Genomic DNA, 72,089 nt, shown 5'->3' with positions numbered 1-72,089 from the left:
AGATTTGATTGAAAACTATTTTGAAAAAGATGTGGTTAAGAAGATATGATTGGTTTTAAAAAATGTGATTGAGAAGATATGATTTGAAAAAAACATTTTAAAAAGATTTGATTTTGAAAATTAGAAACATGACTAACAAGAGAAGATATGATTCAAACATTAAACCTTTCTCAACAGAAAAGGCAACATACTTGAAATGTTGAATCAAATCGTTAATTGATAGTAAGTATCTTTGAAAATGGAAAGAAATTGATTTTAAAAAAGATTTGATTGAAAAATTGAATTGAAAAAAGATTTGATTTGAAAAACTTTGAAAACTTGAAAAAAAATCTGATTTGAAAACAAAATCTTCCCCCTTTAGCCATCCTGGCGTTAAACGCCCAGAATGGTGCACATTCTGGCGTTTAACGCCTAAAACTATACCTCTTTGGGCGTTAAACGCCCAACCATGTACCCTGGCTGGCGTTTAAACGCCAGTCTGTCCTTCTTCACTGGGCGTTTTGAACGCCCAGCTTTTTCTGTGCAATTCCTCTGCTGAATGTTCTGAATCTTCAATTCTTCTGTATTATTGACTTGAAAAGACATAAATTACAAATATTTTTGGATTTTTAATAATAAGGATAAATCAAAATGCAACAAGAATCAAATAACAATGCATGCAAGACACCAAACTTAGCAGTTTGTATACCACTGACACTAACAAAATGAGAATGCATATGAGACACACAAAACACTCAAGTCAATTGAATTTAAAGATCAGAGCACGAAAATCATCAAGAACAACTTGAAGATCCTTAAGACACATGAATGGATGCATATAATTGACACCAAACTTAAAATGAAACACTAGACTCAAACAAGAAATATTTTTGGTTTTTATGATTTTTTTTATTTTTTTGTGCTTTTTCGAAAATTAAGTGGAAAAAGATATCAAAATTCTTAATGAGAATTCCAGGAATCAGTGCAATGCTAGTCTAAGACTCCGGTCCAGGAATTAGACATGGCTTCACAGCCAGCCAAGCTTTCAAAGAAAGCTTCGGTCCAAAACACTAGACATGGCCAATGGCCAGCCAAGCCTTAGCAGATCACTGCTCGAAAAGTAAGATTGATAAAAATCAACAAGCTCTTGTGATGATAAGTTGAAACCTCGGTCCAATGAGATTAGACATGGCTTCTCAGCCAGCCAGACTTCAACAAATCATCATGAAACTCTAGAATTCTTCTTCAAGAATTTCGAAAAAAAATAAATACCTAATCTAAGCAACAAGATGAACCGTCAGTTGTCCAAACTGAACAATCCCCGGCAACGGCGCCAAAAACTTGGTGCTGTTGCCGGATTTTGGCACTGATGTTACCGGACCAAAAGCTTGCTCAAAACTTGAACAATCCCCGGCAACGGCGCCAATAACTTGGTGCGCGAAATTGTGAACAATACTTTTCACAACTCTCATAATCCCCGGTCATGAACCCCAAAAACTTGGTGTTCAATACCATGGCATTAACACAACTTCGCACAACTAACCAGCAAGTGCACTGGGTCGTCCAAGTAATAAACCTTACGCGAGTAAGGGTCGATCCCACGGAGATTGTTAGTATGAAGCAAGCTATGGTCATCTTGTAAATCTTAGTCAGGCAAACTCAAATGGATATAGTGATAGACGCATAAAACACAAAGATAAAGATAGAGATACTCATGTAATTCATTGGTAGGAACTTCAGATAAGCGCATGAAGATGCCTTCCCTTCCGTCTCTCTGCTTTCCTACTGTCTTCATCCAATCCTTCTTACTCCTTTCCATGGCAAGCTGTATGTAGGGGTTTCACCGTTGTCAGTGGCTACCTCCCATCCTCTCAGTGAAAATGTTCCTATGCTCTGTCACAGCATGGCTAATCATCTGTCGGTTCTCGGTCAGGCCGGAATAGAATCCAGTGATTCTTTTGCGTCTGTCACTAACGCCCCGCCTGCTAGGAGTTTGAAGCACGTCACAGTCATTCAATCATTGAATCCTACTCAGAATACCACAGACAAGGTTAGACCTTCCGGATTCTCTTGAATGCCGCCATCAGTTCTAGCCTATACCACGAAGACTCTGATCTCACGGAATGGTTGGCTCGGTTGTCAGGCGATCAACCATGCATCGTGCAATCAGGAATCCAAGAGATATTCACCCAATCGAAGGTAGAACGGAGGTGGTTGTCAGTCACACGTTCATAGGTGAGAATGATGATGAGTGTCACGAATCATCACATTCATCAAGTTGAAGAACAAGTGATATCTTAGAACAAGAACAAGCGGAATTGAATGGAAGAACAATAGTAATTGCATTAATACTCGAGGTACAGCAGAGCTCCACACCTTAATCTATGGTGTGTAGAAACTCCACCGTTGAAAATACATAAGAACAAGGTCTAGGCATGGCCATGAGGCCAGCCGCCCAATGATCTAAGATAGCATAACAATGAAGATAGCTACCCCTCGATATCTCAATACAATAGTAAAAGGTCCTACTTATAGAAAACTAGTAGCCTAAGGTTTACAGAAATGAGTAAATGACATAAAAATCCACTTCCGGGCCCACTTGGTGTGTGCTTGGGCTGAGCAATGAAGCATTTTCGTGCAGAGACTTCTCTTGGAGTTAAACGCCAGCTTTTATGCCAGTTTGGGCGTTTAACTCCCATTTTGGTGCCAGTTCCAGCGTTTAACGCTGGGATTTCTGAGGGTGACTTTGAACGCCGGTTTTGGCCATCAAATCTTGAGCAAAGTATGGACTATCATATATTGCTGGAAAGCCCAGGATGTCTACTTTCCAACGCCGTTGAGAGCGCGCCAATTGGGCTTCTGTAGCTCCAGAAAATCCACTTTGAGTGCAGGGAGGTCAGAATCCAACAGCATCTGCAGTCCTTTTTAGCCTCTGAATCAGATTTTTGCTCAGGTCCCTCAATTTCAGCCAGAAAATACCTGAAATCACAGAAAAACACACAATCTCATAGTGAAGTCCAGAAAAGTGAATTTTAACTAAAAATATAAAAATATACTAAAAACTAACTAGATCATACTAAAAACATACTAAAAACAATGCCAAAAAGCGTACAAATTATCCGCTCATCAGCGCTCTATCGTGGGATGGCAGAACAGGTAAGAGTGCGTACGCGTACACGGCGCGCACGCGTACATGAGATTGGGCATGAGGCCTAAAGTTGGCTCAGAGCCGGCTCAACTCTCTGGAGTTTGGCTCAATCAATTGCAGCAGCAAATCGGCGCGGACGCGGCATGTGCGCGTCCGCGTGAACGTCCATGTTCTTAAAAACGGCGCGCACGCACGTAGTGCGCGTCCGCATGGGTAGTGTTGGGCTCAAGGCATAATGTGTGCCCAAGGGAGGCCCAACTCTCGGGAGTGTGGCTCGTGGTGCATCCACACAGGGACGCGTGCGCGTATATGGTGCGCTCGCGTCCACCCCCTTTTTTTTTTCAGAGAACAAATTGCTAGGTGTTCCCCTTAGTGTTCACAACTCTTATTCACTCAACCATCATACAATTCACAAAAATGCACTTTTGGCATTATTCATCTACTACTAAACACAACATGCATGTGACTAAACTAACAATTAAGTTGTACAAACAAATTGTATGAAACATCTATCTACAATGGTAACTCAAATCACTTATTAAGTAAATGTAAAAGATTGGAAAGAATTTACCATGGTGGGGTGTCTCCCACCTAGCACTTTTAGTTTAAGTCCTTAAGTTGGACATTTTTGAGATGCTTGTTGTCATGGTGGCTTATGTTTGTACTCATCCTTGAATCTCCAAGGATCTTTGCTCCTCAATTGGTTGACAGAATTTCCAACCATTTTTATTAAGCTTGGGCCGAGTTCCACCCAAAATACGAGTCCCCATATTTGGTCTTCACATAGCGAACCGGGATCCCATATCTTATTTTCGCATCCATCCGTTAATTGAGTTCCATGATTTTGTCGGATGGGTGGTTGACATAAATGTGGTGGACACACAGAATTCTCTTTACTCCACCAATGCTTCCTTTTAGATCCATACAAAGCGATTCTTGTCACGACATCATCCCTATACCTTGAGGCCTTGATCTTAATGAGCTTAACACCAACTTTCCAACCACTACACAGCTCATTCTTACTTTTAATTCCACAAAGGGTTCTAAGTTGACCATCATTTTCAATCAAACCATATTCAAGTGAGAAATTAAAGCTTAGGGATAGGAGTTTTACCCACTTGAATGTTGTGTTGGATGGTGACTTGGGAAGGGAGACTTTCCCACACTTAGACAATGCAAGGTCTACTTCTTTAGGCTTTTCTTGGGCTGCTTCCACCTCTTCACAAGCTTCTTCAAATTCAACCTTTTCCTTTTTTCCACACGGCTTGGTGTTGTCTTCAAGAACTTCATCTTGCCCAATGGGAGGTGATTCAATTTTGGATAAGAATTCATTGATGAATGAATCCATCTCTTGATCAACCTCTTCATATTCTTCAATTTCGATATACACCATGCCGTTTTCGTTATCCTTGGGAGGTTGTACACACTCTTCTATAGTTTCAACTTCATGTCCCATGGGAGAGGATTCGATTGTAGATAGAAATTCATCCATGATGGAATCCATCTTTTGATAGGCCTCTTCCAAGTCTTCAACTATGACATGTCTTGGAGGTTGCGCACCCTCTTCAACATCCATATTAAGCTTCTTGGAAAAGTGCTCCATGATGCTACATCCCCATGGACTTTCAACATCTCCCAAATTTTCAACCACTTCTTCCTTTTCTTCAATGATCATAGGCTCCTCCAATTGTTCCAACACAAAATTCGACTCCTCCTTTTCCACCGAACTTTCTAATTTCTCCTTCATGCTTTGTTGTTCTTTTCTTGACTTTTCACATGGGCTCATGGAAGTACCTTGAGCATTCAAACATCGGTAGGCTAAGGTGGACACTACCTTGGTCAAGTTGGTCACAAACTCAAGTGTATCCCGCTTCATGGCTTCTTGTCCTTGAAGTAACAAAGTGAGAGGATCGTCTATTAGGGCTTGTGGTGGGTAAGAAGGTTCATCATTTTGGAGAGAGGGTTCAAAATAGGAAGGTGATTCTTCTTGGTAAGGTTGTGGAGATTGTGTGTATTGAGGTGGTTCTTGGTAGTGACCTTGATAGGGTTGTGGTAGTTCTAAAGGTTCTTGCTCATAATGGTCATAAAAATATGGTATGGATGAATGGTCATATGATGGATATGGATCATAGGAAGGTGCTTGGTATGGAGAGGCCTGTGAGAATGGTTGAGGTTCATGTTGAGGATGAGATTCATAGGCATATGGTGGTGGTTCTCGAAAGTCACAAGGTGATTCACCATAGCCATTGGGTTGATATGCATCATAGGATGGCTCTTCTTCATAGTGCATTGGTGGAGGTTGTTGCCATGAAAGTTGATCATATGCATATGGTTCCTCCCACCTTTGATTGTTCCATCCTTGATACACATCCTCATTGGAGCTCTCATTACCTACAACATAATTAGAGCCAAACTCATAGCCAAAGTGAGAACTCATTATGGAAAAACAAAATAAAACTAACAAAAATTAAGAAACAAACAAAAGAAAAACCTATTCACAATATTCACATATGTACAATGACCAATAACACAACACCATTGCAAATTCCCCGGCAACGGCGCCATTTTGACGATTGGATTTTTGACGGTTTAGAATTTCACTAGTGAAATCTCGTTGTAAAGTATAGTTTCTAAACCAAGCAATAATCCTTTCATACAAAAATTTGTTTGTCACAAGTACAAACCCCTAAAATTAATAACCGAAGTATTTAAACCTCGGGTCGTTCTCCCTAGGATTTACAATAAAGTGTCTTGTTATTGGTTGTGAGTTATATTTGGGGTTTTTAAGATTTTAGACAAGAATTATAAATGGCAAGGGAAATAACCTAACAACTAATAAAGCTCTTGGCAAGATATGAGAACTAGAAGTCCTATCCTAGTTATCCTCCTCAATTGTGATGGCAAATTGTCCATTGCTCCCACTTAGTCAACCTCTAACCATGGAGGAAAGTCAAGTGGATGAATCAATTTGATTCCTCAAGTCCTAATCAACTCCTAAAGGAAAGACTAGCTTTAGATGTATTCAAATCAATTAGCAACTTCTAATTATCAATCAACAAAAGGATTAGATAACTCAAGAGTCACTAATTACTCAACCAAAGCCAAGAGGAACAAAAGCTACACTAAAATCCTACCAACCATTTCATCAAACACTTAGAAGGCATAAAAGAAAAGCATAGTGAATTGACAACAAGAATAGAATCTAACTACAATTATTGCAAAGAATTAATCAACAACAATCAAGGAAATCACAACTATCATGAATTACCTCAAATTGCATTATTGAAAGGAAATAAAGGAACAACAATCTATCCAAAACAAAATGAAGAATTACAATTGTTAAAACACATAATTAGAAAGAAAGAGAGGAGAAAATTGAGAATTAATAAAGGAAAATTGAATCAAAGCATGAATTAAACCTAGATCTAAGAAGAGAGATTAACCTAAACCTAATCCTAATTCTAGAGAGAAGTGAGAGCTTCTCTCTCTAGAAACTACTTCTAAAACTAACTATCTATCTCATTATCTCCTAATTAGTCTATGGGTGTGAATGTGTATCAATCCCCTTCAATCCTTGGCTCTTATGTGCATTTTGGAGCCAAAGTTGGTTGCTGAAAACCTTCCAAAATCGCCAGGCACGTGTTGCAATAAAAGAATCACGTGCGGACTACGACGCGTATGCGCACGGTACGCGTGCGCGTCCCTGGCTAATTCTGCGATGTGCGCGCGAGCGCCTTGTGCGCGTACGCGTGCTTGGCCGAGATCAACTCTTTGGCTTTTTGTGCTTCTCTCCACTTGCATGCTTCCTTCCTTGGTTCCTTTGATCCATGCCTAGCCTATTTCAATCCTGTAATTACTAGCAAACACATCAAGGCATCTTATTGAATCAAAGAGAAATTAGAATTCATCAAAATAAGGATTGAAAAGCATGTTTTTACACTTAAGCACAAATATGGGAGAGATACAAAACCATGCTAATTCATAGGCTAAATGTGACAAAATGTTATCAAAAATACTCTAAATTCAATACAAAACAAACCGTCAATTTGGGGTTTGTCACCATGCTATTGGTGCAGTATTGGGACAGAGGCATGACAAGCTTCTGCACGTCATTTACTACGCTAGCCGTGTTCTAAATGACGCGCAAAAAAATTACACAACCACAGAAAAGGAATTGCTTGCAGTGGTTTATGCCATTGACAAGTTCAGATCCTATTTGGTAGGATCAAAAGTGATTGTGTACACTGACCATGCTGCTCTTAAATATCTACTTACAAAGCAGGATTCAAAACCCATAATCATAAAATGGGTGTTGCTTCTGCAAGAGTTTGATATAGAAATAAGAGACAGAAAAGGGACAGGGAATCAAGTAGCAGATCACCTGTCCCGGATAGAACCAGTAGAAGGGATGTCTCTACCCCTCACTGAGATCTCTGAAACCTTTCCGGATGAGCAACTCTTTGCCGTTCAGGAGGTGCCATGGTTTGCAGACATCACAAACTATAAAGCTACAAGGTTTATTCCCAAGGAGTTCAACAGGCAGCAAAATAAAAATTTGCTTTCTGATGCGAAGTACTACTTGTGGGATGAACCATACCTCTTCAAGAGATGCGCAGACGGACTAATCCGTAGGTGCGTTCCTAGAGAAGAGGCGCAGAAGATTCTATGGCATTGCCATGGATTACAATATGGAGGACATTTCGGAGGTGAGCGAATAGCCACCAAAGTCCTCCAATGTGGCTTCTACTGGCCTACAATCTATAGGGACTCCCGAGAGTTTGTACGTAACTGTGACAGTTGCCAGCGAGCTGGTAATCTGCCTCATGGTTACGCCATGCCTCAACAAGGGATCCTAGAGATTGAGTTGTTTGATGTATGGGGTATTGACTTCATGGGTCCTTTCCCACCATCATACTCAAACACTTACATTCTGGTGGCAGTAGACTATGTATCTAAATGGGTGGAGGCAATTGCAACACCTACTAACGATACTAAGACAGTACTGAAATTCCTCCAGAAATATATCTTCAGCAGATTTGGTGTCCCTAGAGCATTGATCAGTGATGGAGGCACTCATTTCTGCAATAAACAGCTTTACACTGCCATGGTCCGATATGGAATTAGACACAAGCTGGCAACTCCATATCATCCACAGACCAATGGGCAAGCTGAAGTCTCTAATAGAAAACTAAAAAGAATCCTGGAACGGACTGTAATTGCCCGTAGAAAGGATTGGGCAAAGAGCTTGGATGATGCTCTATGGGCATATAGAACAGCATTCAAGACTCCTATAGGAACATCTCCATACCAGCTTGTGTATGGAAAGGCCTGTCACCTGCCCGTGAAACTGGAGCATAAAGCCTACTGGGCAACCATATACCTAAACCTTGATGCCAAATTAGCTGGAGAGAAAAGATTGCTCCAGCTGAATGAGCTAGAGGAATTCAAACTCAATGCTTTTGAAAATGCCAAAATTTACAAGGAAAAAGCAAAGAGATGGCATGATAAGAACCTGTCATCCAGAGTCTTTGAGCCAGGATAGAAGGTTCTACTATTTAACTCTAGGCTCAGGCTATTCCCTGGGAAACTAAAATCCCGGTGGAGAGGACCATATGTGATTATAGGCGTGTCATGATATGGATATGTAGAGCTTCAGGATGTTGATTCAGACAAAAAGTTCATTGTTAATGGACAGAGAGTCAAACATTATCTTGAAAGCAATTCTGAGCAAGAATGCTCAAAACTGAGACTAGATTAAATCTCAGTAAGGTCCAGCTAAAGACAATAAAGAAGCGCTTGCTGGGAGGCAACCCAGCCATTACTGTAGTTTATTTGTTATTTAATAAATAATTATAGGAGTTTAATAAGTTATCATCAGAACTAATTCTCAATTACAGGAGTTCACAGAGATACAGAAGGATTCAGAGCAGAGAAAAGAAGCTCACTGGCATGAAAATGCCAGTAAGAAAGACTTTCTGGCATTTAACGCCAGCCAGGGACCCTGGCTGGGCGTTAAACGCCCAAAACAAGCAACCTCTAAGCATTAAACGCCAGAATGGGTGCCATTCTAGGTGTTTAACGCCAGAATTACAACATCCTGGGCATTTAAAAAAACACCCAGCAAGCAGCGTTTGGGCGTTTAACGCCAGGAATGTGGAGGGGAGGTGATTTTGTTTTCCAACCCAATTTTTTTAATTTTTATGTTTTCATCCATAATTTCTTGCATAAACATATTTCAAATCCTCATCTTTTCAATTTCAAATTTCAAAAAAAATATAACTCTTAATCCTAAAATTCTTTTCTTATTTTCAAACATTTTTCAAAATTCATATATCTTTTTAAATTCTCTTCAAATCTTTTTCAAAATTTATATATATCTTGTTAATATTTTTTCAAATCTAGATTTATCTTTTTCAAAACTCTCTCCTATCTTTTCAATTTTAAAATTACATCTTTTTCATATCATAAGTATCTTTTTACAAATTATATCTTCTATCATATCTTTTTCAATAAATTTTTGAACCCACCCCTCCCTTTTAAATTGCCATTCGGCCACCCCCTCTCCTCCACAATTCGAATTTGGCTCTCCTCATTCTCCTCTCCTATCCTTTCTTTTGCTTGAGGACAAGCAAACCTCTAAGTTTGGTGTGTTTTGCATGATCACTGAGCTAAGACTCACTAATATCATGGCTCCTAAGGAAAAACAAACCACTTCAAGAGGCAAGAAAGAGAATAATCCAAGACCACTTTGGAATCAAGAGAGGTTCTTAACCAAGGAACATTCGGACCATTACCACAAAATAATGGGTCTAAGGTCAGTGAGCCCGGAAGTAAAATTCGATCTAAAAGAAGATGAATATCCGGAGATCCAAGAGCAAATTCGAAATAGAGGCTGGGAAATTTTAGCTAATCCTGAGATAAAAGTGGGTAAAAATATGGTTCAGGAATTCTACTCAAATCTGTGGCAAATAGAGAGGCAGAGAATGACTGGAACTGCTTTCTATACCTTTCAAACCATGGTCAGAGGGAAGATGATTTACTTCCACCTTGACAAAATAAGAGAGGTCTTCAAGCTACCTCAACTACAAGATGATCTAGAATCCTTTAATAGGAGAATGGTATGTGATGAGAAGCGCTTGGACCAAATTCTAGAGGACATATGCATCCCTGGAACCAATGGACAACCAGCACAAAAGGTGTTCCAAATCAACTCAAAAGAGGGGATCTCAAACCAATTGCTAAGGGCTGACTGGATTTCATTAGGCGTTCCATACTGCCTACCAGCAACCGCTTCGAAGTCACTATCAAAAGAGCAGTGATGATCCATTACATTATGCAAGGAAACAAAGTGGAAGTTCATCAACTAATTTCTTGTGAGCTCTACACAATTGCAAATAAAAACTCTGAGGATGCCAAATTGGCTTACCCAAACTTGATTTTTCTGCTATGTAAAGAGGCTGGGGTAAAGATGGGAGTAGATGAGTTCATCCCAGTCAAACATCCAATCACCAAGAAGTCAATGGAGAGACAACAAGTACAACAAAACTCTACCAAAAGGAGGGCAGAAGAGTTCCTCCCAGAAATCCCTCAGATTGACTACTGGACCCGCCTAGAAGCATCTGTCACCAAGCTGCAAGAAACTATCGATCAACTCAAGGAAGAACAGCAGAATCAAAAATTTATGATCTGCAAACTGCTTAAGGAACAGGAGAAGCAAGGGCGTGATCTATAGGAGCTGAAGCGCCAGAAGCTCTCTCTGGAAGGTCCAGACAACCCACGAATTGAAGGAGCGTCCATCTCCCAAAATAAAGGTTGTTGAGTCCTAAGCTTAATTCTGTGATAACTTCTGCTATTAGAAATCTATCTTAGGAGTCATATGAGTAGTAGTAATTAGTATTTTTATTTTTATTTTTATCATCTCCAAGTAAGCTATAATTTATTTTTCTCATCATAATTAAACATGAATAAAATAGCAGATATTTTTAGAATAAGGAGGCAATTTTTTTCGAGTTCTTAATAAGAAAAATTCAAATTATTTATATGTGGTGGCAACACTTTCTGTCTTCTGAATGAATGTTTAAACAGTGCATATTTTTTATCTTGTTATTTATGAATGTTAAAATTGTTGGCTCTTGAAAGAATGATGAAAAAGAGAAATGTTATTGATAATCTGAAAAATCATAAAATTGATTCTTGAAGCAAGAAAAAGCAGTGAAAAAAGAGAAAGAGATAGAGGAGAAGAGAAAAAGAAAAAGAAAAAGCCAATAGCCCTTAAAACCAAAAGTCAAGGGTAAAAAGGATCCAAGGCTTTGAGTATCAATGGATAGGAGAGCCTAAAAGAATAAATCATGGCCTAAGCAACTGAACCCAGCTGTCCCTAACATGTGCTTGTGGCATGCAGGTCCAAGTGAAAAGCTTGAGACTGAGTGGTTAAATTCGTGATCCAAAAGAGTGTGCTTAAGAACTCTGGACACCTATAATTGGGGACTTTAGCAAAGCTAAGTCACAATCTGAAAAGGTTCACCCAGTTATGTGTCTGTGGCATTTATGTATCTGGTGGCAATACTGGAAAACAAAGTGCTTAGGGCCACGGCCAAGACTCATAAAGTATCTGTGTTCAAGAATCAACATACTAAACTAGGAGAATCAATAACACTATCTGAATTCTGAGTTCCTATGAATGCCAATCATTCTAAACTTCAAGGGATGAAGTGAGATGCCAAAACTGTTCAGAAGCAAAAAAGGCTACTTGCCCCGCTCATCCAATTAGAATTGAGCTTCATGTAAAACTCTGAGATTGCCTCTTGATCTTCGTGCTATCCTATTTTATTTATCTAGTTGCTTGGGGACAAGAAACAATTTAAGTTTGGTGTTGTGATGAGCGGATATTTTATACGCTTTTGGGGGGGTGTTTTAATATAGTTTTTAGTAGGATCTAGCTACTTTTTAGTATATTTTTATTAGTTTTTATGCAAAAATCACATTTCTGGACTTTACTATGAATTTGTGTATTTTTTCTATGATTTCAGGTATTTTTTGGCTGAAATTGAGGGACCTGAGCAAAAATCTGATTCAGAGGCTGATAGAGGACTGCAGATGCTGTTGGATTCTGACCTCCCTGCATTCAAAGTAGAATTTTTGGAGCTACAGAAATCCAAATGGTGCGTTCTAAGATGCGTTAGAAAGTAGACATCCAGGGATTTCCAGTAATATATAATAGTCCATACTTTGCCCAAGTTTAGACAACATAAACTGGCGTTTAACACCAGCTTTCTGCCCTATTCTGGCGTCAAACGCCAGAAACAAGTTACAAACCAGAGTTAAACGCCAAAAACAGGTTACAAACTGGCGTTTGACTCCAAGAATAGCCTATTCACGTGAAAGCTTCAATGCTCAGCCCAAGCACACACCAAGTGGGCTCCAGGAGTGGATTTCTGCACTATCTATCTTAGTTTACTCATTTTCTGTAAACCTAGGTTACTAGTTGAGTATATAAACTACTTTTAGAGATTTATTTTATACCTCATGACATTTTTACATCTGAAATTGTGCCTTTGACGGCACGAGTCTCTAAACCCCATGGTTGGGGGTGAGGAGCTCTGCAGCGTCTTGATGAATTAATGCAAGTATTTCTGTTTTCTATTCAATCTCGCTTGTTCCTATTCTAAGATGTTCATTCGCACTTCAACATGATGAATGTGATGATCCATTACACTCATCACCATTCTCAACCTATGAACGCGTGCCTGACAACCATTTCCGTTCTACCTTAGCTTGAATGGATGTCTCTTGGGTTCCTGGCTCACGAGTTTGACTGCCTCTCCTGACAACAGAGCATTCAAATCCGTGAGATCAGAGTCTTCGTGGTATAAGCTAGAATCCATTGGCAGCATTCCTGAGATCCAGAAAGTCTAAACCTTGTCTGTGGTATTCCGAGTAGGATCCGGGAAGGGATGAATGTGACGAGCTTCAAACTCATGAATATTGGCGTGGTGACAGAAGCAAAAGGATCAATGGATCCTATTCCAACATTAGTGAGAACCAACAGATGATTAACCATGTACATGGACCCTTTTCACTGAGAGGACGGCTGGTAGCCATTGAAAACGGTGATCCACCAACATACAGCTTGCCATGGAAGGAGACCTGCGTGCATGAAGAATAAGACAGTAGAAAAGCAGAAATTCAAAGGACAAAGCATCTCCAAAACTCCAACCCATTCTCCATTACTGCATAACAAATATTCATTTCATGCTCTTTCGCTTTTTACAATTAAAACTAAAGAACCCTATTGATATCCTGACTAAGAATAATAAGATAACCATAGCTTGCTTCAAGCCGCAATCTCCGTGGGATCGACCTTTACTCACGTAAGGTATTACTTGGACGACCCAATGCACTTGCTAGTTAGTTGTGTGGAATTACATAGTGTGAGTGTAATTTTCGTGCACCAGTGAGCTCTTTGTCATGGCGGCTTGTGCTTGAACTCATCCTGAAACTTCCACAATGCTTGGACTTCCAATAAGCTCTATCAATACCAAGTAAATTTCTCAAGCTTTGATGGAGTTCTTCACAAGCTTTGAAGTCCCAAATTTGATCCTCATATATGCCTGGATCCCAAATCTTGTTGCTGTACCCGTCTTCAAGTGGAACATGATGATTCCATCCGGGTGGTAAGAAATCTGAATTCTCACTATGACATCCAAACAGCTTCCTAGACCCATTCAATCGAGCTCTGCGCCAATATTTGCACTTCAGCTTGGAGTGTGCAACCGTATTGAACCTTGCAGGGCAACTTCTACCACTAACCATTTTCCTCTTACTCTTAAAGCCACAAAGAACTCTAAGCTGACCATCCGTCTCAAGTAGCCCATATTCAGGTGGGAAAGTAAAGGTCAAGGATAAGAATTTTACCCACTTGAACGTTGTGTTGGATGGTAATGGCTTTGGGAGAGGTGCTTCCAATGGTCTTGCAAGCTCCACTCCCTTGTGCTCTTCTTTGACAACTTCCACCTCCTTGTAAGCTTCTTCAATTTCAACCTCTTCCTCTTGGTAGCTTTCTTCCAATTCAATCTCCTCTTCACTGCTTTCCAAGGGCATGGGAGGTTGTGCTTTTTCTTCTTGAATCTCCATCTCTTGATCAACCTCTTCCAAGTCTTTAACCCTGACACGCCTTGGAGGTTGTTCAACATCAAATGTAACCGTCTTGGAAGGAGGCTTTATGACTTGACTTTCCCATGGAGGTTCAGCATCTCCCAAGTCTTCGACCACTTCTTCCTCTTTAACGATTACGGCTTCCTCTAATTGTTCTAATACAAAGTCATGCTGCTCGCTGTCCACTGGAGTTTCTAGCTTCTCCTTCATGCTGCGTTCTTCAGTAGATTCTCCACATGAAGCCATGGGAGTTCCTTGAGTGTCCAAATGTCGGGAGTCTAGTCGACTTATTGCTTGGCCCAGTTGTTGAATGGTTGCATTGAGTTGTTCCATTGTCTCCTTGAAACGATCCTTTGACTCTTGTTCCGCTTGGCTATCATAAGTAGGATCATAGTGCTCTTGGATTGATGGATATGGACATGGTGTATATTGAGGTGGTGGTTCTAGGTATGGCTCATATGGTGGATAAGGGTTAGGGTCATATGAAGGTGAATGGTGAAAAGGGGCTTGTGAGTATGGTGGTTCAAAGTCATGTTGAGGAGGGGGTTCATAGGCATATGGTGGTGGTTGTTGATAATCAAAAGAGTGCTCACCATAGTCATTGCCTTGATATGCATCACAGAATGGTTGTTGATAGTCCATTGGAGGTGGTTGTTGCCATGAGGGTTGATCAAATCCTAGTGGCTCCTCCCATCTTTGATTGTCCCAACCTTGATGCATGTTCTTATTATAATCTCCTCTTCCTGCAATATAGTTGTAACCAGACTCATAGCTAAAGGGGTGAGAGTTCATAGTAGTGAGAGAAAATAAAAACAAAAATTAATAAAAAGCAAATATTTACAATAACCAATAATAAGACACACGTTTGCAATTCCCCGGCAACGGCGCCATTTTTGACGATCGGACTTTCTATCGGTAAAGAAATTCACAAATATAATCGCGTTGTAAGTATAGCTTCTAAGCCAACAAAGAATCCTTTCGTACAAAAGTTTTGTTTGTCACTTAAGCAAACCCAATAAAAATAAATAACTGAAGTATTCAAACCTTGGGTCGTCTTCTCAAGGAATTGCAGGGAAGTATGATTTATTTTTGGTTATGGAAAAAGATGTATTTTATTTTGGATTTTTGAAATAAGGAACAAGTAATTTAAATGACAAGAAAAATAAATTAATAATTAAGAAAACTCTTGGCAAGGTATGAAAATTAGAAGTCCTATCCTAGTTATCCTTATCAATTGTGATGAGAATTGCTCGTTGCTCCCACTTAGTCAACCTCTAACTATGAAGGTAAATCAAGTGGATAAATCAATATGAATCCACTACAAGAAAAAGGTGTATTTGTAACAAAAAATATTGTTACAAAACGTCGAAATTTTGAAACAAAAGTTTTTTGTAACAAAAAAAAGGGTCAATTGCAGTAAGTCCCGTTACAAAAAGTTTTTGTAACGAAAAATGGAACTGTTACAATTCAATACCATATTTTGTAACAATTTTTCCTGATACAAAAAACCAGAAGCCGTTACAAAAGTGGTAACAAATTTTGATCTTGAAAGTATTTTTCGTGACAGTCAATTTTTTTCCTATCAAAAAATTTTGTTACAAAATGTAACATGATTTTCTAACATTTTTTTCTTTAGTTACGAAAGCAAATTAATTATTTTGTAACAACTTTTTTATATTACAAATTACATGCATAATTTACTAAATTATTTTTTAAATTAACTAATATATTAACGCTTTTAATAAGCAAGTTTACATGTATATAATATGCAAAAACATACATAAGTCAAACAATATCCTTTTAGCTAAAATTATCTTGAAAGAAAATAACATTAGCTAGTGAGTACATTGATTAGTTCAACCAAAACTTAAAAGTTCTAACATAGATTAGTGTCTCTATGCATCAAAACATTCTTGAGCCCTCAAGGTAGCATATGGTCACCATTTCAGCACTCTTGTAAATAAGAAAAACCGAAACAAAAAAGTTAGAAACAAGATATAACACTAATTATAATTTTTCCACTAAGTTTTATCCAAAATGTTTAGAAAAATTTCGGCAAAACCTCCCCTAAAACTTGGATTTTTCCACCGTCTATGGTTCCAACAAACACAACCAATTCACAACTTGCACCCTTTTAAACAACACAATGCAGTTTAATTGAGCAACTAAATAGGACAACAACCAAATAGTGAATAACAAAACCCGAAGCTTCCAGCTTCCAACAACCAAAACAGTGAAGGACTTAGCCGAATAATCAATCAATTGAGCTTAGCAACAGTTGAAAACCAAAAGTAATTAAATACCAACTCAATCAATTAATTGAATCAAAGATGAATTTTGAAAACAGCTTAAAATAAATTCCGGCAGCATTTCAGCAGTAAATTTGCCTATTTCACAATTTCAATCAATCAATTCAAATTCCATATGAATTCTTTGACAGTTAAAAACACAAAAAATCATAATGAATTCATAGGAAGGAAGTAAATAAGCCAATTCCAATAAGAAAACATGAGGAAACAATTAAAACCAATCTAACCAGCAAGAAGCAGAGCAGCACTTAGCAGAACAGCAATCAATGGCCCATCAGACAGCACCCAAAATAGTAAAATGAACAAAGATAATAGATTTAGGCAGCATTCTATTCATTGAAGTCAATAACCATTACACTTGCAAGCAGCAGGGGCATAGCAGTTTATCCATTAATTCAACAAAAAATCAATCAAGTCAAACTAAATGATTTCAGCAATAGATTTATCAATAAAACCAATCTCATTTTAGCAACCATCATCTATTCCAACACAAACAACAATAACTCAACAGCATTTCCTTTCTCATTGAATTTAACAATCATTCAATAAGCAAGCAATGATGGAGAAAAATTAGCAGCAACCAACAGCAAGTATAGAGCAGCAATAACAACTTAATGTGAGAAATTATTCAACAACAAATGCACACACAAATACAAGGATTACTTAAATGACTCATCATGCTTATCCACATAAGTCTACAGTGAAACCACTTACCGTTTCACTTAAGAGGCTTGTAACAACAGCTTTTTTATCAACTTCTTTCTCATTCTTCCTTTCAGGCTCACTGTCAATACTGGTAGGAGGTAGAAGTGCTGAAGCACCAAACATGGCTTCGTCATGAGCAGCTTGGATTTGTTCCTCCCTTCTTGCCTTGATAAGAAAATGGATTTGATCTATGTTTAGTCTTCCATACATAGATGATGCATGTATGTTAACAAGGAACAAAACTGACTATTCATAATATAAGAAGCGGAATATACCTCTATGTTAGAATACTGGAAAATCTGGCCAATTTGCTTGACCAAAGAAGCATCATCTTCAGTCACTGCAGATAGGTGGGCAAATACAATCAGTTAAGTTTCAAGCTTCAAGCCAAACCCCAAACCATTACTCATTATCATTTATAAGAAAAAATATGATTGGAATTCAATAATTAAAAGAATCACCATGACTAAGCAATGAACAATTAAAATGAACCTAAGATTTCCTCGTCAACAATGCAAAAACTGAAAGTTTACCCAATAAAACATAAGTACTGCAATATTACCCAGTAAAACATAAGTACTGCAATATTTCCACGTATGTAGCTGCCAGTGGCACAAATATTATGAAGAAAAACACCAATTCCCCCTGCTGATTTGCTAATGACAGCACACTCCTTCAAAGTATCATATATTCCCTCTATACTATCATCTTTCATATATATGAGGAAGTAACTACTCAACTGTGAAGCATATAAAGATAGCTAATTAAATCAGGTCTCCAATGATAAGTGATGCCAAGGCATCTTAGGCTAGTTCCACTAGCATTTTTCTGTAAGTTTTAGTTGTTTTATGCACTTTCTTGAGCTTAAAGTAACCAAGAATGGTTAAATGAATAACAAAGCAATGAACCATCCAAACAGTATGATTTTGATGCAAATTCCATGAGTTTTTAGTTATATTACTTGAATGATATGCATGGAAGAATTCTCATGAAATTTTGCAAGACTTTGATGCAGTTGTTTGGATGATTTCAGGGAAGAAGAGGCTAGGCAAGGAAGCAACAAAATCAATAAAGGAAGCTTGAATATCACATGTGGAGTTTAAGTTCCAGTTTAAGCTTAAACTAGAACTTAAACTACCAAGCCATATAATGCTGGGAAGTGGCGTTTAAGCTCCAGTTTAAGCTTAAACTGGAGCTTAAACGCCAAAATCATGAAGGCTGAGAAGAGCTGAAACTGGCGTTTAACCTCCAGTTTAACCTTAAACTGGAAGTTAAACGCCAGAAATGAGAAATGCACCAAGGAGCATTCCCACGTTTAAGCTCCAGTTTAACCTTAAACTGGAGCTTAAACGTGTTCGACTATTTTTCTACTCCAGGGTTTGCTTTCTCATTTCCACGTTTAAGCTCCAATTTAAGGTTAAACTGGAGCTTAAACGTGTTCGACATTTCACACTCCTGGGTTGCTTTCTTCATTCCCACGTTTAAGCTCCAGTTTAAGGTTAAACTGGAGCTTAAACGTGTTCGACATTTCACCCTCCAGGAAGCATTTCCACGTTTAAGCTCCAGTTTAACCTTAAACTGGAGCTTAAACGTGTTCGACCCAATTTCTCCTCCAGGGTTGCTTTCTTCATTTCCATGTTTAAGCTTCAGTTTAACCTTAAACTGAAGCTTAAACGTGTTCGACCATTCCACACTCCGTAGTTGCTTTCTTCCATTTCCACGTTTAAGCTTCAGTTTAACCTTAAACTGAAGCTTAAACGTGTTCGACCATTCCACCCTCCAGGATTGCTTTCTTCCATTTCCACGTTTAAGCTTCAGTTTAACCTTAAACTGAAGCTTAAACTGCAACTTAAACGCCACTTATTGAAAGGGTTTCTGGGCCAAAGATATTGCAGTTTAAGTTAGCATTTGAGCACAAACATTGACTTAAACATAATCTGGTATGAAACCCAATTGAATATCATGGTTTATGGGATTGGGCCTGAAGAATTGATGAGTCTGGAATTTCAATTTGTTGAGTCATGTGTCATTACTTGTTTATCACTAAGTTTGCTCAATGAATGTTACAGAATTGGATCAGCAGCCTCATCAGGATTATGGATCATAAACCCAAAGCAAAAGGAAATCAAGGAAAGGCCTCAAAGCCCAAGAAACACAACAGAAGCTCAATTTAGAAAGTGTATAAATAGGATAGAATTTAAGTTAGAAAGGACTTTTTACTGGGGATTTATTTTTGCTAGTTTTGATACTTTTTGGAATTGAATTCAGAGCTATGACTCACTAAACCCCTTTCATTGGGTTAGGGAGCTCTATTGTAATTCAATGAATCAATAATAGTTTTTATCTTCTTCTTCAACCTTTTCTCTTGAATTTTGTTAGAAAGCTTCTCGATCTAATTCCATTGGTTAGTTGTCTTGGGAAAGAAACTATCCATAATTGGAATCCTTCGGAACCTTGGGAAAGGAATGGAGGATTCATGCTAGAGAAGCTTTCTCACAGTGAATTGGATTGGGGTTTGGATGGATATTGTGACATGTAATCCTACCAAATTGTGGTTCATGAAACTGTGTGGTATAATCAGTGATCGAGCATCATCTCTTCTTATGAACATTTAAACCAAGGGATTGGGAATTTGTTTGTTTTTAGAGAGAATTGGTGAGCCAAGGGATTGGGATCCAATCATATAAGATTGCCAAGCAAAATTCAATGAATGCATTGGTTGAGGAAGAGATAAAAATGTTTTGATTCGGAGATCTCAATATCTCCTAAAACCCAATGAATTCCCCATTTCTGATCTACCACTTTCTCTTTATATTCTGCAATTAAATTCATGCAATCACCCCCATCCCTTTTTAGTTTCAGCAATTTAGCTTCTCGCTCTTTAATTCATGCAATTTAACATTCCGCAATTCTCATCTAAATCTTGATTCCGCTCAACTAGAACACACTTCTAATCCGAATTGCTCATTCAACCAATCCTTGTGGGATTCGACCTCACTCTATTGTGAGTTTTTACTTGACGATAACCGGTGCACTTGCTGGAAGGAATTTTTGCCGATCGTGCAATTTCCTAAAATCGTAGTTATCAAGTTTATGGCGCCGTTGCCGGGGATTGGTTTTCGATTGACAATTCTCAAATTGGAAGTTAACTAGATTGAGCATTTTTCTCGTTTGTTAATTCAGTTCAAGTTACTTGTTGAATTTTAATTTCTGCACTCTGTTACTTGCTTTCTTTCTTTATGCCTTTAAATTCAAGCAACTAACTCACTGACCCACTAACTATTTGAATTAATTCCTCAACTGCTCTAACCATACTCTTCCATTAACCAAGAGTATTTCACTTGTTTGTTGCCTGTGCTGTGTTCTTGTATGACAGGTAGGAGAGGAGAGACATCAACTCCTCCATATACAGAACCAGAGAGGACCCTTCATAAACTAAGAAGGGAAGCAAGAGGGAAAAGAATACTGAGAGAAGAAGAATCTGAAGGAGAATCTGAGGACAATTTTGAGGAAGCTCTAGATCTCAACATGGATAGAGAAGTTCACAACCATGAGAGAGCTGATGGAAACAATGCCATTCCCGAGAGGAGGGTTCTTGGTTCATACATAAACCCAACCTCTGGGAATTGTGGTAGCAGCATTCAGAAACCACCCAATCAGGCCAACAATTTTGAACTCAAACCACAGCTAATATCACTGGTGGAGGATCATTGTTCATTTGGTGGTAGTGCTAATGAAGATCCAAACCAACATCTCACAAAATTCCTGAGAATTTGCGACACTGTGAAGTCCAATGGAGTCCAGGAAGATGCCTATAAACTGCTCTTGTTCCCATTTTCACTTAGGGACAAGGCAGCTAAGTGGCTGGAATCATTCCCAAGGGGGAGCCTAACAACCTGGGATGAGGTGGAAAGCAAGTTTCTGGCACGTTTCTACCCCCCACAAAAGGTCAATAGGCTTCGATCTGAAGTTCAGACTTTTAGACAACAAGATGGTGAAACTCTCTACGAGGCATGGGAGAGGTTCAAGGATTTGACAAGGAAGTGCCCACCAGACATGTTCCATGACTGGGTGCAATTGCATATTTTCTATGATGGACTTTCTTATGAATCAAGGAAGGCTGTAGACCATTCATCAGGAGGTTCATTGAACAGGAAGAAGACTGTGGAAGAAGCCATTGAAGTGATTGAGACAGTGGCTGAGAATGAGTACTACTATGCTTCAGAGAGACACAACACTAAGGGAGTCATGGCACTGAACCATGTTGATACAATTCTAGCCCAAAACAAGGTGTTTGCCAAGCAACTAGCAGAGCTCACCAGGAAATTAGAAACAAATCAAGTGGCTGCAATACACACACAAGATCAAGAGGAAGTAAGCATTGAAGGAGGTGATTGGGAAGAGGCCAACTATGTGGGAAATCAACAAAGGCAACAATATGATCCACATTCCAACACTTACGACCCAGGCTGGAAAAACCACCCAAACTTTGGGTGGGGAAACCAGCAAACCCAACCACAAAACCACAAACCTTACAACCCCAACCAACATAACAATTTCACATACCAAAACTCCAACCAAAGATCATACCAAGCCACACAAAACACTTACTCCCAACCACCATATCATGGCCAAGATAATCAACCTGCCCAACCTAATCCGAACCAACAATTTCAAGATCAATTAAACAGGATAGAAGGAATGCTTGCAAACATGGGTCAGGACATAAGTGAGTTGAAAAGCTTTAGGGATGATGTGAGATCTACCTTAAGGAACCATGGTGAAAAACTCAAGAGGATGGAGTCTCGAGTAGGAGAGCTATCTCAACAGGCCCCCAAGTCAACTGCAGTGTTCCCTAGTGACACAGAAAAGAATCCTAAAGGGGAACAAAAGGGAGTGAAATGGGAAGAATGCAAGGCCATCACCATATTGAAGGAAGTCTCAGAAGAAGAAGGAATCAGACCCTCAGAACAGGAGCCAGAAATCTTGAAGGAAGGTGTGGAAGAAGCTAAGCAGGAAAGTGAAACTGAGCAAGCCAAGGAACTGCAAAATAAAGGCATGCTGGAAACATACCAACCAAAAGCACCATTTCCTCAGAGGTTAGGAGGAGGTGAAAAAGGGAAAACATATTCAAGGTTTTTAGAGACATTTAAGTCTCTCCATATCAATATTCCCTTTCTTGAGATTCTCCAGCAGATGCCTACACATATCAAGTATTTGAAGGAATTGCTGAGCAAGAAAAGAGTTTTGAAGGGAGGACAAACTGTAATAATGAACAAAGAATGCAGTGCCCTCATCAAGAAGGACATAGTCTCTAAGAAAACAGACCCAGGAAGTTTTCATATCCCCTGCATCATAGGGGAAACAAAAATTGACAGAGGATTCTGTGATCTAGGAGCTAGCATAAATGTGATGCCTCTGACTCTTATGAAGAGGCTACAACTGAATGAGGTGAGATCCACTGATGTAATCATACAACTGGCTGACAAAACTCAGAAGCAAGCTGAAGGGGTAGTTGAGAATGTGCTGGTGAAAGTGGGAAATTATTTCTTCCCCACAGACTTTGTCATTTTGGATATGGAGGAAAGCTACCTACACCCTATCATTCTGGGAAGGCCATTTCTAGCCACTGCTAGAGCGCTCATAGATGTAGAACAAGGAGAGCTAATTTTGAGAATACATGATGAACAGCTCATTTTCCATGTTTTCAAACCTGCATCTAAGCCTGAACCAGAACCTGAAAAGCCTAAGGATGATAGTAGCCATCTGTGTTTGGAGGAAAGCAATCCAGCAGCTGAAACTCTGAAACAGTCCTTGGAAGGCAAACAAGAATTGCAAGAGTTAAAGCCACAAGAATCAATTGAAACAGATCAGAAGGATCCTCCTAGCATAAGGGTCAATGAAGAAATCCTCAAGAGAGAGGAAGAATTGTAAAGAAATTGCCAAGAGGGTGGAGAAAAAAGAAAGTTCCCACTGAAGGTTTCTCTCCGGGAGATAAAGTGATATCAAGTCATTATCTGCCAATCCCACCTGGCCTCAAGACCATTCCTTCCCAGCTCCCTCAAGTGTTCACAATTAGGAAAGTTCTTTCTATGGAACATTTGGAAATCATGAAGGAATCAAATGGGGACGTTTTCATCATGAGAGGAGAGGACATCAAGCACTACAATCCACCCTAACAAGGGACAACCGTCAAGCTAGTGACGTTAAAGAAGCGCTTGTTGGGAGGCAACCCAACCTGAGGTAATACTCCTTTGCTGTTTCTTTCATTTGTTTCAATAAAAAGGTGAAGTAGTTTCTGTGCATTGCAAAGAATTAAGTTTGGTGTTTCACACCAAACAATGAATTCGTGGATCAATAATTCAAAGGGGAATGTGTGACTCTAAGTTTGGTGTTCCACCATACGGATCAACTGAACACAACAACCTTTGAATTATATGAAAGGAACAACCATTCTAAGCAATCACAGAAATGCTTAAAATCCTTAGCAGCAACTTCATTCCAAGGAGAATTCAAGGATTCAAAGAGCAGAGGAGTAAGTAGGAGACTAAGTTTGGTGTTCACACACCAACTTAAGACTCAGACACTTGCCCATACATAGTTGAGCTAACCACTCAAGTGCTTGAGAAGCAAGCAACTTCATCACTCTTTGCAGGAAAGGAAACAAGGATCTTAGAAAGAACATGAAGCAACAACTAAGAGAAGAAGGAGAAATCAAATTGTTTCCTGGCAACAAAGAGAAAACAAGAAATTTCACAAGGTGGTGTTGTTCCTTGACTATTCTTTAAAAGGCAAACAAAAGCATGCATGTTCTGGTTTAAACTGTAATTGTTGAATCTTTCTGGAATGTGAAGTTTTAGTATGAGTGTTGGTTTACTGCTTTGAATAAAGTGAATGCCTAGATGTTTGGATATAACTTCACCTTCTTAAACAAATGCTTGCCATGCTTGTTCTGTTTCCAAAAATAAAAGAAAAGTTTGAACAAAAGTAACTTGGCTCAATTAGTGACAAATCAAGTAGAATTAAGTGGTGGTATGCATGCTTGATTGTTTAGTCAGATCACTGGAAATTGAGTGTAGAATTATCATTTTTGTGTAGAAGTTTGAATACTGTCTATGGATCTTGATGAATAAATGTCTTTGGCCATGAAAAAGAAAGAAAAAGAAGAAGAAAAAGCCACTGAAAAAGGGCAACCAAAAATCAAAAAAAAAATTGAGAAAATAAGCTAGGCACCAATGGTTTGAACTTTGAGACAAATGCCTGTGGTGTTTATGTATTAAGGATATGCTTGGATGAATAGGTTCTGAGGAGTGTTTCAACACTTGGTAACTTGGGTTAACTAACCCGGGATTATCAACCAAAAGTCCATTATCAAGAGCAACCTAAATACAAAACATTTAGTCACACAAAGAGGTGCTGGGCACCAATGTCTCAAGAAGAAATGTGAACTAAAATGCCTGTAGTGGATATGTGTAGTGCACTGATAAGAAAAAGAAAATGCCAAAGGCTTGTGCAACACATGACACTGAGCAAACAAGGAGCAAAGGAGCTCTAAGAAAAAGAAAAACAAAGAAGGGAAAAGTGCCAAGGACATAAGAATAACAAGAGGCCATAGCAGTGTTTGATGGATGCAATGAAAAAGTGATAATCTTACCTGATAAGAATGAAAAAGTGATGCTGCAACTTTCTGCATAAAACCCTTCTGATGAACTTCAAATGTTTGCTAATATAGCCAATGTAATTGCTTTCTGTTTCATACTTTCTTCTCAAATAACTCAGGACTTGCTTAGGGACAAGCAAGTATTAAGTTTGGTGTTGTGATGCCAAGGCATCTTAGGCTAGTTTCACTAGCATTTTTCTGTTAGTTTTAGTTGTTTTATGCATTTTCTTGAGCTTAAAGTAACCAAGAATGGTTAAATGAATAACAAAGCAATGAACCATCCAAACAGTATGATTTTGATGCAAATTCCATGAGTTTTTAGTTATATTACTTGAATGCTATGAATGGAAGATTTCTCATGAAATTTTGCAAGACTTTGATGCAGTTGTTTGGATGATTTCAGGGAAGAAGAGGCTAGGCAAGGAAGCAACAAAATCAATAAAGGAAGCTTGAATATCACATGTGGGGTTTAAGCTCCAGTTTAAGCTCCAGTTTAAGCTCCAGTTTAAGCTTAAACTGGAGCTTAAACGCCAAAATCATGAAGGCTGAAAAGAGCTGAAACTGGCGTTTAACCTCCAGTTTAAAATGAGAAATGCACCAGGGAGCATTCCCACGTTTAAGCTCCAGTTTAACCTTAAACTGGAGCTTAAACGTGTTCGACTATTTTTCTACTCCAAGGTTTGCTTTCTCATTTCCACGTTTAAGCTCCAGTTTAAGGTTAAACTGGAGCTTAAACGTGTTTGACATTTCACACTCCTGGGTTGCTTTCTTCATTCCCACGTTTAAGCTCCAGTTTAAGGTTAAACTGGAGCTTAAACGTGTTCGACATTTCACCCTCCAGGAAGCATTTCCACGTTTAAGCTCCAGTTTAACCTTAAACTGGAGCTTAAACGTGTTCGACCCAATTTCTCCTCCAGGGTTGCTTTCTTCATTTCCACGTTTAAGCTTCAGTTTAACCTTAAACTGAAGCTTAAACGTGTTCGACCATTCCACACTCCGTAGTTGCTTTCTTCCATTTCCACGTTTAAGCTTCAGTTTAACCTTAAACTGAAGCTTAAACGTGTTCGACCATTCCACCCTCCAGGATTGCTTTCTTCCATTTCCACGTTTAAGCTTCAGTTTAACCTTAAACTGAAGCTTAAACTGCAACTTAAACGCCACTTATTGAAAGGGTTTCTGGGCCAAAGATATTGCAGTTTAAGTTAGCATTTGAGCACAAACATTGACTAAACATAATCTGGTATGAAACCCAATTGAATATCATGGTTTATGGGATTGGGCCTGAAGAATTGATGAGTCTGGAATTTCAATTTGTTGAGTCATGTGTCATTACTTGTTTATCACTAAGTTTGCTCAATGAATGTTACAGAATTGGATCAGCAGCCTCATCAGGATTATGGATCATAAACCCAAAGCAAAAGGAAATCAAGGAAAGGCCTCAAAGCCCAAGAAACACAACAGAAGCTCAATTTAGAAAGTGTATAAATAGGATAGAATTTAAGTTAGAAAGGACTTTTTACTGGGGATTTATTTTTGCTAGTTTTGATACTTTTTGGAATTGAATTCAGAGCTATGACTCACTAAACCCCTTTCATTGGGTTAGGGAGCTCTATTGTAATTCAATGAATCAATAATAGTTTTTATCTTCTTCTTCAACCTTTTCTCTTGAATTTTGTTAGAAAGCTTCTCGATCTAATTCCATTGGTTAGTTGTCTTGGGAAAGAAACTATCTATAATTGGAATCCTTCGGAACCTTGGGAAAGGAATGGAGGATTCATGCTAGAGAAGCTTTCTCACAGTGAATTGGATTGGGGTTTGGATGGATATTGTGACATGTAATCCTACCAAATTGTGGTTCATGAAACTGTGTGGTATAATCAGTGATCGAGCATCATCTCTTCTTATGAACATTTAAACCAAGGGATTGGGAATTTGTTTGTTTTTAGAGAGAATTGGTGAGCCAAGGGATTGGGATCCAATCATATAAGATTGCCAAGCAAAATTCAATGAATGCATTGGTTGAGGAAGAGATAAAAATGTTTTGATTCGGAGATCTCAATATCTCCTAAAACCCAATGAATTCCCCATTTCTGATCTACCACTTTCTCTTTATATTCTGCAATTAAATTCATGCAATCACCCCCATCCCTTTTTAGTTTCAGCAATTTAGCTTCTCGCTTTTTAATTCATGCAATTTAACATTCCGCAATTCTCATCTAAATCTTGATTCCGCTCAACTAGAACACACTTCTAATCCGAATTGCTCATTCAACCAATCCTTGTGGGATTCGACCTCACTCTATTGTGAGTTTTTACTTGACGATAACCGGTGCACTTGCCGGAAGGAATTTTTGCCGATCGTGCAATTTCCTAAAATCGTAGTTATCAAGATATTTCGTGCACTTGTGGGATTCGACCTCATTCTTTTCCAGGATTCTTTTGAGTTCCCTATTAGATATTTCGGCTTGCCCACTTGTCTGTGGATGGTATGGTGTGGCTACCTTGTGTTTGACTCCATATTTTAGAAGCAATGCCTCTAATGGTTTGTTGCAGAAGTGGCTTCCTCCATCACTGATGATTGCTCTTGGAACCCCAAAACGGCAAAAAATGTGTTTTCTGAGGAAGTTCATGACTACCTTATTATCATTGGTTGGAGTTGCTATTGCTTCAACCCATTTGGAGACATAGTCTACTGCCACAAGAATGTAATTATTTGAGTATGAGGTGGGAAAGGGTCCCATGAAATCTATCCCCCATACATCAAACAATTCAAGTTCCAGAATGAATTGTTGTGGCATTTCATTTCTTCTTGGCAGGTTCCCCGCTTTCTGGCATTCATGGCAGTGCTTCACTAGTTCCTTTGCATCTTTGAAGATAGTGGGCCAATAAAAACCACACTGCAACACCTTAGCTGCTGTTCTTTCTCCTGCAAAATGTCCTCCATAAGTGGAGCCATGGCAGTCCCATAAGACTTCCCTTCCTTCTTCCTCTGATATGCATCTTCTGAGTATGCCATCCGAACATTTTTTGAACAAGTATGGTTCGTCCCAGATGAAGTATTTGGCATCATTTACCAATTTCTTCCTTTGATGCTTGTTAAATTCCAACGGCAAACTCCCAGTGGCCTTGAAGTTTGCTATGTCTGCAAACCAGGGTGCTTTGTGAATTACCATGAGTTGTTCATCAGGAAAGCACTCATTTATATGTGTGCTTTGTGTGCTTCCTTCTTCACATGGTATCCTTGATAAATGGTCTGCCACCTTGTTCTCTACACCCTTCTTGTCTTTGATTTCAATGTCAAATTCCTGCAACAAAAGAACCCATCTAATAAGTCTTGGTTTGGATTCTTATTTAGCAAGTAAGTATTTTAAAGCTGAATGATCAGTGAAGACAATGACTTTAGATCCAATGAGATAGGATCTAAATTTGTCAAATGCAAAGACTATTGCCAAGAGTTCTTTTTCAGTGGTTGTGTAATTCCTTTGGTTATCATTCAAGACTTTACTGGCATAATAAATCACATGTACCAAATTGTCTTTCCTTTGTCCTAACACTGCCCCAATAGCAAGGTCTGATGCATCACACATCAGTTCAAAAGGTAAGTTCCAATCAGGTGGGGCAATGATAGGTGCAGAGGAAAGTTTTTGCTTCAAAAGTTCATAGGCTAGCATGCAATTTTTATCAAATACAAAGGGTGTATCAGAGACAAGCAAGTTACTCAAAGGTTTGGCTATTTTAGAAAAGTCTCTAATAAACCTTCTGTAAAAACCAGCGTGTCCCAAAAAACTCCTAATTGCCTTGACATTACTTGGTGGAGGTAGTTTTTCAATGAGTTCCACCTTAGCTCTATCCACCTCAATGCCTCTATTAGAGATTTTGTGGCCAAGGACTATTCCTTCTGTGACCATGAAATGACACTTTTCCCAATTTAATACTAGGTTGGTCTCTTGGCATCTCTTAAGCACCAAGGCAAGGTGGTGTAGGCAGCTAGGAAAAGAATCTCCAAACACAGAAAAATCATCCATGAAAACCTCAATAAATTTTTCAATCATGTCCGAAAAAATGGACAGCATGCATCTTTGGAAAGTGGCAGGTGCATTGCACAATCCAAAGGGCATGCGTCTATAAGAAAAAACTCCATATGGACAAACAAATGATGTTTTCTCTTGATCTCTTGGATCAACTACTATCTGATTATAGCCTGAGTATCCATCCAGAAAGCAATAGTAAGCATGTCCTGCAAGCCTTTCAAGCATCTGATCCATGAATAGGAGTGGGAAATGATCTTTTCTGGTGGCTTCATTGAGCTTCCTGTAGTCTATGCACATCCTCCACCCAGTGACAGTTCTTGTGGGTATGAGTTCGTTCCTCTCATTTGGCACCACAGTTATGCCACCTTTCTTGGGAACTACATGGATGGGGCTAACCCATGGGCTATCAGAAATGGGGTAGATTACCCCTGCCTGCCATAACTTCATGACCTCCTTTTGTACCACTTCTTTCATGACGGGATTCAATCTTCTCTGAGCTTGAATGGAGGGTCTAGCATCCTCTTCTAACAAGATTTTATTCATGCATATGGATGAACTTATCCCCTTCAAATCAGCTAGGGTCCATCCAATGGCATCTTGATGAGTTTGTAGCACCTTGATCAATTCTTCTTCCTGTTCTTGGCTCAGGGCAGAGCTAATGATAACAGGATGGCTCTCATCACCACCCAAGTATGCATACTTGAGATTAGGGGGCAATGCTTTGAGCTCAGGTCTTGGTGCTTCCTTCTCTTCTTTCACTCTTTCTGGCATGCTTGGCATGGTTGTTTCAGCAGCCTTTATGTCACTAACTTCAATATCCTTGGTGAACTCCTCCTCTGTCACTTCCTTTGTTGTTTCCTCAAAGGTTTCTTGTACTGCAATATCCACCACATCCACCCTCATGCATTCCTTTAGTGATTCTGATGGATAGCTCATTGCCTTGAATACGTTAAACACCAATTTCTCATCATGTAGTCTAAGAGTGAGTTCACCCTTTTGGACATCTATGATGGCTCCAGCAGTAGCCAGGAAGGGTCTTCCTAGGATTATTGAAGCTTTGGCTTCTTCCTCCATATCTAACACCACAAAATCGGCAGGAAATATAAATCTCCCACTTTCACCAACAAATCTTCAACTATCCCATGAGGGAATTTAAAAGTTCGATCTGCCAATTGGAGGGCCATTCTTGTTGGTTTGGCTTCCTCAATCTTCATTCTTCTCATCATTGTTAGAGACATCAAATTGATACTGGCCCCTAAGTCACACAAGGCCTTCTCCACCATGACTTCTCCTATGATGCAGGGGATTTGGAAACTGCCTAGATCCTTCAATTTCTGAGGCAATTTGTGTTGAATGATGGCACTGCATTCTTCAGTCAACAACACAGTTTCCTCATTTCTCCAGCTTCTCTTCTTGGTCATTAATTCCTTTAAGAATTTTGCATAGAGTGGCATTTGCTCTATTGCTTCAGCAAACGGAATGTTGATTTGAAGCTTCTTGAAAATCTCCAAGAATCTGGAGAATTGGCCATCCTTTTCACTTTTCATCAAACGTTGAGGATATGGTGCTTTGGGTGTATAAGGCTTCAGGACCTCTTTTTCTTTTTCTTTTGTTGCAGACGGTGTAAAAGATTGTCCCTGTTCCTTGTCTCTCACATTTTCCTTTGCTTCATCCTCTGTGGTTTCCTTTGAGATCTCCTTTAGCTTCTTTCCACTTCTGAGGGTTATGGCCTTACATTCTTCCCTTGCAATAGCCTTGGCAGCATGAGAAACGCTTGGCCCAGGGGTTTGCTTAGACAAATACCCAATTTGATTTTCTAGCTTCTGGATGGCAGCTCCTTGGTTTTGCAAGTTAGAATTTACTTCTTCCTTAAAGGCTTTCAATTCGGTTATGTCTTGACCCATGGTTGCAAGCATTCCTTCTATCCTGTTTAATTGATCTTGAAATTGTCGGTTCAGATTAGGTTGGGTAGGTTGATTATTTTGGCCATGATATGGTGGTTGGGAGTAAGTGTTTTGTGTGGCTTGGTATGATTTTTTGTTGGAGTTTTGGTATGTAGAATTGTTATGTTGGTTGGGGTTGTAAGGTTTGTGGTTTTGTGGTTGGGTTTGCTGGTTTCCCCACCCAAAGTTTGGGTGGTTTTTCCACCCTGGGTTGTAAGTGTTGGAATGTGGATCATATGGTTGCCTTTGTTGATTTCCCACATAGTTGGCCTCTTCCCAATCACATCCTTCAGTGCTTACTTCCTCTTGATCTTGTGTGTGTATTGCAGCCACTTGTTTTGTTCCTAATTTCCTGGTGAGCTCTGCTAGTTGCTTGGCAAACACTTTGTTTTGGGCTAGAATTGTATCAACATGGTTCAGCTCCACGACTCCCTTAGTGTTGTGTCTCTCTGAAGCATAGTAGTACTCATTCTCAGCCACTGTCTCAATCACTTCAATGGCTTCTTCCACAGTCTTTTTCCTGTTCAATGAACCTCCTGATGAATGGTCTACAGCCTTCCTTGATTCATAAGAAAGTCCATCATAGAAAATATGCAATTGCACCCAGTCATGGAACATGTCTGGTGGGCATTTCCTTGTCAAATCCTTGAATCTCTCCCATGCCTCGTAGAGAGTTTCACCATCTTGTTGTCTAAAAGTCTGAACCTCAGATCGAAGCCTGTTGACCTTTTGTGGGGGGTAGAAACGTGCCAGAAACTTGCTTTCCACCTCATCCCAGGTTGTTAGGCTCCCCCTTGGAAATGATTCCAGCCACTTAGCTGCCTTGTCCCTAAGTGAAAATGGGAACAAGAGCAGTTTATAGGCATCTTCCTGGACTCCATTGGACTTCACAGTGTCGCAAATTCTCAGGAATTTTGTGAGATGTTGGTTTGGATCTTCATTAGCACTACCACCAAATGAACAATGATCCTCCACCAGTGATATTAGCTGTGGTTTGAGTTCAAAATTGTTGGCCTGAATGGGTGATTTCTGAATGCTGCTACCACAATTCCCAGAGGTTGGGTTTATGTATGAACCAAGAACCCTCCTCTCGGGAATGGCATTGTTTCCATCAGCTCTCTCATGGTTGTGAACTTCTTTATCCATGTTGAGATCTAGAGCTTCCTCAAAATTGTCCTCAGATTCTCCTTCAGATTCTTCTTCTCTCAGTATTCTCTTCCCTCTTGCTTCCCTTCTAAGTTTATGAAGGGTCCTCTCTGGTTCTGTATATGGAGGAGTTGATGTCTCTCCTCTCCTACCTGTCATACAAGAACACAGCACAGGCAACAAACAAGTGAAATACTCTTGGTTAATGGAAGAGTATGGTTAGAGCAGTTGAGGAATTAATTCAAATAGTTAGTGGGTCAGTGAGTTAGTTGCTTGAATTTAAAGGCATAAAGAAAGAAAGCAAGTAACAGAGTGCAGAAATTAAAATTCAACAAGTAACTTGAACTGAATTAACAAACGAGAAAAATGCTCAATCTAGTTAACTTCCAATTTGAGAATTGTCAATCGAAAACCAATCCCCGGCAACGGCGCCATAAACTTGATAACTACGATTTTAGGAAATTGCACGATCGGCAAAAATTCCTTCCAGCAAGTGCACCGGTTATCGTCAAGTAAAAACTCACAATAGAGTGAGGTCGAATCCCACAAGGATTGGTTGAATGAGCAATTCGGATTAGAAGTGTGTTCTAGTTGAGCGGAATCAAGATTTAGATGAGAATTGCGGAATGTTAAATTGCATGAATTAAAGAGCGAGAAGCTAAATTGCTGAAACTAAAAAGGGATGGGGGTGATTGCATGAATTTAATTGCAGAATATAAAGAGAAAGTGGTAGATCAGAAATGGGGAATTCATTGGGTTTTAGGAGATATTGAGATCTCCGAATCAAAACATTTTTATCTCTTCCTCAACCAATGCATTCATTGAATTTTGCTTGGCAATCTTATATGATTGGATCCCAATCCCTTGGCTCACCAATTCTCTCTAAAAACAAACAAATTCCCAATCCCTTGGTTTAAATGTTCATAAGAAGAGATGATGCTCGATCACTGATTATACCACACAGTTTCATGAACCACAATTTGGTAGGATTACATGTCACAATATCCATCCAAACCCCAATCCAATTCACTGTGAGAAAGCTTCTCTAGCATGAATCCTCCATTCCTTTCCCAAGGTTCCGAAGGATTCCAATTATGGATAGTTTCTTTCCCAAGACAACTAACCAATGGAATTAGATCGAGAAGCTTTCTAACAAAATTCAAGAGAAAAGGTTGAAGAAGAAGATAAAAACTATTATTGATTCATTGAATTACAATAGAGCTCCCTAACCCAATGAAAGGGGTTTAGTGAGTCATAGCTCTGAATTCAATTCCAAAAAGTATCAAAACTAGCAAAAATAAATCCCCAGTAAAAAGTCCTTTCTAACTTAAATTCTATCCTATTTATACACTTTCTAAATTGAGCTTCTGTTGTGTTTCTTGGGCTTTGAGGCCTTTCCTTGATTTCCTTTTGCTTTGGGTTTATGATCCATAATCCTAATGAGGCTGCTGATCCAATTCTGTAACATTCATTGAGCAAACTTAGTGATAAACAAGTAATGACACATGACTCAACAAATTGAAATTCCAGACTCATCAATTCTTCAGGCCCAATCCCATAAACCATGATATTCAATTGGGTTTCATACTAGATTATGTTTAAGTCAATGTTTGTGCTCAAATGCTAACTTAAACTGCAATATCTTTGGCCCAGAAACCCTTTCAATAAGTGGCGTTTAAGTTGCAGTTTAAGCTTCAGTTTAAGGTTAAACTGAAGCTTAAACGTGGAAATGGAAGAAAGCAATCCTGGAGGGTGGAATGGTCGAACACGTTTAAGCTTCAGTTTAAGGTTAAACTGAAGCTTAAACGTGGAAATGGAAGAAAGCAACTACGGAGTGTGGAATGGTCGAACACGTTTAAGCTTCAGTTTAAGGTTAAACTGAAGCTTAAACGTGGAAATGAAGAAAGCAACCCTGGAGGAGAAATTGGGTCGAACACGTTTAAGCTCCAGTTTAAGGTTAAACTGGAGCTTAAACGTGGAAATGCTTCATGGAGGGTGAAATGTCGAACACGTTTAAGCTCCAGTTTAACCTTAAACTGGAGCTTAAACGTGGGAATGAAGAAAGCAACCCAGGAGTGTGAAATGTCGAACACGTTTAAGCTCCAGTTTAACCTTAAACTGGAGCTTAAACGTGGAAATGAGAAAGCAAACCCTGGAGTAGAAAAATAGTCGAACACGTTTAAGCTCCAGTTTAAGGTTAAACTGGAGCTTAAACGTGGGAATGCTCCCTGGTGCATTTCTCATTTCTGGCGTTTAACTTCCAGTTTAAGGTTAAACTGGAGGTTAAACGCCAGTTTCAGCTCTTCTCAGCCTTCATGATTTTGGCGTTTAAGCTCCAGTTTAAGCTTAAACTGGAGCTTAAACGCCACTTCCCAGCATTATATGGCTTGGTAGTTTAAGTTCTAGTTTAAGCTTAAACTGGAACTTAAACTCCACATGTGATATTCAAGCTTCCTTTATTGATTTTGTTGCTTCCTTGCCTAGCCTCTTCTTCCCTGAAATCATCCAAACAACTGCATCAAAGTCTTGCAAAATTTCATGAGAATTCTTCCATGCATATCATTCAAGTAATATAACTAAAAACTCATGGAATTTGCATCAAAATCATACTGTTTGGATGGTTCATTGCTTTGTTATTCATTTAACCATTCTTGGTTACTTTAAGCTCAAGAAAGTGCATAAAACAACTAAAACTAACAGAAAAATGCTAGTGGAACTAGCCTAAGATGCCTTGGCATCAACGCGTAGGTGCCGTTTTATGATTTTTTAATGAAAACGTGGCCAACGAATTCTGAAGGGTTGTGGAGCCCAATTGCAACCAACTTTGGCGCCAAAGATGCTATTTAAAGCCAAGGATTGAAGAGCAAAGGTTCCTGTGCTTCAGGCATGGTTCTGGCATGGTGTGGGCGCAACTCTCGGGTAAATGTATGGGGGCTGTTGTTCGCAATCCACGCGTCCGCGCACGGTGTGCGTCCGCGTGGGTGGCCATCGAATGCCTTAAGGACGCGTGCGCGCCAGGCGCGCGCACGCGCAGAGGGGGTTGCTTTTCCTAATTGTGCATATGTTTACATCACTATTGACATTTCAACTCCCCCCTTCATAAGCAGGGCATTTTGCTTGGTAAACCATCTAACAATCTATCTAAACATCTATGAATTTAACAAATGACGGGGGATTGACATTAAAATCTATCTAACAATCATGAAGTCAAGGGTCTATGTACAAAGCTCAAAGGAAGATCTTACCATGGTGGGGTGTTTCCCACCTAGCACTTTTGTTTAACGTCCTTAAGTTGGACTTTCAGCAGCTCATAATGCTTGTTCAAGAGTTGCATCCCTCAAGAGGAACACTTCAAATTCCTTGGAGGTCTTTCTTTGCTCACCATGATACAATTTGAGATGGTGCCCGTTTACCTTGAAGATGTCTGGGCTTGTTGGGTGGCGCAAGTGGTAGACCCCATAGGGTTCTACTTTCTCTACTTGGTAGGGTCCATCCCACCGTGATCTGAGCTTTCCGGGTAGTAATCTCAACCTTGAATTGTAGAGAAGGACTAGGTCACCGGGTCGAAACTCTCTTCTCCTAATGTTCTTGTCATGGATGGCTTTCCTTTGACGATTGGATTTTTGACGGTTTAGAATTTCTCAAATAAAATCTCGTTGCAAGTATAGTTTCTAAACCAAGCAATAATCCTTTCGTACAAAAAGTTGTTTGTCACTAAAACAAACCCCTAAATTTATAAACCGAAGTATTCAAACCTCGGGTCGTTCTCCCTAGGAATTGCAATAAAGTGTCTTGTTATTGGTTTGAGTTGTTTTGGGGTTTTGGATAAGAGACATGAAAGTAAATGGCAATGAAAATAAACTAACAACTATAAAAGGCTCTTGGTAAGGTATGAGAACTAGAAGTTCTATCCTAGTTATCCTTCTCAATTGTGATGAGAATTGTTCATTGCTACCACTTAGTTAACCCTTGCTAATAAAGGAAAGTCAAGTGGATGAATTGACTTGAGCCACAAGTCCTAGCCAACTCCCAAGGAAAGACTAGCTTTAGTGCACTCCAAACCAATTAGCAATCTCTCCAATTACCAATCAACAAAGGAATTAGATAACTCAAGTGTCACTAATTACTCTACCTAGGCCAAGAGGAACAAAATCTATACTATATCTAGAAGAGGCATTTCAACAAACACATAAAGTGCAATAGAAGTAAACAACATGAATTGCAAGAATTAAAGAGAGATCTAACTACAAAGGCAAGAGATCAACAATAGAAAAGCAAAGAAGAACAATTATTATGAATTACCTCTTATTGAATTGAAAGAATGTAGAGGGAACAATACTAGATCTACAACAAAATGTAAGAACAACATAAAGGAAATTACAATAAAAGAGTAGAAGAAGATGAATTTAACTACAAGAAATTGAGAAGATAGAAGTAGAAGAAGATGAATTAAAATCTAGATCTAAGAAAGAGATTAACCTAATCCTAATCCTAATTCTAGAGAGAAGAGAGAGCTTCTCTCTCTAGAAACTACTTCTAAACTAATCCTAATGTGTGTGTAATGATTCAATGAGTTGGAATCCCCTTTGCTCTTCAATCCTTGGCTTTAAATAGCATCTTTGGCGCCAAAGTTGGTTGCAATTGGGCCCCACAACCCTTCAGAATTCGTTGGCCACGTTTTCATTAAAAAATCATAAACCAACACCGACGCGTACGCGCACAGCACGCGTACGCGTCCATGGGGTAATTCGCGGGTGCGCGCAAGCGCCAGGTGCGCGTGCGCGTCCCTGGGCGATTTCAACCTCTTTGACTTTTCATGATTTCTCCACTTTGCATGCTTTCCTTTTCACTCCTTTGATCCATTCCTAGCCTTTTCAATCTGAAATCACTAGCAAACATATCAAGGCATCTAGTGGAATCAAAGGTGAATTGAATTTAGCTAATTTAAGGTCTAGAAAGCATGTTTTCACATTTAAGCACAAATAAGGAAACAATCACAAAACCATGCTATTTCAATGGATAAATGAGGGTAAAAGGTTATAAAATCCCCTAAAATCAAGTACAAGATAAACCCTCAAAATGGGGTTTGTCAAGGCCTCAAGGTATAGGGATGATGTTGGGACAAGGATTACCTTGTATGGATCTAGAAGGAAGTATTGGTGGAGTAAAGAGAATTCTGTGTGTCCACCACATTCATGTCAACCACCCATCCGACAAAATCATGGAACTCAACTAACGGATGGATGCGAAAATAAGATATGGGATCCCGGTTCGCTATGTGAAGACCAAATATGGGGACTCGTATTTTGGGTAAAACTCTGCCCAAGCCTAATAAAAATGGTTGGAAATTCTGTCAACCAATTGAGGAGCATGGATCCTTGGAGATTCAAGGATGAGTACAAACATAAGCCACCATGACAACAAGCATCTCAAAATGTCCAACTTAAGGACTCAAACTAAAAGTGCTAGGTGGGAGACACCCCACCATGGTAAACTCTTTCCATTCTCTTTTAGTTTTGTTTAATAAGTGATTTGAGTTGCCATTGTAGGTAGATTTTCATTTCATATTGATTTGTTTGTAAAGATTGGTTGTTAGTATGTTGTATTCATTAGTAGTAGATGAATAAATCCTAAAATCAAATTACATTTTTGTGAATTGTTTGATATTTGATTGAATAAAGAAGAGTTTTAGACATTATAGGGAGCTCTTGGGCATTTTGTCTGCTTTTTGAGCCAAAAAAAAAATAAAAAAATAAAAAAAATAAAAAAAATAATAAAAATAAAAAAAGAAAGGGGGATGGACGCGAGCGCACCATGTGCGCGCACGCGTCCCTATATGGATGCACCACGAGCCACACTCCCGAGAGTTGGGCCTCCCTTGGGCAAACATTATGCCTTGAGCCCAACACAATCCACGCGGACGCGCACAACGTGCGTGCGCGCCGTTTTTAAGAACATGGATGCTCACGCGGACGCGCACATGCCGCGTCCGCGCCGAATTGCTGCTGCAATTGATTGAGCCAAACCCCAAATAGTTGAGCCGATTCGAGGCTAGCTTTAGGCCCCAGGCCCAACTCGATCTGCGCGAGCGCACGCATTGCGCCAGCGCGCCTCATCACGAATCGACAATCGACGCGGACGCGCCCCTGCCGCGCGCGCGTCCTTGCGTGTTGCCACCAATCTAGGCCACGGACCCGAGAGTTGGGCGTGCCTCAAGCCGTTCCAAGCCTCAGGCCCAATCTAATGTACGCGTGCGCACACTGTATGCGCACGCGCCCATACCTATTCTGCCACCCACGCTAGAGCGCACCGCACGCTCACGCGTGGACCTCCAAATTTTCTCACTGCGCGCGGACGCGTACGTGCCGCGTGCGCGCCGATCTGATTGCGCGACTTCCAGGCCATTCTCCAGAGAGTTAGGCCTGCTTTGGGCCACCTCTATGCCTCTAGCCCAACCTCATGCACGCGTGCGCGCGCTGTACGCGCACGCGTCCCTTCCTAATGTGCTCATCCACGTTCGAGCGTGTTGTTCGCGCACGCGCAGATCCCAAGTTTCCTCAATGGACGCGGACGCGCGATGTGCGCGCTCGCGTCGAGTTAAAAATAGGGATAACCCTAATGCGCGACGCACACTGCGCAGTCGCGCACACTACCCCCAACCCTCTTCTTCTTCCTCCTCTCTCCCTCCATACCACCTCTGCAACCGCCGTCAACCACCGCCACAACCGCCATTGTTCACCATTCACCTCCCCTCTCTCCTTTCATCACTCGACTCGTCTTTCCCTCTCCTCCACTCAACTCACACTCTCTCTTCCTCCTCCCGACCGAACCTCCACCGTGCCACCATCTCCGCTGCCTCCCTCATTCCGCCGGCGACTGTCTCCCTCTTCTTTCCCCTCCGTCACGTTCTTCTATCACTACCCTCTGTCACCGTCACCGACCCCCCCTCAGTTCCTTATTCTTCCAATTCCCCTGTCACCGCTCATCTTTCCGGCCACCGTTCACGGCGGTGCCAGTCCCTGTTCCTGCTAGCCCTGCCTTATCCCAATTTCCTTTCTCCATTCTTAATTCTTCTCTGCTCCCAGGTTCCTGCTCCGTTTCTGTATTTTTCTGTTTTTCCTTTTTATTGTTCATGTATGCTAGTTACTATAATTGCATGTTAGTTAGTTTAAATTAAAATTTTGTATGCTAGGTTAGATAGAAATAATTGCGGTTAGGTTGCTAAGGCTGGATAGAGGATTCTAGGCCTGATAAGTGCTCCGTTCGTGCTTAATTTGCTGTCTGATATTTGGATGTTGTATGCTGATGTTTGGACTGTTTTTGTGCATTTCATGTTGCCTGAATGCTATACCACTGTCACTTTGCCTAATTGATGTTGTTTTCTATGCTTCTTGTGCTAATCTGCTATCCGGGAACGTCCAATTTTAAGCCGAAATGCTGTCCGATTTTCAAGGAAATTAGTTTCATTTTGAGCTTTATTTCAAATTTGGGCAACTTTCCATTTCCTTTTAACTTCCCGGATTTGCACAATCATTGTGAACATGAGCCACAACTTTTCTTTTCATTATGCATAAATATCATCATATCACTAATCCACTTTTCTAACCTCATTAATTTCCTTAACCATCTAACTTCCGCTCACCTTTAACCTCCTTTAACAATTCTTTCCAAATATGATGATATTAGTGCATTTTGAATAAGAGTTGTTAATTTCAATGGAACTTGCTTTCTTGGTTTATTGGTTCACTTTTGCATATTCTTTGCAACATCATGATTGTTTTTGTTAATTGTATCCTGAACATGCTCTCTTTGCTACATGCTAAATGTTCTATATATTCTATCATATTTTTCAGGATGTCGGATAAAGGCAAAGCTATAGCCACTACCTCCAAGAAAAGAAAACACTCTACCCCCTCCATTCCTTCCATCTATAAGAACTATGCCAAGAACCCATTGAATGATGTGGACAAGGAAAATCAGCAGTTACCTTCTACCACTCCTGACAAATTCCCTAATCTTTACTGTGAGCTTCGGTTTTCTAAATATCGAACTACAAAGCTGAACATTGAGAAAAAGTTGCTCCTCCCGACTGATGTGAGACGGTCTATTACCGGTCAGATCCTTGAGTTGGGTATTCACTTTGTTGACCGGGACTTGGGGGATATCAATGTCTCTTGGGTGAAGGAATTTTACTGCAACTTCTTCCGTCCCACATTGGATTCGGTTCAAGTGAGGGGTAGGGAGATTATGATTACTGAGACTGCTATTGAGGAGGCGTTACAGTGCCGGCATGTCCCTGATGAGTTGTGTGCCCACCAGCAGGCTGAGTTAGCCATACACAGCATGACTTTTGATTATGAGGCACTCAGGACTGTTTTTGGGTTACCAGAGGCCACATGGGTTATGGATGCCAACAATACCAAGCCGAAAGGGATGTTGTTTACTCATTTGACTAGGGAGGCCAAGACTTGGCAGATGATCTTTGCTTGCTATGTCCTTCCCACCACCCACTTCTCTGAGATCCCTATGGAGATGCTTCTACTTATTGGGTGTGTTATGGAGGGGAAGGAGGTCTCTTTCCCTAGGCTTATCAGACAGTGCATGTGGCGGGCGCATATTCGTGGCCTACTTCCATTTCCTACATTGGTCACGAGTATGGCGGCCCTAGCTGAGGTTCCATGGTTGGATGACGATGTGCGACCACCACCCCCTGATGCTGATGACAGGGAGGTTACTATCCCCTGGGGTGGTTGGGTGCACGAGAGGCCACTTGCTAGACGCCGTTCTCGGGCCAGAGCTGTCGTGGGGACACCTTCACCATCAGCCCCTACAGCTGCCCCATCATCCTCTACAGCTGCAGCTCCTTCCTCATCTACAGATCCTCCAGCAGTACCTGAGCCTACTTATCTCCTGGTCCAGCGTCTTTTCCGGTTCATGGAGCGAGAGAGACGCCATGTCAGACGTCGTTTAGACCGGGTGGACCAGGCACTGATTTCTTTGGGTGCTGAGCTACCTCCGCTTCCCGATTCTCCGGCCTCCGATGAGCAGGATCATGCGGAGGAGGCTGCGGAGGCACCAGTTCAGCAGGACACCCATGCCGCTACAGAGCCACCAGAGACTCAGGAGCCTCAGCCGGTCCCACAGCCAGAGCCAGAGCCTATCGTTGTACCTCCCACTGATCCTCCAGTTTAGCATCGAGGACGATGCTTGGTTTAAAGTGTGGGGAGGGCACCGGTAGCATTATTTGGGAACCGGTGAACTTTTCAGCCTAGTTATCTTATTTTGCACATTTTGTATATATTTTGATGCATCTCTAGTTTGATTTGGACACTTTTATTGCTTATTTTGGATTTTAGATATTTTGATGCTTTTGGATATTTTTAGATGTTTTGGATGATAGATTTCGTACTTTTAGTTGGATTCTTCTTTATACATTTTGTTTATCTTTGTCTTTTAGTTTGTAGTTGTGATTAGAAATCATACTTTGGATTGCAAATATTTAGTCACCCTTTTTGCATAATATATTGGTTTTAAGTGAAAAGGAAAAGGGTGAACTAAGAAAATTTTTGAATTTTTCAATCACAACAATGCCTAGTCAAACATTGAAAGTTTCCAAGAAGTTTAAATATAAGGCATTGACCCAATTGATTGAAAGAAAATTGTTGGTGAAACTTGCTCGAATTACATACTTTGTGAAGCATGTATTGAATTGAGAACACAAGCTTGTGAGACTTGAGCCTATTGATGTGGTTACATTTTATAACCACTTATTTTCCATTCTTGTGTGAAGTTGTTCTCGTTCTATGATTGTAATCCTTGATTTTCTTGATTCTATATGTCCATTTATTTCTTGTATTTATGCATTTATATGATTGAGGCCATTATTTCAGTAGCCACTTACCCAAATAGCCAACCTTTTATTCTCCATTGTTAGCCAATTTTGAGCCTATGCTTAACCAACTCGTTCTCAATTTAGCACATTACAAGCCCAAGGCGGAAAACCAATAAAAGTCCTTGTTTGGATCTTTGATTAGCCTAGGCTAGTGAGAGTGTTTATTATTCAAGTTGGTGAGGCTTGGGAACATTGGATGGGATAAAAGGGGTAGTACACTTTCATGTTTAGGAATTGGGTACATACTCATGTATTAATTAAATGAATAGACCTTATGCATTGATGTTCTTGTATATAGTTTGACAAAAGAAAAAAAAAGAAATGAAAAGAAAAAAAAAAGAGAAATAAAAGTGAAAATGAGAAAAACAAAAAGAAAAAGAAAAAAAAGAGAAGAAAAAGAAAGAAAATAATAAAAAGGGGGCAAAATGCCCCAAAGTAAAAGTCAATAAAAAGGAATCAATGCATAGGTGTTATGAATCAAATAAGGATGCATGAATATGTAAGAAAAAGTGAAGAATGGGTAGTTAGAATAGTTTGAATTTGTATAGGTCATTATATAGTTAGGTGGGGAAGTCTATGCTAATCAAAGATTCAAATCCTAGTCCACTTAACCATAAATGATCCTACCTTGACCCTAACCCCATTACAACCTAAATGAAAGACCTCATGATGAATGTATGCATGCATTGAATAAATGTTGATTGTTAGAAGAAAATCAAATTTTGGAAAGCTTGATTAGAAGAGAATTGAGTGAATTGACCCTTAAACACTTGAGTGAATAGAGCGGATACACATATCCGGTGAGGGTTCAAAAGTTCAATCACATGTGTTCACCCATATTATCTATATTCTTGCAAGTTTAAATTCTTTTTGACAATTCAATACAATTGTGGTTTGGACTTAATTCCTATTGCCTAGCCATTGTGCTTACACATGCTCTCTTGGCAATTTGATATGTTTGAATTAAGCATTTGCATTTACTTTAGGTAGTTGCATTTAGGTAGGACTCATATAGTCTAGATTGCATTCAATAAATGTCATAACCCTTAGTTCCTTCTTAATTTAGCATGAGGACATGCTAAGGTTTAAGTGTGGGGAGGTTGACAAACCCCAATTTGACGGTTTGTTTTGTATTAAATTTAGAGCATCTTGATAGCCTTTTGTCACATTTAGCCTATGAACTAGCATGGTTTTGTTGTCTCTCCCATATTTGTGCTTAAGTGTAAAAACATGCTTTTCTATCCTTATTTTGATGAATTCTAGTTTCTCTTTGATTCCATAAGATGCCTTGATGTGTTTGCTAGTAATCTCAGGTTGAAATAGGCTTGACATGGATCAAAGGAAGCAAGGAAGGAAGCATACAAGTGGAGGGAAGCACAAAAAGCCAAAGAATTGATCCAGGCCATGCACGCGCACGCGCACAAGGCGCTCGCGCGCACATTGCGAAACAGGACAAGGACGCGCACGCGTACCGTGCGCGCACGCGCCGATGATGGCACATGACCTCATTAATGTAACACGTGCCTGGCGATTTTGGAAGGTTTTCAGCAACCAACTTTGGCGCCAAAATGCATATAAGAGCCAAGGATTGAAGGGGATTCATATACATTCACACCCATAGACTAATTAGGAAACAATTAGATAGATAGTTAGTCTTAGGAGTAGTTTTCTAGAGAGAGAAGCTCTCACTTCTCTCTAGAATTAGGATTAGGATTAGGTTTAGGATAATCTCTCTTCTTAGATCTAGATTTAATTCATACTTTGATTCAATTTTCCTTTATCAATTCTCAATCTTCTCATCTCTCTCTTTCTAGTTATGTGCTTTTATAATTGTAATTCTTCATTTTGTTTTGGATAGATTGTTGTTCTTTAGTTTCATTTCAATAATGCAATTTGAGGTAATTCATGATAATTGAGATTTCCTTGATTGTTGTTGTTAATTCTTTGCAATAATTGTTGTTAGATTCTATTCTTGTTGTCAATTTACTATGCTTTTCTTTTATGCCTTCCAAGTGTTTGATGAAATGCTTGGTTGGGTTTTAGTGTAGCTTTTGTTCCTCTTGGCTTTGGTTGAGTAATTAGTGACTCTTGAGTTATCTAATCCTTTTGTTGATTGATAATTAGAAGTTGCTAATTGATTTGAATACCTCTAAAGCTAGTCTTTCCTTTAGGAGTTGATTAGGACTTGAGGAATCAAATTGATTCATCCACTTGACTTTCCTCCATGGTTAGAGGTTGACTAAGTGGGAGCAATGGACAATTTGCCATCACAATTGAGGAGGATAACTAGGATAGGACTTCTAGTTCTCATATCTTGCCAAGAGCTTTGCTAGTTGTTAGTCTATTTTCATTGCCATTTACTTTTCATGCTTCTTATCCAAAACCCCAAAATAACTCACAACCAATAACAAGACACTTTATTGTAAATCCTAGGGAGAACGACCCGAGGTCTAAATACTTCGGTTTATAAATTTTAGGGGTTTGTACTAGTGACAAACAACTTTTTGTATGAAAGGATTATTGTTTGGTTTAGAAACTATACTTTACAACGAGATTTTATTTGTGAAATTCTAAACCGTCAAAAATCCAATCGTCAATATCCCCCAAAGGAATTACTTTGTAGGTATATTTCAGGAACTTTTACTCCAACAGAACAGAGATATACTACTCATGAAAGGGAAACTCTAGCAGCAATTAAATCTCTTAAGAAATGGAAAATTGATTTACTACCCAAAGAATTTACCTTAAGGACAGATTCAAGTTATTTAACAGGTTTCATACGATATAATTTAAAAGTTGATTATAATCATGGACGATTGGTAAGATGGAAATTATTTTTGTTACAATATCCAATAAAAATTGAATATATTAAGGGTGACAAAAATGTTATTGCAGATACATTAACAAGAGAATGGAGTTCGTCTACAACGCATTAAATCAAGAAATTCAAAAATACGAACAAGAACTCGAAAAATGCAAGCATTGTCAGCAAATAAGGACACAGATCCAATCCCTCACAAAGGCCATCGAAGCAATGAAATCAACACAACAACCAAAACCATCAGAGTTCAGCCAGCTAAGCGTGGTGGACAAATCAGGTGAGGAAAAAATTTCAGAAAATAAAACAATTGCTGAGATTATCAAAAAATCCACCCAAGATAAAAAAATATTATGTAATTTATAATGGCCCTATGAAAGGAGTATATGATGCCTGGGAAAAAGCAGCACCATTTACACAGCAATCAAGGATAATTCATAAAGGACGGTTTTTAACACTGGAAGAGGCAAAGGAATCTTTCAGAGAATATGAAGCTCTTCATCCAGAGAAAACCCTAAAAAGAGTAGATAAAGCTCCAATTCAAACCCAGAGAACAGGGATAATAAGAAACATTCCTACAAGGGCTGAAATCAAGAAAAAGAAAAGGGTTTGTAGATCAAATCTCAGAGAAACCCTTAACATAGTCTTGAATTGGACTGCAGAAAAGAGGGCAATCTTGGGATATTATCCTATTGCCAAAGAACAGCTAACAAAGCTGGTTATATTTCCAGAGGCTTCCCCATCTGACACCTATCAGTTTTTCCAATATGGATTAATCGATACAATTTTAATTTTTAATGATTTAAAAATTATTAGTGAGTTTCCTGTAGGATTTATTGATGTAGTAAAAAGATTTAAAAATATGATTGACAACGTAAATCCAAGGGATATATCCCTAAAATTTACGAATAGTCAACCTATTTTTAATGAAGAAGAAGAATGCTTGGTTCCAACACATCAAGTGATCTTCATGTCCGTCTTCCCAGGAAATTTTCAACCAATTGATCAAGTTCAAGATTTAACAATCTACAGTCATGAAGGAAGACTAGCCAGCATACTAGCAAGGGTCTTCGAAAGAACTCAAAAGATAACAAGGGAATCTCACACAAGAATCAATTATAAAAGCAGAAATACTTTGCTTGTGTCCAGTAAAAGGAATGAAATTGAAGAAAGAGAGATGAGACTCTTAGTGGAATTTGAATCAGCATTCTACAACTTATCTGGACTCTTAGAAAAGCTCCCCGAAGGGATAAAGAGGAATCTCTGCTATTTGATAAAAGACAGAGAAGACCACAAGTGCCAGCTATGTGTCTCAGAGTTATCTGAAGAAAGCAATAATAAAACGGAATCAACCCACATGATAAAGGAAGAAGACAACGCATCTGAAGGTCACATGATGAAAGAGGAGGACAGCACATCTGAAGCATCTCTCAACATTATTGCATAGTGACGTAAGCGTTTAGGTCATAGAGCACCAACAATGTAGCTGGTGCAAGATAATAAACAATGACGTAAGCAATGACGTCATAAGAAGGGTAAGGATGGGAATTGTCCATCAGACCCAACCATTATAAATAGGTTGCTTAGGCAATTGTAGAAGGCATCAAACAATAGAAAGCAGAAGGTTAAGAGTACTCATATGCTAGGAGAGCAAGGAGGAAGCGGCCAAAGCGATTCTATAGTTTGAAGAAGAATTCCCTTAGGAAAAACCAATTCTAAACTCCCCTCTGGAGTTAGTATCTACAATCTCCCCTCTGGAGATAAAAACATCTTATGTAAAATATTCTAAATAAAGGAAGTTTTTCTCCAGAAAGGTACGCCTTTATCTTAATCTCATAGTTATGAATTATTTAGAAAGTTTAGAATTAACGGAAGAATCTGATTATTATAGATTATCTGCCTTATTAGATGATGAAAAACAGGCTGTTTTAAAAACAGAATTAAATCTCAAATCAAATGAAAATTTTAATAAACAAAATCTTTTAAAAGAAGTTTTTAATAGAAAAAATATAATATACTATGGAAAAATTCAACTTGAAGCCCCTATAAAGATAAAATCTGCTAATGGAGAACTTGAAATAGCTCTGATAAATGATGAAGAATTGAGTAAACAGATTGAGAAAATTAAGGATCAACAAAAAAGATCTAAATTTGGATGGATCCATATTAGTACTATACAAGTCTTAATCAAATCTACATATATGAAAGGAATTAATTCACCAATAAGCTTAGCAATCTGTGACAAAAGAATTACTGATGACCCAATAGATCAAATAATTGGAATTGTTCATGGAAACTTGACAAACGTAAATGTTAAATTCAATGCCCATCTTGGATATGCTATACCTTTATCAACTGAAAATCTTGGAAGATCTATAAGTTTGGCTTATAAATTTCACAGAAAGAATCTAATGGAACAAGACGATGAACCATTTTCAATTACATATGCAATAAATTATGCTTTAACAAATAGCCATTATAGTATAATATTTAAAAACAGAGAAAGAATTTATGTCGATGAATTATTTCAGAAAATTGTAAAAACAGAAATACCAAAATATAAAGCTATTGAAAACCCAGTTCTTTTACTAAAAGAACCATCAGGAAAATTAGTTTCATCGAATTTTCAAATAAGAGAATCCAAAATTAATAGCCCTTTAAGTTTATCTAAGTTAAAGATTAAAGAAGAAAATTCTGAAATAAAAGAATTAACAAAAAAGGTCGAAAAATTAAATGAAACCCTAAACACTAAGTTATGACAATAAATAAAGAGAAAATATATGTAACCTATCAAGACAAGAAACAAGAGCTCTTTGAGAGAGAAAATCGGTTGAATTATTTACAGTTTTCTGAAATAAATCAAAGAGCATTTGAAGCTCTAAAAATAATCTATGACAAATTGAAAGGAGAAGTTGAAGAGTTAGAAAAATTAATAGAATCTCTAGAAAATAGTGATGAATCGATGATAGAATTTGCAGAAATTCTAAGATAACTAATGAAGTATACAAAGATTGAAAGACCAGAAAACAAAATAAAAAGAAAAATGGCGAAAAAATTAAAAAGTAAAATAAAGGAGTATAAAAGAGAATTAAATAATCTTCAGTTCGAAATTAATGACCTTATAATAAAAAGGTTAGAAATAAGAACAAATATAAACAAGTTGGAGCTAAACTTAAAAAATTTATAAATGCCTGGAACACCATATTATGATTTAAAAGAATTAAAGCTGTTAAAAGAAAAAATGGAGAATGAAATTGAAAAATTAAACAGATATTTAGAAACAGGAGAAAGTGTAGAAATAAAAAAAGTTATTGAGGATTTGAGAAATTATATTAAAGAAAAAGACAAACAGATAAAAGATTTTATATACAATAATCCATGCAAAAAAGAATATTATAAACTAAAACAAGATTGAAAGGTTATGGTCAATACTTTTAAAGCACCTATACAAATAGAAATTTCGAAAAAGAAATTAAAAGAAAAATCCAAATTAAAAATTTGGTATCAGAGCCAAGTTAAAGGTAACATTTTCTCTTTAAGCAACACTTTTAGTGATACGCTTTTACTTTCTCCTATCCACGTGTAGTTTTCTAATGGGAAGAAAGGCTATAGTCATTGTAGTCACAGCACATTCATAGCTACCATAGACAGCACCTATATATATATATATATATATATATATATATATATATATATATATATATATATATATATATATAAAGTAGCGAACTGGGAGGCTCAAAAATCTGGCCGGTTCATACGGTTCACCGGTTAACCACCGATTCATCCGGTTTTTCCACCGGTTTTTCGCAGGCCGGTTTGTAACATCAACCGGATTGGCCAAATGACCGGTTTTCAGTTAACTCGGTCGAATCGGCCGGCCCGGTCCGGTTTTCAGAACCATGGTTTTACCCTAAAAAATTTGTTAATCAGACATGACTTGATAAATATGGTTATCCTATATACAAACGTCGTAATATGGGTGTTACGATTAGATTAAATGGTGTTAATATTGACAATAGATTTGTTGTGCCATATAATCTGTTGTTGTTAATGAAGTATCAGACTCACATAAATCTAGAATTTTGCAACAAGTCAAATGCTCTCAGGTACCTCTTTAAGTGTGTTAATAAAGGTCCATATCGAGTTACAATGACTATTGGTGATTGTAGTGAGACAGTTTGAAATCTTGTGTAGTTGATTAGATTAAGCAGTATTATGATTGTCATTATCTTTTTCCTTCTGAATCTATGTGGAGGATTTTTGTTTATGAAATCCATCATAGGTAACCATCAGTGCAGAGGTTAAACTTCCATTTACCAAATCAACATGTTGTGTTTGATGATCGAGATATAGTTGCTCTGTTTTTCTTTGAAACAAAGATCCGATAACAAGGTTTACTGCTTGGATGATAGTTAATAGACACTATGCTAAAGGTCATAATTTAACATATGTTGAATTTCCAATCAAATTTGTTTATAGTTTAGACTCTAGGGAATGGAGACCAAGATAAAAAGGGTTTTTCATTGCGAGATTGAGTTTTGGTCATCCCTCAAGTAGCGAATTGTTTTATATGCGCATGTTTTTGAATGTCCAAAAGAGATGCACTAGTTTTTGGAGCATAAGAACTATGAATTTTGTTACGTATGATACATTTTCAAAAGGCATGTTCAGCTATGGGTTTTTTCATATATGATAATGAGTTTGTTGAAGCTATTAAGAAAGTTGTTGAATTATCATCAGGGGTATAACTAAGGAAGCTTTTTGTTACATTGTTATTATCTGGTTTCATGGGAAGACCATCTTTGGTTTAGGATTAGACTTGGATGCATTTATCTAATGATATTCTCTGTTGTAGAAGAAATGAGTTGGAATATCCAGGTGATCATTTTCTTATTCTAATGTATTTATACATGTTCATGCTTGATTGTATAAGCTTTTCTTTTTAATTTTTAATTTTAATTTTAATTTGACTTTAAGGAAAAAAAATAGACTTAACAATGATAGAAGAATTAACTTATATTCTTAACAATATGCTATTCAAAGTTAATTGCTAATTATGATTACCGTTTGTAATTATAAGTATTGTGTTGTACAATTATGTATTTATTTTAATGCATTTGTCATATATGAGAACAATTTAAGTTGTATAACTCATAATTGGAGATAAAACTTTGGACTTAATGGTATTTTTTTATGATTTACTTTTTCTAAATTTTAATAAAGATTGTTTTGTTTTACTTTAAATATTTTTTTGTAATATAACTAAAATATTATAGAATGTAATACTTATTAAAGATTTATAGTGTATTGTTTTGGAACATAATTAAAAGTTTAGACTTTAATAGGATATAGATCTATTCACTAAAGTTTGTAACTCCAATTTGTGTTATCTCTCTTTTAAAGAATTCTCTATTCCACTGAAGATTTCAGACTCATGCACCCTTCAATTTGTAGTTTTAGTTGGCTACTCGATTATGTAATACCTTTTTTTGTGTGTACATATTCGTTACGTATCTAGGTTATGGATAGTAACTTTATTGTTTGTATTATGATTTTGCTGTTTTTTGTTTTCGTCACTAATTGTGAGAATATCTTTACAAAATGAATGATGATGTTGATCCGGTTGAGAAAATCACACCATAGAAAGTCTTAAAAACTTAAGGTTAAGATAAAAAAGTTGTGGTATGGTCCATATACTACTTTGGGGGATATCAGATATGCTATTTCGGATGCAAATAGTTTTAATGGATGAAAATATGAGAGTCGTAAGACCATGTATGGGGCTGATGCCTGCCCAGTGCCGAAAAGTCTGGTGACCTGATGACAGGGGAGCCGGCGACGGAAGAATTTATCTTGGAAACAGAAGAACTACTAAAGCTACGCGAAACTATCACAAGAGTTTATATGCATGAAGGAAATGTTTATATTATGTCATATTTTTCGATTATCCCAAACCATGAGATACATAATTTGACAAAGCATCGTTTTAAGCTTCTTTTCTAATCCAGTAATTTCTTTTGGCATTGCTCATTCCGGTTTGAGTTTTTGTTCCATAAATGAAATTCTTGAAAAGATAATGGATGATGCTTTCTTGATAGGCAAATACAAATTCTTATCTATCAATAGGTCTTATAAGAATTTATAGATTTGAATGGGTTGGGAGTATTCTATGAGAGTTTGGAATGAGAAATATCATAATTGAAGTTGATTTAACAGAAGTGTTCAAAGAACTTGTTAAAAGACAAGAGAACTCCTAATGTCATAAACCTTGTTGCAAAACATTTAGGATTTTAAATGCAGATCTTGGGAGATTAGTGTTCAACATGTTTTACGAGAAGAGAATATATGTGCAGACTAGTGGATTAAACACATACTAGAGAAACGATTTGAATTAACTTTCATTGACAAACATTATCCAAATCTCACATTTTTAACGTCTTAGGATTTTTCTTTTATATTGAAAATAGGCTAAACGCTAAAAGAAAATAAAACTAAATGGGGATATGGATATTTAGTACCTCTCTGTTTTTTAATGTCTAAAGATGTTAAAAGGGAACACTTCAACCTCCATGCTTGTTATTACCTAGGCTTTTTTTTTCATATTTATATTAGGTCCGTTAGCTGTTGGTGTACCAAAAAAAACATATTTTTATATATCAATTAAGGAAAATAATCAATGATGCTATATGTACAGACATTTTTATAATTAAGTTCAACCAATTTAGTACAAATTCAGCGGAAAAAAAATGTGTGCATACGTAATCGTTTTTCATTTTTTGTAATTTTGCAACACATAAATTTTTGTTGAAAAATATAAAAATTTATTGATATAGTACAAAAAAAATTTTCACATAACACAAACTTATCGATATAATAATATAGAAATTTTTGTACATAACACATAAATATTTGCGGATAGCGCATAAATTTTTGTTACGAATGTATTTTATTAGTTGAGTGAGTCAATCTTTTAGACATGTGATTCTCTAAAAATTTATGTGTTGTACACCAAAATTTCTATATTATACACTAAAATTTCTATGATGTACATCAAAATTCATGTACTATATATGTTTTGTTAGTTGGGTGTCAATATTTTGAGCATGTGGTCCTTTAAAAATTTTTGTACTCTATCACTATAAGATTTTTATTTATTTATGGGACCTTTTTTATGGAGATTTTTTAAAATTTCTCTAATATATTTTATTTGTGGCATAATATAAAACTCCCATTAATTACTACTAGTTAAAATTTAAAAATCTCAAATCTAATTATCCAAACAAATATTTATATCCTAAATTATTATAATTAAACCTAAACAAATTTTATTCTAAACAAAAATTTGTCCAAACAAATTTAAAATTGAAAAAAAAAAGTGAGATCTGAAACCCTAGATCTATCACATTCATCTCTTTCGCCATTGTCACCATCAAGCTCGCCACTGTCGCCATTCATGTCCTCATCGTTGCCGCCATCAAACTTCTATGTCAATGTGTTGTTTCCTTCCTCTACACATCATAGCTTTTGAGATCAGAGAGACTGAGTTCGTAGCCACCGCAGGTGCCTCCATCAAGCTTATCCGTTGACACATTTGATTTTCTCCTCATTCATCTAAGTTCAATTTTCTGTTTATTCATTTTTCTTTTTCATTGTTATTTATTTAACTCAGTTTGGATATTCTTTTGTTTTTCACTTTTTCTCTACATTTTTCATGCATATATAGCGGGGTTGGAATTTGTTATGAAGAAATATCGCAGCGGTGGTAGTGCAATGACAGTGGCAACGGTGGAGCAAAGAATGGTTCTTCAGAAAGCGCAACAGGTGAAGAAGAGTAGACATGGACCGAGGTCGCGAAGCTCAGAATATCACGGCGTCACCTTCTATCGAAGGATCGGATGATGCAAATCGGATATTTGGTTAGCAATCAATAATTCGGTTATAACTTTCTTGTTGAGTTTTATTTCTCCATTTTGATAATTTTATAATTGATGCTATTTTTATTTTATTTTATTCTTTCTTTTTCCCCTGATTCAACAACTCCATGCTCTAATTCATGATAATTAATTAATGATGCTCTTGATTCAACAACAGCATGATGGATTATTCCCCTTTCTTGGAAATTGATACTTTTCCCGATGACAATTTAAGAAAATGCACTTCTCACCTTCCTTCTAACCTTAGTAATGGCTCTTACATGTTAGTTCTCTCTCTCTCTCTCTCTCTCTCTCTCTCTCTCTCTCTCTCTCTCTCTCTCTCTCTCTCTCTCTCTCTCTCTCTATTTTGTTGGAACTTCCATTTTGAGATTGTTGTTATTTGTGTTGTGGATCAGAGGTATGCATATTTGATTCTATCATCTGTTTGAAAAGTGTGTGTTGAGAATTCAAATTATATGAAATCATTCAAAATTCTTTCTTAGATTTCACTGCTCACTATTTTCATTCATGCCAGGGAAAGTCAAAATTCATGTGGTTGATTCATATAGATTGTTGCAAGGTAATAGCTTACAATAGATTTTGGCAGGACATAGAGAAAGTATGGTCCAATTTATATTGAAGATAAACCTCTTGGGGTGATTCAATCACCGTCTGTCTCACCCTCATTGGCAACAGAGTCGCACAGATTAGAGACCATTGGAGCAAAGCAAAGGCTGTTGATAAGCACAACAATGACCCTAAGGTTAGTAAGTGGAACTATTTTCATTTATTTTATTTTTCCAACTCTTGTTTTCCCTATTTTATTGTATAAGTTGATTAAAACATCTTTGCTCATGTCCGGGTTAATGCACTGTCTATTGTCTAACTATCTTTGTTGCAGTTTCTGAGGATGATGGTGATTCATAATGCAGTTTGCTTTATGTTCAGTAGCAGGTTGCTTTAAGACACTGAAGCTTTTGTTGCAATTGTTTGAACAGAGCATGCTAATTAGTTTGCACTAGTCACATGTCTGATTAGGATACTCTTTTAATTAGTTAGTGCGCAGCATTGCACTAGGGAATGAATCATCTTTAATTTTATGTCATTAGTAGGCATTCTGAACTTTCCTACTTTGTTCCATTTTACGTTGTCTTCCTGACAAGTAAATAAGTTTAATTGACTGAGTTTTGTAACATGTTCATCCCTGTGAGTGTGTTTAGTCTAATCCTTAAGGCACTAATTTGTTGGTCCAATGCTAATTAGATTTATTAATTTTGCAGATTGATATTCCCGCTTCAGCCATTTGTTTCTAGTCACTTATAGAAGTTTCTTCGGGCTTGCCTAAGCATGAATGGGAGGTTGGTTGGTCTTTATCTTTTTCCTACACTTAAATAAGCAATTAATGTTCAAATATACAAGGAGTTATCTGTTACTGCACGTCTTGTAGTCCCATCAAACCAAGTGGGCTGTTTGATAGGGAAAGGAGGAGCGATGGTATCAGAAATGTAGAAGGCAACAGAGTCTAGCATCAACGAAGTTCCAAAGTGTGTATCAGATAACGATGTTGTTCAGGTGTGGAGATGATTCTTTATTTCGCATTGCTCAATCAAGAGTTGCTAAAGAATGGTTCTTATTTCTTCACTACATTATTCTGTGTAACTTATAATGCAAAGAAATCAACTCCTCCCTAGGCCTGAACATTTTTCTTTTTCTCATCACTCTTTCTGTTATTTTGTGTATTTAAATGGTGTCAGTTATACCTTGACTTAACTTCAAAAAGAAAATGTAAGCCACACATCTTCTGTTTCATGTTTCATTTAATCTTTGGATTCCCAAAAGAGATAAAGGTGACTTGATTGATACCCCATGGTGATTAGAACAACTCCAGTGTCATTCAGTTTCACTTATATGGCTTAGCATATTTGGAGTTGACAAGAGAAACATCGTATTTCCTAGAGTATTTCTATTTACATAAAAAACTTATAATATATTTTTGCAGTGAATTCATCAGGACAAATCTTGCAATGATGTTTATGGATTTGTTAATTACTATATTTGTGTTTCGTTGCCAGATATGAAGAGAGTTTTCAAATGTTAAGGATGCATTATATAATGTAACTAATAGACTGCGGGATAATCTTTTTGTTAATTACATAATGTTTATGGATCAGTATACTCACTCTTGTTTTTGGTGGCATACACCACCCTTAAAATATGATCAATTCATGTACTTGTATGAGATTGCTAATTTATGTTGATGAGCTCATATTGTTGGTTTATGTAAGTTATATCTTTGCCTTTGCATATTGCTGTTGCAGAAGCAGATATGCATATTTCACATTCGTAATGGTGAACTAACTTTTGCCCTCTTCTTTTTCTTTGATTTGAGTTGTTTCGTTTGCGATTCTCGGATTAATATGCATATACTCTGTTTTATATATTATTTTTCTTTTTAATTTAGATATTCAAATATAATTGTGTGCTATGATTTAACAATTTCTAATCTTCTGTGAAAGCAAATTGGGGGCAAAAAGGGTCATTTAGGGGCTTAATATTTGTTTGATGCTAGAAATTCGAGTTGAACTATAGTTGTTCTGGTGATTTGAGGTTTTTAAGGAGAAGTTCAAATTTTATCAATGGTCTTTGAAAATTCAGAATATTCGATATTAAGATTGTTAGTTACGTTATAATTGTAGTTTTTTTTTATAAATTTTGCAATGTTTTCGACATGAAGGAAAAGGCGAAAACTACTTCTACTCTCAAGCGCATCTTAGTGAATTGTACATCTCAAGTTTGTTTCTATCTTAGAGTAAGCCACAACTGTGATTTTGATTTTAATTTTGAGTTGCACAATGAAATTGCGGGCAGAAGTAGAACATCATGTTGGTCTTAGAATTTACATAATAACTTTAATAGCTTGTTAGTAATAGGTGACATGAATTTATTATTTTTCATGTTAAAGTATGTTTGTGGTTGTGATTAAACATCTTGTTGCTGGCAAAGGGAGATAATGAGTTGCATTGTATAAATTAAGTGCTTATCTTTTCTATTAATATTCTTTCCGTCCTTTCATAGTCATCGGTTGGTACTTGGTGGTTGATTATAAAAAATTATTTGGTTAATCTTTCTGTCCTTTCATAGTTATAGTTATGTTGGTACTTGTATGAGTTCATTAATTGGCTTTGTTGGAGAATCGCCAGTGATATAATTAATAAATATTTAAAATTGAAATTGTGTACTCTGTTGCTTTTTTGTGTTGTGTATTTGATTCGTGTGTTTGTAGTATATTTCCTTTTAGCTAGAATAATAACATATAATAATAATTATAAACTAAGGTTGAGGTTAGTGCCCAGGAAAGCATAGACAGCTCCAAGTTCTAAGTAATTTAATTTATTATTAGTTTTATATTATTTCTTATTATTATCAGCTATAGTATATTTCAATCTTTAAGACTGATACACCAATCTAATACATAATTGTGCAGGAATGAGTTCCAAGGTTCACATTCTCTACTTCAATTCATGAATATAAAATATCGGGTAAAGTACTAAATTGGTCTCCTAGGTTTGGGCGTAATTCTGTTTTGGTCCTTAAGATTTAAAGTGTTCTATTTGAATCCAAAAAAATTTCATTTAGCATCAATTTAGTCCCACAGATTGCTTCCACTTGAAGAGACTGACTTGCGCCCATAAGTACTATACTTTGATAAAGGAATGGGGAGGCGGAGATATTTTTGAATCGTAATCGTAAAAAGAAAAAAAAACCAGCTACTTCTACTTGAAAGCACAACAGAGTTTTTTGGTGGATCCTAGGGAGAATCCGATCCGATTTGCCTTAGAAGAGGCGGAAATAAGGTTAGTTGTACTAGATGGAAGCCATTTCAAAGCCAATTCACAAGCAAGTGAGGTCAAAATTAAATAATTAACAAAATGTCCTATATAACAACAGTTCAAGAACAAAATCGATAATCTGGAGAATAAGTACAAGTTCCAGAAGCACAAAATCAACCATTGATGCATCAATACATTTATTTATCATTTTTTTTAGTTTTATAGAAAATATTTTATTTATATTATAAAAAAATAATAAATAAATGTATTGATGTATCAATGGTTGATTTTATGCCTTTGGAACTTGTACTTGTTCTCCAGATTATCGATTTTGTTCTTGTACTGTTGTTATGTAGGACATTTTGTTAATTATTTAATTTTGACCTCACTGTGGGACTAAATTGATGCTAAATGAAACTTTTTTGGATTCAAATAGAACACTTTAAACCTTAAGGACCAAAACAGAATTACGCCCAAACCTAGGAGACCAATTTAATACTTTTACCCTAAAATATCCTCTAAAGGTCTTCTTGGATTGCATCCATATTTTTATTTTGAGACTTTTATGTAATTAGATGATATTGAAATATTGAAGTTGTTTTATTTTACTTTTTAAAGAAAAATAGTTATAGTTATGTAGAACAATATCATATGCAAATATATTTGGAACTATTGACATTGAGAATTTTTTTGTATATAGAGTTACGTCTTATATTGAGTAATTGTGTTATAAAAGATTTAGTTTTTAAATTTTGATATTAAAAAAATAAATTTTTAATTTGAGAATATATAAATGAGATGAAATTAATAAAAGATTTGAAATTAAAAATAAATAAATAATTACAGGATTTGTGGAGGTTTAAAAATCTCATAAAATAGTTAATTTTTGTTAAATTAAAAAATCAATTTGTGGAGGTTTTAAACTGTCACAAAAGTGATTTAAAACTCCCACAAAAATGTAATATAAAACCTCTATTAAACACATAAAATTCTCACAAAAGACCTCGTGACACTTCAAATTTTGGGGGTTTTAAAAATCTCCACAAACCATTTGGTGGGGGTTATAAACCTTCACAAATAGAAAAAAAACCTCCACAAATAAACAAAAATCTTGTAGTGAGTTAACATATATAGGAGAAGTGAAAGATAAAGACGATAAGGATAATGATGATAATAAAAGAGGATGAGGAGAAAGAAAAAAAAGGAGAAAAAAATAAATAACAATAGTAACAAGGTAGCGATAATGAAGACGGCAGCAGTGGTAGTAGGGACAACGACAACAAAGGAGAAGAAGAAGAAGACGATGATGATAACGATAACGAAAGAGAAAAAAGAGGATGAAGAAAAAACAAGAAAAAGAAGAAGAAGCGCTTGCGAAAGTACGAAAGGAAAAAAGTGCACAATGACTTGGCTGAAAACTTGATTTGAAAAATGTTTGGACATCATAGAGAGAAATGTTTGGACATGAGAGAGAGAGTATTCATTTTTTATGTGATTATTTAATTTAAAATAAAAATTAATTTAGATTAAAAATTAATTATTTGTATAAAATATATGTTAAAATATAAATATACATTGAAATGAGTTAAAAAATATATATTTATACATAAGTACATAATAATTAATTTGGTGATTATTTTATATATATACATAATATTTTTCATAAATATTTAAAACGATGAGATTTTGCTTTTAAAATGATGAGATTTAGTAGGACTAATATTTATTTACATAGTGATCAAAATTAGACTAGGCCAACTAGTTTGATAAAAAAATCGATGAATCGAACACCCAATCTAAATTTTAAAACTTTTTAGTTTGAGAACCGATAGAACTAGTCAAATTTCGCAAAAATAATAGAAATTGGTAAAAATTGGTCTAATCAAACTGCTCAGATAAAAATTTTAAAATTAATAAAAATATAGTTTAAACTTAAGTCCTCTTTATTATTTAATGCTCCATTTGTTGTCACTAAACTATGTTCTTTTTTATTGTATATGCTGATTATTAATTATATAATAAAAATGTATAATAATTTTGTTAGATATTATTTTAATTTTATATTTATTTATGTTTAAATTAATTATATTTTTTATTATTTATAATTATTAATATAAATATAAATATTATTAAATATGTATAAATAAAAATATCAAAGCGTAATTTTTTTTTAATTTTTTTGGGTCAGAAAATAGTAATAAACTATTAAACTCCGACTATAATGTTCATACACGTGTAGCAGTTAAGCCCAATGAGGAAATCAGTAATAATATATACAATAAAGGTGAAGTCTAGGGTGTAGAAGGAAAATTTTTTCTACACATGTATGTTGTTGCTGTCACTTTAAGATTTTGACAAATGTCTAAATAAAAGTTGGTTGAAGACAAATATTGCAGAAGCAGCTGACATAAAGAACATTCTCTCTGCTACTGGCACGTGATCACCTATGCTAAATTATGTTAATTAGTTTAGTTTAGCGTGAGTAATTAATTTAGAAGATATTGGGCTAGGGGTGTTTGGGCTTTTTAATTGTCAGTGTGATTCATTTTTGCCATAGTGGGATTTGGTTTTCTGTGGTCTGAGCTTGTTTGTTGTCCTGGATCCTAACCCAAAAAAAAGTAAAACACGATAACATTGGTTAAAAAAAATAACAGCTTGACATTATGGGATAAGGAAATGTTATGTGGGTTTGGTTTAGGGTTTTGTTGCAGGTTTTGAATGTTGGTGCAAGTGGCTTCACCATCCGCCTAGATCGGAGTGGAATTGGGGGATTTCGGCATTGTCGTTGCAGAGGGTTGGGAGAGGGAGACCGGTTTTTTCAGCTGCTGTCCATCTCGTATGCGGCGAAGGAATGGAGGTATGTGTTTCTTGTGAACTCTGTTTATTCTTTGTGTGCATTGATTTCCATTATGTATCGGTGGAAGAAGAAATATTTTGAAGTTATAAAGTTTTGAAAAAGTTAAAAGGTTTAACTTAAAGGATGCATACTATTAATTTGAGTTGTGTCTTTGTTTTTTAATTTATTTTGAAAATGACGAAAGAGAGGGTTTGTCATTCCCCTCTTCCTCTAGTGTTAAAGCATGTGTTATTTGTAGGTGTATATTGCAAAATTTGTTTTATTTATATATTCCAAAATAATGGGTTGCCATGTCTGAAGATTTACACATAATAACACTATATTTGAATGTATCCACATATTATTTGGTTGTGTCATATATTTAAATAATTAAAGCACTTATGTTTCTAACCTGGACATAATGATTAGACTTTGGAAGGTTAATTGATTTTTTATTTGGAACGTGTAAAGTATGAATGATTAAATTAAATATTTATTAGGAAACTCCTTTATTGTTAATGTATGTGAGGTTTGTATGTGTATCTTGCATAATTGGTTGTGTCATAATATATATAATATTTAAATAATTAAACCATTTATATTTTTAATCTAGACAAAATAATTAGACTATCAAAACATGATTTCTTTTTTATCTGGAGCTTTTAAAATATGAATGATTAAATTAAAATTATGTGTAGTTGAAGGGGATGGATAATGTTCTGTTGAGTAATGAGTGGTTTGCTAATAAATGTTGTGGCATGGTTAGTTGAATTTTTCTATTTGTGAAGTAGCATGTTTGTGTGGTTTTCACTTAAGAATAATTTCAGCATGAGTGTATAGCAGATTTCCAAGACTTTGAAATTGGTTTTTATGTTCTTGCAATTGATTTTGATCAGATGGAATTCACAAAAGGAAATAAGGGTTGCGACACGATGGAAGGAAGCCAAAGGGAGGAGGGGTGTAGGCCTGATGAGGAATTGGATGATGCATGCGGCGGTGACAGCATGAATGGAGTATCGGATGAGTATCCATCCGATTATGCTTATGTATTCGGGTTGTCAGAACAAGATATAATAAGAAAAGTCTTTCGAAGTGAGGAAAGAGCATATGATTTTTACAGTAAATTTGGCAGATGTCATGGATTTGGCGTGCGCAAGGGTGATTATGGAAAGGATGAAGAAGGAAATTTGATAAGGAGAAGGTTTTTTTGTAATAGGGCCGGACTGAGAGATGAGAAACACTTGAACAGGTTGGATAGAAAAAGGGGACACCGTCCTGAAACAAGGACTAATTGCTTGGCGAAGCTGTCGATTTATCTGGATAGGGAAAACTCAACATGGAAGGTTCGCAAAGTAATCTTGGATCACAATCATGAACTGACACCTCGAAGGATGGTGCACATGATTCCGAAATTCCGTCGTATATCGGATGCTGCAAAGGCAAACATAGATGGCATGCGTGGGTATGGTGTTTCGACATCAAAGATTTTGGGTTACATGGCTGGGGTTGCCGGAGGGTACTCTTTGTTGGGCTTTACAAAAAAGGATGCGTACAACTACATTGATCACATGAGGCGGGCCAAGGTCGTTAATGGTGACTCGAATGCCGCTATTGTATATCTAGAGGGAAAGGCAGCGGCGGATCCAATGTCAATGGCTAGGTATAATGTTACAAAGGATGGAATGTTGGCGAACATGTTCTGGGCTGATGGACCTTGCAGAGTAGACTATCAGTATTTTGGGGATGTGGTCGCCTTTGACTCGACATACAAGAAGAATAAGTACCAGCGCCCGTTAGTGATATTCTCTGGGTCAAACAATCATAAGCAAACCACGATATTCGGATTTGGATTGGTGCTAGATGAAACAATAGAAAGTTATACGTGGATGTTGGAGAATTTGTTGGAGGTGATGTGTAATAAGCAGCCTTCTGTTGTGGTAACTGATGGCGATGATGCGATGATTGCGGCAGTCAAAAAAGTGTTTCCAGAAGCTACTCATCGGTTGTGTGCATGGCACTTACAGAAGAATGTAACCTCAAATGGAGGCGAGCAGATGTTTCGTGAGATATTCTGTAAATGGCTTTATGCTGACATGGAGGTAGATGACTTCGAGCTTGAATGGGAAGAAGCTTCTGAGAAATTTGGTCTACACAAAAAATGTTGGGCAAACCAGATGTACGAAAAAAGGCACATGTGGTGTAATGCGTACCTTCGTGGCAAGTTTTGTGCTGGATATCGCACAACGTCTAGGTGTGAGGGAATAAATTCTCACATAAAGGGATTTTTGAACTCAAGACATAGTATTTTGGAATTGGTGCAAAATTTGGAGTTGGTAGTCCGAGAATACCGCAACAACGAGCTAGTTGCGCAATTCAATTCAATATATAGCACCCCTGTTCTAACAACGTGTCTGGATCCTATTGAGAGGTGCGCTGCAGATGTTTACACGAGAGCTATTTTTGTACTAGTTAAGAAAGAGATTGACGGTGTTGGAGCGGTTAATTTTGTGAGTAAAAGGAGGGTCTCCACAACAATGGTATAGACAATGGAAGAGTATGGTCATCCCGGCCACAACATTGTTACCTTATTTGATAGGACCATGACTAGAATGGAATGTCGGTGCCGATTCTGGGAGAAGGAGGGCTTTCCATGCAGACACATATTCTTTGTCATGAAGCACGAGCATTTAAAGGATATTCCAAATCGTTTAATTCTGAAGCGGTGGAGGAGGGACGCCAAGGCAATTGAAGAGTACGGCGATAAGACCGACGACATGTTGAGCGAGAGAGGTTTTCTATTGCGGCATGGGGCACTCCATGCGGCATCACAGTGGATGTTATACCTTGGTTCAAAGAATCGAACTGTATTTAAGACTGCAATGGAGGGAATTCGCGGAATTTGTACTGACATCCATGCAATACTTGGTCAACCGAATGAGGGAAGAAAAGCAAATGCGGACGAGCACATTCGGGATCCCGTTGTTGTTAGAACTAAAGGTGCTCCACGGTCCAAAGGCAAAAAGGGAAAGAAGAGGAGATGTACGTTTTGCAAAAGGACCGGCCACACAAAGCGGACATGTCTTGATAGGGTACCAAACCGATCCAAATGGGGTTTGCAAGAGGATGAAGAATCTGTCGAAATACCAGGGGCCAACGAGGTTCGTGCTTTATTAAGTACAATTTGGTTTTTTTTTTTTTTTTTGCAGAATTTCATGTAATTTTAGAAAAAATGCAGGTTTGAATATATTTTTCAATATGGAATTTCAATACTGCATCTTGGCCCTTCATTTTCTTAATTCCTTATTACAGCATAATTTTTTAATTAGGCCTTCTAGTGACATAATTTAATGTTTGGATGAACATGTCTCAGTTTTTGTATAGGGTTGTGGGGATTGTGGACATAATTTGATATACAATCTGGCATGTATTTTTTTTCTATAGAATCCCATGAATGCTAATTTAAAATTGTAGGTTTAGGGTATATTTATTAATATGGAATCTCAATAGTGCACCTTAGCATTTCATTTGATTGATTTCTTGTTAAAGGAACCTTCGAGGGACATGATTTAATGTATGGATGAAACATATATTATACTTTTTTGTATGGGATTGTGGGGAATATCTCCCTCAACTACTTATGCTGGGAGAATTAGCATCACTTTTGCCTGCTAAGTGAATGAAATTATGAGATAATGTTTTGGGGTGTGAAGTTGTTTTATAGCCAGCATATCTGAACAAACTGTGGTGAATGATCATTTGGGTTGATGTTCCAGAACTTTATGGGGGTACATGAAACAAGTCTGCCTCCGAGGTCAGCATCGGTGTATTCACGAGATGGAAAAAATGTTTTGGCAGAATTAAAACTCGTGGGAACTCAGGAGAGGATCGTCGGAACTGCACAAAGTGAGATTCTAGCATCTGTTGCAGATGTAGGCAGTTGCGACTATCACCAACAGGTACTCCTCTCGATTGCATATAATATTTATCAATTAGATAGGACGTGTTCCATTTATTCATTGGTTGAAGGGATTCGCAGGTACTAGATCTCCTGAAATCGCTGAATGCAACAATAGGCTCAGATGGCATTGAGAAGTCCCAGTGATGCTTCAGTTAGTGATTTTGTTTGTTTTTCTCAGGAGTCAGTGGGTGTTTAAAAGACTCTTTTTGGCTTTTGTGCATCAATGTTGTTTAGGTGCAGCGCAGTTGAATATGCTAAGTACATGAGTTTTATTATTTGGCTTTTTTTGTAATTACGTCAGACTTTCAATGGCAAAATTTTGCTTGCTGCAAGCAGAGATCATTATAGCCTTTACTTTCATTCACCAGCCAATAGATATTGGTTTTTTATTTTTTTTCCCAAGGGTCAAGTTATGATCTAATGCTATTTTTAATAACAAAGACAAAAACCCAAATCCACCGACTGATTATGAAGGTGTTTTAGTTATGTTAACATCTAAACGTGACAACTACAAATGTAATTAAATAACCTTTGTTAATACAATTTAGTCTTTACAGTACTGGATTAAGTTCTCTGAATTACAATATAATCCAATAATTTCAATTAATCAGTAGAAAATTTTTTTTGCCTTTTCATGCTAATGACTACTGCAAATAATTCTAAATCTCTAAATGTGCATTGCACGAATCTTTTTCCTTTTAAAATTAAGATTCATAGTAACTAATGAATCAAATAATGTTACTTATTCCAATAAAGGTATGCTAGTTATATTAAAACTGTTATACACATTATATTTTGGGTTTTGTCAACAACATGATAAAAACAATTTTTTAATTTTGGACATGTTATATGTGAAGTTTGAATATCTAAAAAAATTAAAAATCTAATGCTACTTTCAGATAACATAATCACTTCGTTGAAGTTACTTAATCCGCAGGACGTTGTGAAATCTTAACAATTTGAAACAGCAAAGTTACAAGGTTAAACCTTGTTGTTTGGTGCCAAAAATAGCTAGTAATTAAATACCCAAAAGAATCTCAGACCCATACGCCCATGATCAGGAGAAGCGCACAAATTCCCAAAAGATACACAGCAGAATCCATGATCTTGTGCTGATCAAGACCGATTCCAATAGTAATATATACTAACACAAAGTGTAGCAATTTCTAGAATGATTATACACCCCCAATCTAACCAAAATGCATCATGTGACTTGTCCCAAAAAGAAGTACTCCTACGTAAGCATCATTAGGCGTGGAACATGACCGTGCAATCCCTACACATTAGATGGTCATGCTTTGGCTGCTGCTGGTGGCCAGTGAAACAACTTCGGCGACAGATTTTTTCGCCGACTTCGTTCTCGTTGTGCTGGATTTTTGATCATGCTTGTCCCAATAATCAATAGCAAGTTTCACCACTTCGTCCTTCTTTTTGTTGGCTTTTGAGAAGAAAATGTCTAGTGCTAGGCTCATCCGGGTAAGGTCAGTGACACCCTAGATTAGTGAGCAAACCATTGGTGACCATATCACACAACAAAGTATGAAAATTGACTTTCAAAGGTGTCATAGTTGATAGTTTTTCCCATGAATGTGTAGTGCTCACCTGAATATCATACGTGCCCCACAGATGGGAAAGTTGCATCCATTGGGCTACAAAGACTCCGCAATCTTTTCTGCATTTTGGTTAAAAGAAGACCCCAAGTAATTTGAAATACAAATTAGTTTGTGTCCATGAAGTATTCTTCGAAGTTGATGAAATTAAATTACGTTTCAAATAGAACTTACGACTTGTCCTTTTGTTGTGTGACGAGAGGTTCTCTCAGATTGAACCGCGACACCAGCGGTGGGATACTTGCTTGGTTTTCATAAAACCTCTTGTCCGTCAACATTGTCTCCAAGAAGAAAGCCTACATCCACTTCCCAATGTGAGAATAAATGACATTGGACGTCACGCCAAGAATAGAATAGTCCATAAGGGATAAAAATTTTGCACCGTACAACGTATGTCATCATTTGAACTCTGTGCGCCCGATCATCTGGGTCCTTTGCAGAGTCCAGGTAGATAAGGTCTCCCGAATCGAGGTCAACGATCATGAGAAACCAATGCCTATCCTTATTGAGGGGGATGTAAATCTACATGGTAGGAGGAACATTGTAGACCCTTTGTTAGTGAATAATACATATACAAGAGTACATAACAATATGGAGTTCTCAGTTCAACTAGCCTTTTTTATTTTATCAGCTTTCTTAATCGTGTAACGAGTCCGAATGAACTCCAATGTGTCCTTGCAGTATGTTGTTGGGTTAAGGGCCAGTTGCTAAAGCAATAATTAGACCAAAATGTTATACACCTGATACAATTAACTCCATAAAGAAAGTAATTACAGTGCATGGAAAAGGTTTGTCAGGAATAGCATGCCTTACCGCAAATGTTGTGGGTAGCCACCATGCTGACTCATCACCGCGCTCTACAGTCAGCATTTTCACCAATAGGTTAAGGATCTACGATTAAAGGGGATGAAAGGGTAAGCCCTAGTTTGAAGATAACAAAATACAAGAAAAATAATGAAGAAGAGAGGACAATGGAAATGCGAATCAAAGGAACTGACGTCGTCCACTAACTCGTGTTGTGGTCTAAGAGTCCAAAGGGCACATCGGTCTCCTTGGCAATGCTCATCTGGGAACAAAATCTCTCTTTGGCGAGGATACGGTGCAACAAACGTTACACACACCAAAAAAAGGAACATATTAATTCAAATTTGCACATAAGTTGCGCAATGAGAAGATATAACAAAGCATGTAGTTTATGCAAGTGCATGTCTAAAAAGATAACATAGATAATACGAAACAACACAATGCCAACATCATGCACAAGAAAGACATAAAACCCTCGGCCCGAGATAATGTTTTGTGGAGGCCCAAGATATTAATTTAAAAAAAATCAGTAGGCAATGTAAACAGTACCGTTAAACCTTGTTTATTTTTAAGTCTTGGACATGTACGTGGACACATTTGAAAGAACTCCATAATGGATCATGTAGACCCATGAAGAAAAAAAAACCTCTAGACCATGAAGCTCCCAAAAGGCCTAAATAATTTCGAGCCAAGACAACAAGCCCAAAAGATGGCAATTTTATTGAACAACAAGGACATATGCAACACGTAAGAGAAATGATAATTCCATTTGCGGGATATTTGGAACTCACCTCTGATCCAAGTCAACAGCAAATATATATGCAGCAACCGCCATTTCGGTAGCCCCAAATCGATTCCCTTGTGGTGGCCGAAACACGACTTGGAAGAACTGTTGCAGTAAAAAAATATCAATTACACAATAACCACATAACCCACTACGAGGATGTGACAACATGCATGTTAACATACTTTACAGGAAGTGTTAATACCTTAGGTAGCTCCCCAGAATCCATATACTTCCAATGAGCGAGTCTAGTTGAGAACGGGGATCCATCCTCAGCAGCACCAGGGCCTTTAACAAAGGGCTTATGCGACCCCTCACCTGAATCATAATCTAACTTCCTCTGTCGTGAAGTAGGTAAAGCAAAATGACATGCATAGATGTTAGGAAGCCTATCGTCACCAGCATTATACATAAAAAAATTGGTGAAACACTAATAAAATCATCAAAGGAGGTTCACCTTCAAAGGTTGTTCCAGCCTAGAACTCCTTCTTCTACCAACATTTTTTATGCCACTGGTCTTGCCTTTTGTAACCTTGTCAACATGCAATAATGCATGGACGTTCCAATTAGCCTTAGTGGAGGAGCCCTGTTTTTTCTGTTGTTTCTTTCCAACATGGTGCACCTGTGGATCCAATGTCTTCTCCTCGTCATCGAATGACCGAGTTTTCTTCCTCTCAGCATGGGAGGCGCACAACATCTCTAATATTGTTGTGTGGCCACCAACAATTGCCATCAGTTTGTTGATTTCTTGTGCTTGGGACTCCAGAATGGACCTGGTCACGTTGGCGTTCTCCACAACTGACTCATCCACCGATGGGAGCTTCCCATTTCCTCCTTGATCACCTTCTTTGTTTGGATCCATGTTTACCAACCTTTAGGCGATGGGTAACGGCGCCAAAGAAAACTACAAGTGAAGGATTGTGGATCAAACACTTGGATATAAAATACCCCCACATGAATTAAAAGACATCGAAACATGTTTATGTATTGGGTGGGCCCACATGCATTCAGCAAAAGGAATGGGAAGACCCAAGGAAATACCAACCCACATCATAAAGTGACCTCTTATGCTAGTGATTCGTAAATTCAAATTTTATTTTTTGCTATATTCCACAAATCTTACCGGGGAAGCCATCCCTGATGTGATGAAGCTTCAGAGGGCACGCTTCGATATCTGCACCAATGAAAGGACAGCGACATGGCAGACTTGACCCTACAAAAAACGCAGCACCAATTAGGTAGCCGTTGAAAAAGACCAACAATTTCTATCACAACTACTACATTTATCATAAGTTAATGCCCAAAATTAATTATTAAACTGTACATTAATAAAAATTGATTCGGAACATAAACATTACTAAAATAAAATCTGTTAGAAAGACTGTATCCTCCATCATTTAAATATTAAAAGTGGTCAATGTCTACCTAAAAAAGATACACCATTTTAGATTACTCAATGCATATTAGTGATAATCATTCATCCACTTCATCACATAAATCAATGACAAAATCAGGACACGTACTATTGATACCGGTAACCATTTTATCATTAAGAAAGACGTGCATTCGCGTTGCCGTGGCCAATATTAAAGCTTCGATGACATCTTAATTGCAATAAATCGTTCAATTTTTTAAACCCTTATATTAATAAGCCATTTAAATTTAATCTTGTACATGATAATCATAACTACACGGTTTGTGAACCATAATCCATAGTGGGCATATAAACTGAGATTTCTTTCCAATGACTTCTTCTAACTTGTGACTGCCATAAACTACAAACACCATCCTACATCCCACGCACAAAACAAAACACAAAATTCATATACAACGAAGCACCGATACACCACGTACCTTCCTAAGCAAACCACGCATTAATCACCTTCACCCTTAATCACCCAACATTTCCTCAATCATTTTGACCTGGTGCCTCAGTTCAACGTTCTCCTCCTCAAGCATCCGAATTTGCTCAAACATCGACTGTGGCATCTCATCCTTCATCTGGTGTTGCATACGATCGAGGACTCGATTACCATAGTCACAAATGCTCTTTCCACTAGCATCGACCAATTTATTTAGCATGGCGAAAGAAACTTCTTGCCTAGCCTCCTTTTCCTCTTCAGACTCTGGGCCATATGCCACAAATTCTAATCCTCTTGCATTGCTTGGAAGGAAAACAATGAATCGAAACATCACACACCCCCTGACGACTTGTTGTCTTGAGGCACGAAGATTGGAGTTCCAATTGCAAGAGTCGAACAAGCTCACATGAGCATTAGTTCAAAGTCCTCCACATACAAAAATCCAGGATCTTGGGTCTCGGAGACCACTTCTCCACCTACGAAGAAAAAGTTCGACTTGAAATTGTACAACGGCTAAGAAAAACATTATAACTGTTATGTAAAGAAGAAAAAAAGTGCCTGACGATGCGGATGTGCCACGACTATCATCACCAACGAAAACACTGCTAGGAGAATGGCCCAAGTATTGCACTTTTTGAGAAGAAGGGCTTGCATATACAGAAGCCAGAGGTAGATGTTGGGAACACCCACCACCTCCAAACGCATTCCCTCCACCTCCATAGAAGCAACCTCTGCGGCGCATATATTCTTCAGCCTCTGCACGAATATGAAACCCCTTGTATTCGTTCTTTTTAAACCCGTTCACTTGTGCGCTGCATTCTTCCCATATCAGGTAAATTCCTGGAATTCGTCCCTTTTTAACGGCATAAAACCTATACCTTCCATTCTCCATGGAAGCCACTGCAGGTTCCAGGCAACGAAGACTCTTCGAATATCCAACCCACATGAGAAGCACTCTCTCACTTAGTGAATCTCAATCGATGTGGGTTATTTATATTTAAAAAATCAAAACCCCACTAAAGACCTATGACACATATGAACTGATGACTATCCCATTTTTTTATTTTCTATAATACAATTTTATTATTCTCGGATAATACAACTTCATGTAACTATATATATTTTATTATATATACGATTATACTTTTTACGATACAATTTTATATATAAAAGCCTAATTAAATAAGGTATTATATTCCATTTTTTATACAAATAAAAATTTAGATTGTGCATGCATCTCAATATACATATTAATAGGAATTTTTAATTTAAATTTATTAAATATTATGTTAACTAAAATCTGTAATATGTTTGAGATTTACGCTTTTAAATTAGCAATTTAAATATTTTTTTAATTACAAAGTTAACAATTATATATATATATATATATATATATATATATATATATATATATCTGGCAAAATAATATTTTTCGGTTGTTAAATTCATTTTTCCTTTTTTTGCTTTTATCTAATTTTATTTAAATACTTTAATATTCCAAAATTATAAAATTATAAAACTGTAAATTTTAAATCTAGGTCATCATTATTTAAATTAATAATTTCATTTGATCTTATTTTTTACTTATCTATATATATAGACAAAGACATATACATACATAAAAAATATACGTATATGAATAAAATATCTATATGTATATCTTAACAACACGTATATAATTTTTTCAACAAATTATGAACTTAAATATAATCGTAGATTAATAAAATAAATAATCCATATATATATATATATATATATATATATATAACTTTTAAATATAATGAAATTTTGAATATTCATACTTGTTGATCAATCGGTCAATTTTAACGCTGCAGCATGCTTACTGTAAACCCAAAAAAAAATATCTACCATCAAATCATGTCATACCTACTCTTTGTGACCCTTGTGAACTAAACTCTACTGTCCCACCCACATCAACCCTATAATATAACATCTGGCATTTCACAGTAACCATCTCACCTAACCAACATGTGAATCCTAAGATTTTCTATTTAAATAAATTAAATAAATCTTTAATTTATTGAAATAAATATTTTTTAAAATTATTACAAAAATAATTTATTTAATCAGAGTAAATGAGATATATATCTTTTTTCAAATTTCATAAACCTTATATTTTTTATCAAATTTTATAAACCTTATTTATAATGTAAACGAAATACATATAAATTTAGTGTAAACGAGATATGTGTATTTATAAATATAAAAATATAAGTTATAAAAATAATAAAAAATATTAATAATTTAAATTAGACAAAATTCTTAAAAATAGAACATTTCCTATAATAAAAAACAAGTGCAGTTTTAAATAATAGAGAAGCTAGACAATTTTAAAATAGCACATTATTTAAAAAGTAGGATGCCACGTGTTACTTGACGTACAAAAAGGTTATTCATAATCAAAATAGTCTCCGAAAATTCAGACGTAAGTCATTTTTATCCTTAAAATTTTAAAAATTAGCTAAATTAGTCCTTATATGATTTTTTTATATTGTCTTCATAATATTAAATTTAAAATTTTTTGTTAGTACTAATTTAAATATTATTTTTAGACCTTAATAAACAAATTTTTTTTACATAAAATAATAAAAATAATTTAATTATTATACAGTTATTTTGTCACATGTATTTTAAAATTTTACCTTTTTAAATTGTAATTTTTTTATAATAATTTTTTTTATTCAAACAAATTTATCAAATTATTGTTAATTATATACTCACAAATTTAATTTTTTAAATCTCACTAACTAATATAGTAGTTATCTTAAAATTTAAATCTTTTAATTTGTTGAAAAATCTTTTTAAAAATTAAAAGATTTAAATTTTAAAAAAAATACTATATTATTTAGTCAGATTTAAAAAATTAAATTTTTGAATATATAATCAACAATAGTTTCATAAATTCATTTAAATAAAAAAATTCCACTATAAAAGAATTACAATTTAAAAAGGTAAAGTTTTAAAATATAAATGACAAAATAACTTTATAATAATTTAATTCTATTAATTATTTTATATTGTTTATTAAGGTCTAAAAATAATATTCAAATTAGTACTATGAAAAAATATTTTAAATTTAATATTATCAAAAAAATTTAAAAAATATATATAACGATTAATTTGACTAATTTTTTAAATTTTAAGGATGAAAATGACTTACGTCTAAACTTTCAGAGACTATCTTAATTATGAATAACTTTTTTACATGTCAAGCGGGGACGGCATGGATGTTCCCTTCCCCCTTCCCCCTCTCCCCTAGAAACAACACTCCCCGCCATCCAACGAGCGACTTTTCCCGAATCCCATCCCCAACCCCTGTTTTTCTTTTTTTTTTTCCTTTTTTTATTTTATATTCTTTTAGTTAGGAGTAATTTGGTAATAAAAATAAAAAATTTTGTAAAAAAAACGATTTTAAAACTAAGTTAAACCTTCGAGATCATTTTGTAATGAGAAAAAAGTCGAAGACGAAATACATTTTCGACCTTTACGTTAAGAACCAAAATTGTATTTAACCCTTTATAATAATAATTATATATATTTTTTATTTTGTTTAATTACTCTGTTGATCCTTATAGTTTTGTGAGATTTTCAATTAGGTCCCTATACTTTTTTTCTTTTTAATTGAGTCCCTGTAATATTTTTTTTTCAATTAAGTCCTTCTTAGTAGTAATTGATTTAATTTT

The 72,089-nt window shown here is 36.9% G+C and overlaps 2 protein-coding genes, 1 long non-coding RNA gene and 2 other non-coding genes across 16 annotated transcripts; 3 read left to right on the top strand and 2 right to left on the bottom strand.

Annotated features, from left to right (window-relative positions):
- Positions 1-21,249: 21,249 nt before the first annotated feature.
- LOC112708619 (small nucleolar RNA R71) lies at positions 21,250-21,353 on the bottom strand. Its single transcript, XR_003156465.1, has one exon. It is a non-coding gene; the product is annotated as a small nucleolar RNA R71 (small nucleolar RNA).
- A 10,192-nt stretch (positions 21,354-31,545) lies between these two features.
- Positions 31,546-31,649, top strand: LOC112708562 (small nucleolar RNA R71). Its single transcript, XR_003156416.1, has one exon. It is a non-coding gene; the product is annotated as a small nucleolar RNA R71 (small nucleolar RNA).
- A 20,430-nt stretch (positions 31,650-52,079) lies between these two features.
- LOC112706481 (uncharacterized) lies at positions 52,080-56,464 on the top strand. 12 transcript variants are annotated; one of them, XR_011864634.1, is made up of 6 exons: positions 52,080-52,348; positions 52,512-52,704; positions 52,880-52,984; positions 53,309-53,464; positions 53,982-54,059; positions 54,179-54,583. It is a non-coding gene; the product is annotated as an uncharacterized lncRNA (long non-coding RNA). The 12 variants fall into 12 exon arrangements; XR_011864632.1 differs by having other exon boundaries at positions 54,149-54,583; XR_003811381.2 differs by having other exon boundaries at positions 53,237-53,464; positions 54,149-54,583.
- A 2,336-nt stretch (positions 56,465-58,800) lies between these two features.
- On the top strand, positions 58,801-63,667 carry LOC112706480 (protein FAR1-RELATED SEQUENCE 5-like). Its single transcript, XM_025757789.3, has 4 exons — positions 58,801-59,388; positions 60,264-62,525; positions 63,141-63,323; positions 63,404-63,667. The coding sequence occupies exons 1-2, from the start codon at positions 59,383-59,385 to the stop codon at positions 61,908-61,910; spliced, it is 1,653 nt and encodes a 550-aa protein (XP_025613574.1). The 5' UTR covers positions 58,801-59,382; the 3' UTR covers positions 61,911-62,525; positions 63,141-63,323; positions 63,404-63,667.
- Positions 63,668-64,224: 557 nt separating this feature from the next.
- On the bottom strand, positions 64,225-69,350 carry LOC140174814 (uncharacterized). Its single transcript, XM_072200853.1, has 12 exons — positions 68,378-69,350; positions 67,647-67,736; positions 66,981-67,427; positions 66,729-66,863; positions 66,531-66,628; positions 65,934-66,018; positions 65,749-65,826; positions 65,550-65,642; positions 65,323-65,457; positions 65,110-65,231; positions 64,928-64,997; positions 64,225-64,818 (listed from the first exon to the last, which is right to left on the bottom strand). The coding sequence occupies exons 3-12, from the start codon at positions 67,383-67,385 to the stop codon at positions 64,609-64,611; spliced, it is 1,431 nt and encodes a 476-aa protein (XP_072056954.1). The 5' UTR covers positions 67,386-67,427; positions 67,647-67,736; positions 68,378-69,350; the 3' UTR covers positions 64,225-64,608.
- Positions 69,351-72,089: the final 2,739 nt, after the last annotated feature.

The sequence above is a fragment of the Arachis hypogaea genome, chromosome 8 (genome assembly GCF_003086295.3).
Source record: "Arachis hypogaea cultivar Tifrunner chromosome 8, arahy.Tifrunner.gnm2.J5K5, whole genome shotgun sequence".
NCBI classification, from domain to species: domain Eukaryota; kingdom Viridiplantae; phylum Streptophyta; class Magnoliopsida; order Fabales; family Fabaceae; genus Arachis; species Arachis hypogaea.
This window is presented reverse-complemented; position numbering and strand designations above follow the sequence as displayed.

Excerpts from the sequence above, each read along its gene's own strand:
- LOC140174814 (XM_072200853.1), bottom strand. The coding sequence starts at position 67,385 with ATGGATCCAAACAAAGAAGGTGATCAAGGAGGAAATGGGAAGCTCCCA. Across the intron at positions 65,643-65,748 it reads GGCTACCCACAACATTTGCG|CAACTGGCCCTTAACCCAAC; the intron begins GTAAGGCATGCT and ends TTATTGCTTTAG. Across the intron at positions 64,819-64,927 it reads GGGGCACGTATGATATTCAG|GGTGTCACTGACCTTACCCG; the intron begins GTGAGCACTACA and ends TCACTAATCTAG.